Genomic DNA, 64625 nt, shown 5'->3' on the forward strand with positions numbered 1-64625 from the left:
AGCATCCCGTCAACCCTGGGGAGAACTACTGTCCCCATCTCACAGGGGAGGAAACCGGGGCACAGAGACGAAGGGATGAATTCGATGTCATACAGCTGGCACACAGCACACCTGAGCCTAAAAGCCATTAGAAAACAAGCGCCCGACGAACCCACCCCTTTCAGACACATCCCGGCAAGGCACCTCCTGCGCTTCCTGGGACGGGCTTCCTCGTCCGGACGGAACCACCCTGGGAGACTCCAGGAGCGTCCGACAGCCCCCTGCCCCAGCCCCCAACTCTGCGGCGTTAGTTTCCGAGTGCTGCCGGATGAACCCGGAGGGGCCGGGGCTCCAAAGCTGCAGGAGGTCCTGTGAGCTCATCGCAGGGCACAGCCCATCCTGCCTGGGCTCAAGACCCGTCCCGCCCTTGGCCGTGAACAAAGGCTGCTATGGGCCACCGTGCGCTCCCGGGGCCCTCAGCGCGCCCCAGGCGTCGGCTGCGTCCGCACCCTGCTTCCCAAGCTCCTGGTCTCTGAGGAGCAGGAGTCTGGGCTTCTAGCTGACTGTACTGAGGGGCAAGGCTGTGGCCTCCAAGCCCCCCGAACTGCAGGTTACCAAGTGATCAACGGATAAACGCAAGAGTCAAGTCCCCAGAAAGACTGCTTCGCTCTGCCCCACGTCCCTTTTCTGTGTTTAGAAATCCAAAAAGCTCGGAAAACCAAAAGCCTTTCTGTACGTCCGGGGCCGACACCTCTGGGCAGACGCAAGGTGCCTCCTGGTCCCTGTTGCCTTTTAGGGTAAATACTTCTGTGTCATTGCAGAGACTGGGTGAGCTTGATTGTGGGGGACTCCCATCCGACCCCTCGGGGGTGTTATAACAGAGAATCCAAGTCCTATGGTATTTTTCTAAAATAAAACAAAAATTAATCTGAATTCTGAAATATCAGCGGCGCAGGGCTAGTTTGGACCACAAGGTAGGGCGGCCACACCAACTTTTTACAACCCCCAAGGCCCAGGTCCGAGACGCCCAGACGTGGGGCCGCGGGGTGGCCCTCACTGGGGCCACGCGTGCTGAGCTGGCCACATCGTCTCAAGGGGAAGGTATCTCCCCCTCACCTCAGGGCCAGCCTTTGAAAGGTCACACGGCAGACCTGGACCGGCTGATTCCAAAGTCGGCCGCCTAGCCGTGACTTTTGTCTCCTTCTACCTCCATGGATTTTGGGGTCAACGCAATGCCATTGGATAGCACAGATTTCAAAAGGCCCAGAAAGGTCCAGGCCGGGCAAAGCCGTCTCTCCCACCCCGTCCATCCCAGACGCGGCGTCCCTGCCCAGACGCACAGCCGCCGTCCCTTCTACCTGGCGACAGTGGATTTGCCGGGAGGAGAGAAACAGGACAAAGTTTAACGACAGGAAAGAGCAAGTGTGCCACGTGAGGTTCTGTGGGCCACTCAGAATGACTGGCCAGACAGTCCCGAAACTCTGAAAACACAGCCCGCCAGGACTGCTCGCGGTTCACACACACTCTGCCCACGCTGGGGCTTTCTCGGTTCAAAGCATGTTCTGGCACCTGACTTAACCCGCACGTTCCGCAGTCAGGAGTAGACGCTTCCGGTTATTCTGCGACTTTCAAAACTCACATCGACCAGATGACGATCAGGCAGCGTTCTCGGAACGATGTTGACCTCCATCTTCCAATTGTCTATTTCGCTATTTTTATCAGCATTCATTATTTCCACATTAATCCAATTAGCGTCCTGTTTACCAATACCTCATTTTTAATTTGCAGCTTCATTCTAAAAGCTCGGAGAGGCTTTCACAACCTGAGTTCTCCTCCCTCGTTACTGCCAAGTAATTAGTCAAGGAGCGTCCCTGATCAAAGCGAAGAGCCAGAAGCAAGTTGGAGCTTGCCTCACACCGAAAGGGAAAAAAACCCACGGTGAGTCTCTCCTAATTGCGGGGGCTTTGTGGGTTATCACTGAGCGGGGCAGGGGGCCGAGGATGTGAGTCAAAGGGCCTTTAACTGCAGGGCTTTGCACATCACAGCGCGTTAAATACCTGGGGATTCCTCCTCTGATGTGCATGCTAATGCCCAGCGGCCCTTCCTCTGTCTTTGAGGGGAATTGTGCTAAGTTTGCATTGCGCATAGTGCGAACGGCCGGCCGAAGGGCCCGAGTGCTGGGCAGCCCGGTGACATTGGTGAGATCCTGTCCTGCCTGGGAAGGCACTGCTTCCAACACGGCTTTCCCCCTCATAGCCCCGACGGCTCTGCCGAAGAGGGACCCCTCCCCGTGGTCAGCACTCTTCAAGCCGTCCGCCCCCACATCACTTCACAGGAGGGCAGGAGCCACACTGGGCCCCGGGCTGGTCCCCACGCTGGCCTGTCCCCCACACAGCCCCAGCCGGAGCGTGCAGGACGCGGGGGCAGCCTCCGTCTGGCAGGGAGGCATCGCCCAGGCGAGCCCGGAGGCCAGGAGGCTGCGAAACCCTCCTGGAGATATTTCTCATTCAACTCGATGGAGAGACCAGCCTGGGAAGCCGCCTCTAACATCCCAGGAAATCGGGCAGGAGGGGTGCGAGGCATCTCTCCTGCCCGTTCGGAAGGACCTTGTGCAGCCCAGGCGTCCTTGCCCCCAGGAGAAGCCACCTGCCCAGTTAAGGAGAGGCTTCCCCAGATGCCCGCCCCCCAGGGCCTGGAGCCTCCAAGCAGCAGGTGGGCAATTAGAGCCCCTGCCCCCTCCCCACAGTCACCCAGGGCCTCAAGGAGCGGCTTGCGGGCTGGCACTGGGTGAGGACACACCAGGGACAGGTCCTTCCCATGTGCAGCCACCCTGAGCAGCTCCACAAAGGAGGGACACCCAGGCACCCGGCCCAGCCCTGCTGCCCAGGTCCCCGCGCCCTGGCTGGCGGGAGGTGGGGGGGGCACAGGCGCTCTGGACCTGCCTGATGGGGGAGGGAGGGCGCTGGGCCAGCTTCCCTGGGCTCCCTGTGTCTGCCCTCCGAGGTTCTCAGGTGCGTTCCTGCGGGCCACTCAAAAGGAGTCTGCAGGGGGCCCCGGCTTGGGTTCTCACCACAAGGGTGCAGGCAGGTGCCCCCTCCCTCCATGGATGAAGGCCTGGGGACTTGTCAAGGCCATGGAGGAGCCAGGCCTGCTCTGGACGACTGTCCGGACTGCCAGCCCAGGGCCCTGCCCGCTGTGCCCTCTGCCCGCTGTGTGCCAGGCATGGCGGCCAGATCAACACCTGCAATCTGATTTAGTCGCTTGGTTTGAGGTTTCTCGCTTCAGTGCCCAACTGTCAGTGGGGGTGAACACCCAGAAGCAGGTGCATCAGAGGGGCACATACGAAGGTCTACTGCCAAAGTTGTAACTCATCCTTAGACCCAAAACACGGATGGGAGAACAGAAAAGGGGGCAGGCCTGAAGCCTGGTTCTCGCTCCCAGGTTCTTCCCGGGGCTCACTCTTTGGGGCACCTGATTCCAACTCCAAGGTCCACAGAGTGTCCCAGCCACGGACCCTATAGTGCTGCCTGAAATGTCCACCCCACACCCTGAGACCTGCCTTCGGTGCCCCCATCTCCCCTCTCTGAACCCAGCAGAGCCCTCCCTGCTGCCTGGCCCCTCTCCCAGGTCTGCTCCCTCCGAGGCACCTCCCTGACCCCTCTCGCCCAGCTAGTCTATACAGCGCCGATGGCCATGCCGATGGCCGATGGCCGCAGCCACTCCATGTGTGTCCTCTCTCTCCCAACTCTGGGGGCGGTGCTGGCCCAAGCCGTCCTTGGCGAGAGAGGATGCTGGGGTGTGAAGGGGTGGCCTGTTTCCCAGGACACAGAGGCTGTGGACATGGGGGCAGGCGGAGGGGCTGGGGAGAGCCGGTAAGCTGGGCGAGGGACCCCCTCCATCCCTGGCCGTGCTTGGAATGGAGCGGGTGGTCTCCTGCTCCTATTTCGCCAAGGAGGGACGTGGCTTAGAACAAATTTCTTCACCTTTTGTGCCATGGCCCCTGGCAGCCCGAAGGCTGAGGACAGATTCTCAGAAGAGTATTTCAAATGCAGAAAGTAGGGGGGAGGGTATAGCTCAGTGGTAGATCGCATGCTTAGCCTGCACAAGGTCCTGGGTTCAATCCCCAGTCCCTCCACTAAACAAACAAATAAGTAAATCTAATGACCCCCCCAAAATGCATGAAGCAAAATATGCAAGATTACAAGGGAGACCAATGACACTGAATTCTGGTTATTCTGGTGGGCTCAACAGCAACCCCCCACCCCCCCCAAAAGACTCGTCTACCCAGAACCTTAGAACATGACCTTGTCTGGAATGAGGGACTTTGCAGACATAAAAGGGAAAGCTCTCCTGACGAGGTCACCCTGAGTTACAGGGGGCCCTCAGTCCAGTGACGAGTGTCCATACAAGAGACAGAAAAGGAGAGACACAGACACAGAGAGGGGGCCAAGTGAGCACGGAGGCAGGGTTCGGGGTGACGTGTCTACAAGCCCAGCGGGCTGGGACGGAGACACAGACCGATTCTCCCTCAGAGCCTTCAAAGGGGGCCGGCCCTGCCCACCTGGATCTGGGACTTCTCGCCTCCGGGCCACAAGAGAATGTTTCTGCTGTTTTAAGCCCTAGTTCGTGGTAATCTGTCACGGCAGCCCCAGGAAGCTAACACGGTCATGATGATATTAAAAAGCAAACTTGTGTTCTGGGGATGATGAGGCCTCAGGGAGCAGGTCTGAGGATCCACCGTTTCAACCCAGTGACGAGCACAAACGAAATTTTGAGACTGTCACGCACAGTGCACATATCAGGGAACCCACTGGGAAGGATTTATGCTCTCTTTGGGTCTCTGATCTGGAGGAGCATCTCCAGGAAAAGAAATCACTTTCGAGGGGTGAATGTCTGGTTTGCAAACCCGACCAGCTGGAGGCAGGTAGAAAGTTTATGTTCACTTGCGCAGACTCTCACAGCCAGCTTCGGCTTGAACCCCAATGAGCAGAGGGAGATCTTCTTGTAAAGAGCCAGGCTTCCTCTGCATAGCACACACAGAAAAGATTTTTCCAGGCATCCCATGTAACCTACTTAAGAAGGCAAACTATTAAAAAAAAAAAGACATTGCACATTTTGATTACAGAAATGGATGCGTTAGTTCCAGATGTGTTTTCTATGTTGTACAAATCTGCGCAGGCAGGACATGGGAGCACCTGGCGGGGGTGAATTGCCACACAGTGCCCTGGCGATGAAAATCCCCCAGAGTAAGAAGGCTTTCGCCCTCCAGACAGAAGAATCATCAGGGTGACAAGGGAGCAAGGAGCTACTGAACGACTCCTCTTAGTTTCTTTTTTCCTTTTCTCTGTATGAATGGAAATCAGTAACAGGTTTCAAAAACATTGACTCAGCCCTCCCACAGAAATCCCCAAATTAGAAAACAAAAATGAGCCCTTCCCTCTTACAGGGGCTGGGTAGGAGAAACATGCATTTGAAGAGTATTTCTGCATTTTTGCAAACGCAGTTCACCGTGTGTGCAAGGACTTCTACACAAGCACGGAGAGGATAAATTTCCCCTTGAATTTGGTGACCTGAAATCGTCTGCCAGACGAACGCGCACTTTCCTTTTGGGTGTCGGGATCTCAGGGTGAATGCCGTCCTTGGCTACAGGCAGGACCTCCGCCAGGTCCTCTCCCTAAGTCCTCAGTCTCTCCTTTTCAGGCCCATCTTAGCTGCGCTGTCTGCAACCCATTCGTGGAGGTGGGTGGGGCGTCCCCTATAAATAACTGCTAAAGCTCGCATCCTTGCTATGGTACCCCTGACAGAGGCCACCAGCCTCCGCCCAGGCCACGGGCAGATTCCTGCCTCACTGCCAGCCATTCCGTCCCCTGCCGGGGAAACCTGCAGGCTACCAGGGAACTGTGTCCCCTACCCAACCCCACCAAGGGCTTCCGGTTCTCGGGACCCTGGAGGAACAACAACAGCCAACACTTTGGGGCCCACTTGTGGGCGCCAGGCACCATTCTGAGCACTTTAGATACGGCGTCCTGGTTACTGTTCCCACAACCCTCTAGGGCAGGGGCTATCACCGCCCTTCTTTACAGATGGGTAAACTGAGGCTCAGAGTGGCTAGGAAATTTGCACAAGGTCCAGGACGAGTAAGTGTTGAAGAGGGGATTTGAACCCTAATATTCTGAATTCTCCACCTACCCGATGAACCGTGGCACCAGACTGGCCCTCCCATGGGGCTGCCCTGCAGAATTTGGAGACAGTGACCCTATTCCCCAGAGCCTGCACCAGGTCTGAGGGCCGGGGCCGACCTTCCTGGGGCTGCCCCTCCAGCATCCCCTTGCCGACACCCTGCCAGCTTCTGATGCTGGACTTCTGATCCTATTTTTAGAATCACATGCTTAAGGCATACCATTGTATGTTGCAAAATTCCAAGTACTCTGTATTTTTGTCCTTGATGCAATTCTTTTTTAACTTTTATTGAGTAAATCAAAACACGGGTGCTGGACTTTCGGCAAACATGAAAGGCGGGCAATGCATTTTCTCCACAGCCAGCTGTTCAGGTGAAACAAATAAACAGCAGCAGTGACAGCAAACGAAACAAAACAAAACCATTGAGCTAATGGCTCCCCAAAGTCCACCATTTAATAAACAGACCACAGTACACTTGGACCACATGACCTCTGGTCAGAAGTGAGCCGTGCACTGTCTCCCGGCCCCTTGCTGGTTGACAGTGGTCTACCTGACACCCCCTTTTATTTATGTAGACACGTGCATACTGTGTGCAAATCCACTTAGGAACCAGACAAAAATGCAAGCTGAGTAATAAGGTAATAATAGCTCCCCCTCCCAGACCAAGGTCTAAAAGACGGTGGCAGCACGGCACGGAGGGCCAGGAGAGAAGGGACGCAGGAAAGAGGAGGTGTCTCTGGCCGGGCGGCCCAGGGGCCAAATTCTGACCCCTCCTTCCCCCAGCTGTTACAGACTCAGGAGCTAGGGTACCCGGACCAACTCAGCGCCACTGAGAGATGCCCCTGTGGAACCCAGTTTAGTGGCCTACCCTCCGGGTCCAGCTTAGGGGTCATGCCCAGTTCTCCTGGTCCAGGGGAAGGCCTCATTCATCCTTGAGGGTGGGGCGGCTGGCGCCTCCGGATTGGTACAGCCCTCGTGGGTTCAGAGGGAGTCCGGCGCCCAGCGGGGAGGAGCCTGTCAGAGACAGGCAGTCTCCCAACCTCCACCCGCGTCTGCAGCCCCGACCGAGCCTCTTCCCGGGGTCACATTCTCAGCCTCCCCTCGAAGCTGGGGTGGAGCGAGGTTTGCCCGAGGAAGGCCCTCCGGGAATACCAGTAAGGCTGCTTCTGGCCCCAAAGGCCGCCGCACGGCCGGCAGGAGCCCGCAGCTCCTCGCGGGCTGGACTCTGGCCGGCTGGCTCCCTCCCGCCCCCCACCCCGCCCGTGCCCCATCCCAGGAGCTGGTCGGACTCGAGGGAGCCCCCACGTCACCCTCTCTCGAGTCCGTGCACCATCTCCCCCTCACCGACTCCCAGCTTCGGAGCTGCGAGCCTGTGTGCCGGCCGCCCCGGGCTCGGGCCCCGCAGGTGGAGCCCAGCTGCGCCCAGGCGCCCTGGCGCCGGGCTCCGGTGCTGCCTACCTGGTACCGTCGGAGCCCCAGGAATGGATGCCCGAGCCGGCCCGGCGCTGGCGCGGGCTGCGCGCGTAACCCCTTCGTGAGCGCAAGGCGGATGCGGGCCGCAAGGCGGGCGCGGCTGGGCGGCCGCGGGCGGGGAGGCAGGGCGGGCGCCGGCCGCCGAGGCGGGTTATATGGGCGCGGGGAGGGGAGGCGCCGCGGGGAGGGGGTGGCCGCGGGCGTTAGCGCCTTCCGCAGCCGGCGGGCGGGAAGGCAGCGCGCGGGCCGCTCAGCCGTGGCGGGAGGAGCGCGCGGCGGCGGGGCCAGGCTGGGGCCAAGGTTGCCGCCTGGCGCTCCGCCCCCGCAGCTGGCCGCGGCCGAGTCGGGGTCCCGGGGCGCGCTCCGCCCCGCCTCCTTCCCGCCGCCTTTTGGCGCGCGTCTCCCCTGCCGGCCCCGGCGGGGCCGCCTGCCTTGGCTGGACGCGCCCCGGGCCCTGGGGCCCTGCTGCTGTGGAGACGGGACGGCGACCCTCGGCCGGCTTGGGGGCGCGGGAAAGGGCGCGCGGGAGCCGGAGTGGCGGGGCAGAGATGCAGACCCCGCGTCCCGATGCCTTCCTTCCCCAGACGTTGCATCTTCCGGGTCTCGCCCCTCCGCCCCCATCGGCGCTGGACCCCTCCGCGCCAGGCGCTGGGAACCCAAGGGGCCAGGAGAAGCGCCGCGCCTCACAGGGGTGTCGCCACCCGGGTCCGCACTGCCAGTGGCCGAGAGGGACGGGGAAGGTCTCGGCCTCAGGACCGGGGCTTAAGTCGAGCTACCTGCTTCCGGGTGGCATTAGCCCGACTCCTCCGCCCAGGAGAGCCCGCCACCCACGCCGCTCACGCTGCGGAGGTCACGACCTCGCCGTGGCCCCGCCCCTCATTGCGGATCAGCTGCGACCCTCTGGACGCGTGACTCTCTCGGCCCCAGCCTGCTGTCTTCCTGGGTGGAAGACGTGTCCCACGGTCCCTAGGGAGTAGTAACAAGGAAAGCAAATACTCCCAGGTCCCGCGGCCCGCACCTTGCCCCCTCCCCCGGCCGCTGCCTCCTGGCCCCGGGGGTAGGATTCCGTTCCTCGTTGCGCAGGTAGGCGCGCGTGTCCACGACGACACGTGGGTCGTGCACGAGGCATTGCTTTCTGCGCGCAGAGACCCGCCTCAGGTCGAGGCTTCTCTCGGGCTCGCGACACCTGTGGCTCCAAGGTCCGGGCCTCCCCCCAGGGCAGACCTGGGCTTCCAGGGCTCCCACCTAGTACGTCGGGCCTCGGCTGCAGAACCCGACATGCAGGATGAGTTTTGAAAGGCTCTCGGCGGCGGCACCTGTTGTGCGCTGCCTACTTGTGCTCAAAGGACCGGTTATCTGCCTCCGAACCGGTGCCCCCAGGCCAAAGGGAGCCCCGCGTCGGTGTCGCCCGTGGAACTGTGCGCACCCCCGGCTGGTGCAGACCCGCTTCTCTGGCTGCACGGGGTCCGCACCTCACCTGGCGCGTCTGGCAGACTTCCACGCACTTTTATTGCTCACCTATTGTTTGCAAGGTGCGGGAGCAGGGGACGGGACCCAAAGATGAATCACAATCGGGGGTTGAACTGGCCGGGGACAGAAAATGCCGGCACTGCGAAGCAGGACGCCTGCTTGCATCCTCAACCTTTTCGTTCCGGGAAGTTGGGGGTGGGGCGGGGGGCTTCTGCAGGGCGCAGGCCCGGGCTGGGCGCGCGGAGGTGCGAGGAGGACCCAGGTCGGGGCTGGGTGTCAGAGTCCGCGCCCGCGGGTCCTGGACCAGGCGGCTAGAGGCTGCTGTTGGGAGAAAAGGACCGGGGTCCCCACTGGGCGAGAGGACAGGCACGCGCCGGGCAGCGAGCAAGGTCGGCAGAAGCAGCGCCGACGAGGGTGCTCGCTGCGGTCCGTACCGAGGGCGGGTGCGGCTGGCCCCGGGTCCGGGCCTGGGTGTCCTTCTCTGCGCAGGTCCGCGCGCAGGTGCGTGCGTGCGACGGACAGGCGGGTGCACAGGACCCGGGTGCTCTCCCTGCGGAGCAAGCGTCAAATTCGTTCTCTCCCTGATCCGATGCCCTCCTGAGCGCGAAGTGACGGCTTCGCTGCAGGCGTGGTTGCCAGATTTAGCCAAAAGACAAACGAGGAAAAACGAGTATTTATTTATATTCTATGTATAAAATACAATACATGTGTTATGTATGTATTATGCACTATAGCATCTATTATATCTATACAAACGCCTATTTGTGTGTGGATATATTTGCATGTAAATATGTATTTACATTAAACACAAATACATAGAAATACACACAGGACGCCAGGTAAATTTGGATTTCAGATAAGGGGATAATTTTGTTATAAATATGTGCTATGTAGATATTTGGGGACGTATTTACCCTAGAAAATGACTCGTTGCTTATCTGAAATTCAGTTTAAGTGTACGTCCTGCGTTTTATCTGGCAACCCTAGCCGAAGGGGACCTCGAGGCCTCTCCCGCTCGGTGACTGGCGGAAATCCCGGGTGGGACGAAAAGCGGCGCCGGCTTCGCGGCGCTGTGGCGTGCGGGGCGGGGAGAACTACGAGCCCCACAATGCCGCGCGCGCGCCCTCGGCCCTGATTGGCTGCGGCGTGCTTCCCGCCTTCCCGTCACTTCCGGCCGCGGAAGGGCGGTTGCGGCGGGCTGTGCCGGCCCGGCTTCGCGGGCGAGGAGTTCGGCGGCCGCCATGAACTTCTCCGAGCTGTTCAAGCTGTCCAGCCTGCTGTGCAAGTTCTCCCCGGACGGGAAGTACCTGGTGAGCGGCCGCGGGGCCTGGCCGGCGGCGGGCCCTCCGCGGGAGGCGCGTGTCCACAGCGGGTGGCGCGGACCCAGGATCCGGGAGCGGGGCGGCCGCGGGGCCCGGATGGAGGGAGCTCGGGGCCCGCAGCGGTGGACCCTGCCTGGGCAGCGGCCCCCGGCAGGCGCCCCGGGCAGGGGGCCTGGGCTGCTGTTGCAGACAGGAGACCCGGGCAGGTGCTGCAGACCAGTTTTCAAAGCGACAGTGTGAAAAACAATAAGCACAGGACACATATGTGTTCTGATCTGCAGTCTCTCTCCCACGCTCCTTTTTCCGTGCAAAATTCATGTGGCTCTTTTTTTGATAGAAGTTCATGAAACAAAAACCCAGGAATCTAGTTTGACCTTGATAAGTACAAAATGAAGCAGTTAACATTTAAGAGTCCATTCTTGTTTTTTTTTTTTACTGAAGTATAGTCAGTTTGCAACGTTGTGTTACTTTCTGGTCCACAGCATCGTGTTTCAGTCCTACGTATACACACATGTATTCGTTTTCATGTTCTTTTTCATTATAGATGACTACAAGATGCTGAATATAGTTTCCTGTGCTCTACAGAAGAAACTTGTTGTTTATCTGTTGTATACACAGTAGTATCTGCAAATCTTGAACTCCCAGTTTATCCATCCCCACCACCTCTTGATTTTTAAACTGTGATTACTCTGCTGTTAGCAGGAAAGCACACTCAGGCACGTCAGCTATTTACTTGAACGTGGGTATTAACAAATATGGACATGAAGTAGCTGTACCTTTAGGAAAGCTGTACTAACAGTTGAACATTTTCAGAGTCAGGGTTAGGACGAAGGTGATGCAGGCGTCCTCCCTCCTGAGTCTCCTTCACTCCCACCCTGCTGCCTGCCACGCGCAACACTTCTGCCACATCTGATCAGCAGTGTGTGGGCCTCCCCCCAACACCAAGCAGTTCTCCACACCAGCTCTGTGTCCTGCAGTTTGACTCAGTTCTGGCACTGTCTACCTAGAGAGAGCGTCACATTCCCCAGGTTACGGGCTCAGTCCAACAAGGCTGCCCCCCTCTTCAGACGCCACTTGGAAGTCCAGATTGTCACCTGTGCTTCTGACCAACTGGCTGTGGATTGGAGGTTTCCATGATCTGCTCTTTGGGTTCCACTAATTTGCTAGAGCAGCTCACAGGACTCAGAGAACACGGAGGGTTAGCAGTTTATTGAAGGATGTGATACAGCCAGATGAGGAGGCGCACAGGGAGGGGCCTGGCGGGTCTTGATGCAGGAGGTTCTGTCCCCTGGAGTTCAGTGTGTCCCCCTCATATATAGATGTGTTCATCCATCTGCAAGCTCTCTGAGTCCCATATTGGGATTTTATTCAGGTTTCATCACATATGCATGGGTGGTCATTAACTTCATCTTCAGGCTTTTTCCCTGAAGAGAAAGGGGCTGGGCTGGAAATTCCAGGTTTCTAGTCCTGCTGGGTCTTTCTGGGGAGTAGCCCCCACCCAGGTGCCACCCAGGGTTGCTCCCCAAGAACAGAGCATGCTCCTCTGACCCAGGAGGTTCCAAGGGTTTCAGGAGCCCTGTGTCAGGACCTGGCGGCAGAGACTAACGTGTGTTTTCCGTTCTCTCACAGTAGGTAAATGAGCATTTATGAAATGCCCTTACTCTTGCAGAAGTTCAAACCTGAGCATTCGCTTTCTGTTGGTTCGCCCCAAGGTGGGCCTTGAACAGAGGGGAGAGCCCCTTCTCCTCTGAGCGTCAGCCTCCATCCTTACTCCACGCAGAGTCTGCAGGCAGCCAGGCCAGAGGGCTCGGCTGTTCACAGGGGCCTTTTTCCCAGCGGCTTCCCGCTTTAGTTTTTGTCGTGCAATGAAGAAGGGAGCAGAAAAAGACCCGAATCGAGAGTTTTAAAATGCTGCTTCTTCCTGGAGTGGAACGGGTTTAACTCCTAGTTTGTGTGTTTCAGTTTTCATCTTTTTATTGACTCATCTTTTGTTTAGAATGTGCTCTCCAGGCGATAAACCCGAGGCTATCTAGACAGAAAGCATGTCTGAGAGGAGAGGAGGAGAGCCTTCCTGAGCAGAGGGCGGCGCTGATGCCCGAGAGCCCCCCACCCCCTCTGGTGGAGTGCACGCCAGCAAGGCCTCTCCTCTCCCCTCCCAGGCTTCCTGTGTCCAGTACCGGCTAGTGGTCCGGGATGCGAACACTCTTCAGGTCGTCCAGCTGTACACATGCCTGGACCAGATCCAGCACATCGAGTGGTCGGCCGACTCGCTCTTCATCCTGTGTGCCCTGTACAAGCGGGGGCTGGTGCAGGTACGCTGCCCGCGGCTCGGCCCGCCGCCTCCCCGGGATCCCCTTCCCCACGCAGGGTCCTGCCCTGGGCCCTCCTGGGCAGGAAGGGAGGCAGCGCAGCTCAAAGCCCGCTTCCTTCTAAGGTCATCATAGTTCTCTCGTAGTTGAAGTACTTTTAAAACAAGAAGACACTTAAATATTCATGATCTGTGACCACATTAACTCAGGAACGGGAAGTGTTCGGACGGCAGCCCAGCAGCCTACACACCGTGTGTTCAGGGAGCGTTGGGTGGGGTGTTTTGTTTGAGACCCCAGACTTAATTAACTGAATAGGGTCTTGAGGACGGCAAAGTGGAGAAACCCTCCAAACTACAGCAAAGTGACGTCACGGAGAAGCGTGGCCTCCTCTGGTGTCGTCCAGAACCAGCCCTTCAGACTGGAAGCCTAATTACTGCCCTGGTCTCTCTCACGAACCCAGGTGTGGTCTCTGGAGCAGCCAGAGTGGCACTGCAAGATAGACGAGGGCTCGGCCGGGCTGGTGGCTTCCTGCTGGAGCCCGGACGGGCGCCACATCCTCAACACGACGGAGTTTCACGTGAGTAGGCGCCCGGATGCCTGCCCCACCCTTCCTCCGGAGATGGCTTGGGAGCATTCCGGTGGGCGATTGGGAGGAAGAAACACGACTTTGGTCATCAGAGCGTTACAAGCCCATGAGTGTTGTTATATACTCTTTTTGCCCAGTTATAATGAAAACGAAAGATTTTTTAAAAACATTTTAAATTATACGTATATTTTTGGTTTGGTTGATTTTTTGGAGGGGAGGTAATTAGGTTTATTTATTTATATATATATTTGTTTGTTTGTTTATTAATGGAGGTATTGAGGATTGAACCCAGGACCTTGTGAATGCTAAGCACGTGCTCCACCACTGAGCTACACCCTCCCCCAAATTATATTTGTAAGGGTTGAAACAGTTCCTTTGATTCAACAATAGAAAGTGAACTTCAGTATGAACAAATTTACATCCTTCCTCTGAGGCGTCTGATCTGTGGCACTAACCCCTTCATTCATTTGCTCCTCAAGCCTGGGGCTTCCTCTGGGCGCAGGGCGATGGGCAGGAGCTCCGAGTGGAAGAAGAACATTTGAAATCTGGTAGTAAATTGGAGATAGCTCGGGCACTGTGACTGCGTCTCATAAACGCATCACATTAGGGCATTTGGCGTCTCAAAGGTGTTTGCTGAAAGGTCTTTGGTGTTAGCGGTGTGTTTTTTGGACATAGAAAAATGTATGGGTCCCTTTAACGAGGTGGCTTTTGGCCTTTGGGTGTGAGTCCGCTGAGGTCGTTGGGTCTGGGTGCTGGCCCATCGCACCGGCCCAGCCCCCGGCTCTGCAGGCGCAGACTCTGCGCGGTGACAGCGTGTTTGGCGGGACGAGTGTTTATCCCCAGCCACGGGAGTGCGGAGTGACCCGCAGGAGTTCATTCTGCTTCTCTGAGTCGCATCGCTGGAAACAAACTCCAGTCGCGAGGGGACGGCCGAATAGCTGCGTCAGAGCGCCGTGGCTGCGCGTGACCTCCCTCTCGGTTTTCAGACATACTTTACAGGTGACGTCTGCCGGTAAGGCCGCCGGGAGTGCGGCCGGACGCGAAGGGGCCGGGAGCCTCCGCGTTGTGCACCTGAACGTTTTCCAGGGTCTCGGGGATGCCTCGAGCTTTTCACACTTCCTTGTCTAACATTCTTCATGCTTGTAATTCTTTGGGCCAAAATTCAGCCTCCGATGGTCACCTGGCAGGGGGTCCTCATCTCCCAAACTTCAATGTGAAAGACAAATCGTGAGCCCCTTGGACAAGGGGTCGTGAGTGAGAACCGAGGTGGCCGGTTCTTGGGGTAGACACCTCGGGGTGAGACCGCCGGGAGGCGTGTGCCATTTTAAGAGCCTGCAGCCACTACCCCACGTGGCTATGCCCCTGGCAGTCCCACCAGCAGCTCGGAAGAGGTTCAGGCCCACGGCCTCAGTGACGCTGGTCATCACAGCCTCTTCTGCGATCAGTCTCACGTGTGGTGGCATCTCATCATGGCGTAATTTGCGTTTGTCTTACAACGGACACATTCCCTGTGTGCTGGTCACCGCGTGACTTTGTCTGTATTTCTCTGCACTTCTGTATTAGGCCATTTGTCGTGTTACTGAGTAAAGGTGTATTCTGGCTACAAGTCCTTTGTCAGACGTCTGTGTAGCAGATATCCTCTCCTGGGCTGTGGCTTGCTTTTTCACTTTCCTTTGAAAGGGCAGTTTTTCATTTTGATGGAGTCTCTAATCAATTTTCCTTTTTTGATTTGTGCATCTTGTGCCTAAAGAAATCCCTGCCCAACCCAAGATCATGGAGTGTCTTCTGTTTTCTCCTAGGAGTTTCAGGGCGTGAGTGCCTCAGTTGGGGTGTCTCATCTGTCTTGAATCTCTGTCCTTCCCCACATTGCCCCGTTGACAGAAACCAGTTGTCTGTCTGTGTGTGGCCCTGTTCCTGGACCCGTCTTGTTCTGTTGATCTGCTGGTCTATCTGTGTGTCAGCACCAGACTGTCCTGATCGCTAAAGCTTAATCGTAAATCTGGAAACCAAAATCAGTGTGTTTTCCAGTCTTGTCCTTTTTTGAAGTTGTTTTGGCCATTCTAGGTCTTTTGCATTTCCATGTCAATTTTAAAATAGTCAATTGCTTAAAAAAAAAAAAACTGTGCTAGGATTGTAACATTGAGATTGCGTCCAATCTATAGACCAGTTTGGGGATAATTGCTTCTTAACAATATTAATGCTTTGGATCCGCAGACCTGGGGTGCTTGTTTTCTTAAGTCTTTAAAATTTTTTTCTAAGCTGTGTTTTCATTGTACAGATCTTGCACATACTTTATAAAACTTGCTCCTATGTGTTAAATTCTGTTTGTGAGCTCTGGACCTTTAGCTTCAGTGCAGGGGTATTTACCCCGCGGGTAGTCAGGCAGGTGTGCGTACGTAAATGCGGAGCACTTGACCTCTAAATGCATGCGCTTCTAACAAGAGAGGGAAACCACACACATTTCCACACCAATAAAGAACTCGATAATCTGTTGTTGTCAATTTGCTATATAGTTCACAAGTTAATTTTCCAGACAATCTCTAAGTTGGAAAAGGTTATTTTAAGTATTTTTGCTTCAGTACTGGAATTTCCTGGTCACCAGCAGCACTGGGAATGTAATACAAGCGCACTTATGTTTTTATGTCAAGGAAAGTTGAAAGTATTGTGGAAAAGGAGGTGAGAAAAGTAACTTTCTCAAAAGCAAGTTTCTCTTGCAATCAGCATTTGAGTTCACACTGGAAGTACTTGAAAGTGTACTGTGGCCTGAGGGGGCTGTGGGGTCCTGCCGAGGACAGACGCCTTTAATGGGTGGGTAGGCCGTGACGGTGGTGCTGTGGGGACAGACCTGAGGTCCCAGGTCAGGGCCATGATGGCCCCTTCATCCTCCCAGGGGCCCAGGGCGGCCCGTCCCCCACCCCTCCCCGAGGTGCTGCCATGTTGTGGGGTTGATGGGTTTCACTGCCTCTTCTTTTCTTACTGGATTTATTAAAGGTATAGACAGTTTGGTTTTTAAAACCTTTTCTTGACGGGACAGTGGGTGAAAATCAGGCCTCAGTGCTCTGTGTCTTCCGTGGCCGGGGCGGGGCGTGCAGCGGGCAGGGCGCCGGCGGTCCCCAGGCCTGGACACCCCACCTTTCCCTCCTCTCCTCACTTCTCAGATCCTTTTTTAACCCCAGCAGTCACTTTAGTCTTAAGTTTGCACTTTACAGAACCACAAGGGAGAAGGCCTTGAGGGCGAGGGGTTGGGGGCCGGGGGTGGTGACAAGGGGGAGGAGGAAGGCCCAGAAGTGAAGCCCCCCATCTGGGGACAAGCACATGCTGTCCCCAGGCCCCCCGCAGGGCCTCCCGTGTCCGGATGCCAGGCCAGGAGACCTCCAGACACTGCCATTTGACGTGACACTGGCGGGCAGGTGTTCAGAACAGACACTGCCAGGCCAGGGGCTCTGAGCATCCCGCCCCGCTGGGCTGGGAAGTGTGCACCTTCCTTGGCTGGCTCACACCGCACGCCCGCCTCGGCCTCTAGGAGCCGGGGGGTTAGAGGAAACCCGCCTGCCTCGGGGTGCGCCTCGCTCCCGGGGCGCTGGCGCCGGCGGTCTGCAGGTGCCTGTGGCGCTGCCTTTCCCAAGAAGGGCAGGCACTTCCCATAGCATCTGAGTCTCCGGCCCCGCAGCACACGTGCTCCCGCGTCTCCCCGGTGCGGGTGAGCTTTGCAGAGGGGTGGTTTCAGGCATCAGGTTTGGTTTTTTCCTCTTTTCTAAGAGGCGAAGTGGAGAACACAGAGTTAAACTTCTAAGCTAAAAACAACAGCGTAGTTTGCAGGGGTCACATGGGTCCAGAAATGCACTGCCCACCCCGCGGGTTGCTTCCCGGGAAGGCCTGCAGTCTTTGTAAAGCTACAGTGTGACCGAGAGCAGTTTTTCAGCCCGTGTTCCTGATCTCAGCGCCATGCCCAGCGAGCACAGCTTTGGTGGTGTCCACTGGCCTTGGGGCTGCCAGTGGCCAGAGGTAGCAGGTGCCCTTTTTTCTGTGCACCTGTCCCTCAGTTAACCTCCCGACAGCCGATGAGAAGGGTATGGGGATGGTTTTGGAAACAAAAGTTTAGAAACTCTGCTCAGGGGTGACTCTTCACTTTTAGGGAGTCTCGGGGAGGTGACAGGCAGGCCCTCCCCCATAGCTGCAGGCGGCGGGCCTCCTGTGCTCACAGAGTTGGGGTTACAATGCAAGGCTCTGTGTCCCCTCACTGGTCCCTCGTTAACATGTCTTCTCTTCTGCACCAGCCTGGTCAGCTCTGGGCTACCTGTGTGCAGAGTGACTGCAGTGGTTCCTGCAGAAATCCTCTGGGAGACAGGGCACAGTGGGGCGTCCACTCAGGGAGTCGGGCCGATTTCTGTCCCTGCCAGCCTGGGGGCCAGGCCGCCCTCCCACCTGTCCGGAGAGGCAGAGCCATTTCCCCATTACCTGCTTCAGGAGACCGAGGGTCCCAGATGGGTTTCCCACCTAAACGTGTTTCTGTGACTAAGTGACAATTTTAGGTTTGCTGTTATGTGAGAACTGATCACAGCACACCGTCCCCTGGCCCTCATCTACAGAGGGTGCCTGAAGTCCCTGAGCGTACCGAATCCTACAGACAGGCCTGTGGTCAAGCTGAATTTATAAGTTAGGCCCAGTAAGAGATGAACAGTAACTCACAATGAAATAGAAGACATAACAGTACACCACAATAAAAGTTAAGTGACTGAGTCCTCTCCCAGAAATCTCACTGGCCTGCACTCAGCTTCTTGTGATGATGTGGGATGACAGGGCAGGACGGGGGCACAGGGCAGGACGGGGGCACTGGCCTGGCCTTTGGCTTCGGACTGCACGTCAGGAGGACAGGTCCTCTGCCTCTGGTGGTCCTGGTCCCTCGGCCTCGGCAATGTCGATAGTGGGGATCCGGGCGGGACGGCGCTGGGCAGCACGCCTTCATCCCACTGCTCAGAACGGCACATGGTTTTGTACTCAGGAATTATTTCTGGGATTTTCCATTTAATATTTTCAGACCACAGTTGACTATGAGTGACTAAAACTGGGGATAAAGGGGGACCATGGCACTTTGGAACTAAAAGCGCTTGTGTTTAACTTTGTGTCACTCAGATATATTGTTACAAAATGCAAACAAAACCGAGTGGGGTGGGGAGCCTTAAATTTAGCAATAGTAAAGTGTGAGTCTGACGTATTTCTTCAGATGGAAAACACCCAGGACCAGCGATACTGTTGCTTCCGAAGTAGACCCCTCCTTGGGTGCTGGCAGTCTGGTTTACGAGCTGCAACAGTCTTCCAAAAATGCTGAACATATACTGTTTCTTTTCTCCTCCCCCTTTCCGGACAGCTGCGGATAACCGTCTGGTCCTTGTGCACGAAGTCTGTGTCCTACATCAAGTACCCCAAAGCTTGTCAGCAGGGTGAGTTGGCCAAAGCTGCTCAGAAGTTTCTCAAAAGTAAGCAAGTAGAGACGGTGCGTCAAGACAACACGCTGTTTGAACTTAAAGCTGTTTAAATGCAGTTGCCGGCGGGGGGGTGGACCTTTTTATCGTGGGAAATTCCAAACAGGCAAAAGGTAGCTTCAGCTGTGTATCAGCTCATAGCCAGTCTTTTTTCTCTACACCCACCCCGCCCACGATTATTTTAAAGTATGTCCCCGACCTCCTAGTCCTCACTCTGTAAACGCTTCCACCTGGGTCTGTACAAGACAAGGACTCCCTTTTATGTGACCTCAGCAGCTAACGAGGAGATTGTTTTAAGGAAGTCAAGGAAGAAGGGTTTACACGAAATCCCGAACCTCTGTTACCGAACCGGGTGTTCAGCCCCCTTCCAGTTGGTGTCCCGTCACGGGACCCCAGCCCACACATGGAATTCTGAACTAAATCCTCCACTGACTTAACTCTGTGTGCTCTGTGAGGGATGGGGTCCTGTCCCATCGGGAAGTCCCGGGGCAGGAGGACTGGCCAGTGTCCTCTGTGCCAGCTGGGAGCACCCCCCACCACGACATTTAACTGGGCTGAGAGCTAGCTGGGTGCCCCACTGTGGAGTCATGAAATTACACGATCGTCTTTCAGTCAATGAACAGAAGGAAGCAGTACGTAATTTGAACGATCTTTCCATTTTTTCTCTTGCCATCGACAGTTTGAAACTCACATTTGAATGAAATGCAGTTGAAACAGCAGGTCCTGCTGCAGAACCCAGGGAGCTGTACCCAGCTCCTTGCAGCATAGCCTGTCACGGGAAAGACAGGGTGAGGCGCGCGCGCGCGCGCACACACGCGCGCGCATGTAGCCGAGTGCTGTGCCATCCACCGGAAACAACGCAGCACTGCAAACCGATGTACGCCCGCTAAACAAGGTGCATGAGATGCAGCTGTACGTTTATTTCTCACGTTTATAGCTTGATGTGAGTGCCCCTCCGAGGACACACACAGCTCTCAGTGGAACGGCGGCCGTGTCATTTAGGTGTTTTTTTGACTCATGAGGTGCGAGCTGCGGCCGGGCTCGGTGCGCTAATGGACCTGGAAAGTACAGCCTGACATTTCAACCAGAAATTCTCATCTTAAATTTACTTCTTGGAAATAATTCAATTCAAAACTAAAAGGAGGGGGAGTGGCGGCGAGCCGGCTTTGAACCCCCGAGTTTCCTGCAGTTACTTTCCCGGGAGCGCGCGCTCCGTGGGGCACGCGCTCTCAGCACCCTCTGGGTCACCGGCCTGGGGGTGACCCCCTGCCCGTCTGAAGTCTGGGGGGCAGGTGCTGGCGCTGCAGAGCCCGCTGCAGGCGCCGCGTCCCCACTTCAGACCGCCGCTCGCGCTTCCTCATCCTCCCTTGAAAACTGACCGCTGCGGCCTCCTCCGTGGGCCTTTCCGTCTCCCGGCAGGCCTGGCCTTCACCAGGGACGGCCGCTACCTGGCGCTGGCGGAGAGGCGGGACTGCCGGGACTACGTGAGCATCTTCGTCTGCAGCGACTGGCAGCTTCTGCGGGTGAGCGGCGCTCTCCCCGCCCTGAGCAGGCTCCCCGGGGAGGGCAGGGAGGGAGGGGAGCAGTGTGCTCCCTGAGGTTCTGGGGGGTCCCCCGTGCAGCGTGGGGAAGCGTGATCCCACGTCTCCAAAGGCAGGTGTGCTGCACAGAACACGCATCAGTGAGTATTTCTAGGACTTGGCGAGCTGGTGCGTGTTTGGGCTGTGACCAGTTCGTGTGCCACCAAATCTGAGCCACCTCCCTTCTTTTTAGTTAAACGGTATTTGCATATGTGTGGCCCTCCCAGGAGGAGTGACCTGGAGTTTACACTGACCCAGTGCCCGCCCCCTGGAGGCCGTGGACCCAGACACACCAGCTGAGTGGCCGTCTCAGCGCGGGGCAGGGCTGTCCTGGGAGGTGAGGCTCAGCCGGGCAGGAAGAGGGGCAGCATGTGCAGCCTGGGGGCCAGAGGCAGAGCCCCGTGGCAGCCAGACGCCCTGCCTGGGGACCTCCCTGGCACTCGGGCAGGATTTCACAGCTGCAGGGCAGAGCTGTAGAGATGTTTGTCCTGCTTGAGAAGGAAATTAAGTATGAAATGTGTTAACATCAGCTATAAAGTAAACGTATGTGTATCTGTTTATGAAAATTTTTTCAATTTCTTGGATCTCTCCCTGCGCCACTGTGGGCAGCACTTTGACACGGACACGCAGGACCTGGCGGGCATCGAGTGGGCCCCCAACGGCTGCGTGCTGGCGGCCTGGGACAGCTGCCTGGAGGTAGGGAAGCCGCCGTGTTATTTGCATGCTCTCCCCGTGCTCACGTTGCCGTAACTGTGAGTCTTCAGACGTCGAGCTGGAGAGCTCCCATGCCACCTCAGAGGAGGGCAGTGTTCTCAGGCACGTTCCTGCCCCGGGTCCCTGTCTCTCCGAGCCTCACGTGACATCCCTGTCCCCGCAGTACAAGGTCCTGCTCTACTCCTTGGATGGCCGGCTCCTGTCCACCTACTGCGCTTACGAGTGGTCCCTGGGCATCAAGTCCGTGGCCTGGAGCCCCAGCAGTCAGTTCCTGGCGGTCGGGAGCTACGACGGGAAGGTGGGAGACGGCCCACGAGGCGAAGCCCGTCGCCGGCCGCTGGGCGGCTCTGACCCTCGCGGTTTTCCTCCCCAGGTGCGCGTCCTCAACCACGTGACTTGGAAAATGATCACAGAGTTTGGGCATCCTGCAACCATTAATAATCCCAAAATAGTAAGTCTGGAAGGCATGTTTCTATTCGTACAGTACTTGGGGAAGGAAGTAGAAAACTGCTTTTCCGCTTTACATTATTTATGGTGATCCGGGTACTGACATCCCCGTAAACCTGATCCTGTCACGTTCCACTGTGGGTCTGCACCAGTGGCCTTCGTTTCTCCTGCCACATTCCCAGCGGGTCCGAAGTGGCATCTGCCCTCCCTCTCGCGCTCCCACCCCCAGGGCTTATTCTGGACCAGCTTCTGCCCCCTACGCTGTGACCACTGAGCATCTGCTGGGCCGCGGGCTATGCTCTGGGCCAGTTGGAAAAGAGCAGGCAGACCTCCGGCCCCTGGAGTGTGGGCTGGGAGAGCCAGATATCTTTCTGGGGTGGGTAGGGTGGCTGCCTGCCGAGGGGTCCTGGGGCCAACACCAGGAGGAGGTGAGGTGGGATCTGGGGAGGAGTTATTCAGGCAGCAGGAACAGGGGTGCAGAGGTCCTGAGGTGGGTAGGTGTGTCTGTTCACTCAGCAGGCGCTGACCTGGGTGCTGGGAGACAGGGACACAGACAGAAACCCTGGCCTCGGGGGATGGGGGGACGAGGACAGACACCCCAGCATCAGGGCCACAGTGAGGGCAAGGACAGAAATCGCAGCCTTATGGGGACAGTAGGGATGAGGGCAGGCACCCCGGCACTGGGGACAGCGGGGACATGGACAGACCCCCTGGTGAGTTGCCCACAGGTGAGGGACCTGAGTGAGAGGCGGGGGTTGTCGTGAGGAGGAAGGCGGCGGGCGAGGGCTGCAGTATGGTCCCGGGTCAGCTGGGCATTGTGGGTGCGGGGAGTCTGAGTCGGTGGAGGTCCAGATTCGGGCGGTGATTGGACGGCCAGCTGAAGGTGCAGGGGAGGGACTCACAGGCGGCCGTCGGGGTGGGGCCGACCCCAGGCTTCTCAGGGCTCCCCGCGGTCCCCCACACCCTGCCCGCCTGTCCTTCCTGTCCGCCCTGGTCACTCCGTGTCCCACCTGTCAGCCATCTTCACACTTGTGCTGGACCACGGGCTGGCCTGGGGGAGGGGACCAGAGGACGCTCGGGGCGTGGTGAGTGGGGCAGCATCCCGTCCCCCCCAGGAGCGGCCACACGTCCTGCCCGCGTCTGTGTTGCAGGTGGTGTACAAGGAGGCAGAGAAGAGCCCCCCTCTGGGGCTGGGCCGCCTCGCCTTCCTGCCACCCAGAGCCGTGGCCGGTCCCCTGTCGTCCCCAGAGAGCAAATGTAAGAAGTGCAGCCCAGCGGGTGCCACCTCTGCCCCCTTCCCACCCGGTTCCCGCAGGAGTCCTCTCCGTCCAGGTGGACTTGAGACAGTCTTTGTTTTTTTTAAACGCTTTTCCTTCCCCGTGATGCCTGGTCAGCGTCCCCTCAGCCCCGAGCCAGCAGGCCACCCGAGCGCTGTCTTGTTGACTGAACACAAGCTCTGGAAACCGGAACTGGACAGCTGGGACGCTGAGGGCGACTTTGTTTTAACGACGATGACGTTTTGTCGGGCGAGCTGGGGCTCGGTGCAGCCGCACAGCTGTGCCGGGACCCCGCAGGTTGCTCATGGTTCAGTTTCCTCGCCCGTAAGATGGGCGTAATTAGGGTGTCAGAGGGGCTGCTGGAACAGCCGCCGGGTGTCTCCTGCCCGCCCGACGCAGCTCCGTCTCCCGGGCCTCGTCCGCCCCGGCCAGGCTCCCACAGAGCCCTGCTCTCCCTGAAGCCCTGCCCCGAGCTCTTCCTGCCACACGTCTTGCTCACGCCCACGGGCGGTCAGGGCCCGCGGCTCCTCTCCAGCGCCGCCGGGCGGACCGCAGACCAGGGGGGCTCAGGGCGCACTCTCCTTTGACGCCTAGATGAGATCGCCGAGGTGCCCGTCTCCCTGCAGACGCTGAAGCCAGCTGCCGACAGAGCCAACCCCCGCATTGGCATCGGGGCGCTGGCCTTCAGTCCCGACAACTACTTCCTGGCGACGAGGAACGGTCAGTGGTGCGCCCCACATAAGTGCTCTGTCCCCCACCCACTGCTCGGGGGCCAGGGGTACAGCCAGCTTGAGAGGACAATCAGGCCTTGGGCCTCCCGCACACGTCCTGCTGCTGAAGCGGTGGATGTCCCAGCGGCGGAAGCTTCCTGGGTCGGCTGGTCCTGTCAGAGCAGCAGCTCGGCCACGCCGCCTCCCGGCCCTTGTCTCTCCCTTCTGGGTCAAGAGCAGGGCTCTGGGTGCGCCGAGAGGCCGAGGGGCACGACCCCTGCCCGCTGAGACACCGGGTGGGGGCGCAGATGTCACTTGTCTGCTCAGTGTCCGTCCTCAGGAGGGGATGGTAAGGGGCCGTGACAGGGCTGAACCGCAGCCCGTGCGGTCTCCCTCCTCAGACAACATCCCGAACGCCGTCTGGGTCTGGGATGTGCAGAAGCTGCGGCTGTTCGCGGTGCTGGAGCAGCTGTCCGCCGTGCGCGCCTTCCAGTGGGACCCACGGCAGCCCCGGCTGGCCGTCTGCACAGGGGGCAGCAAGGTGTACCTGTGGTCGCCGGCGGGCTGCGTGTCAGTGCAGGTGCCCGGGGAAGGTGAGCGCAGGTGGACCCCTGGCAGATGGCGTGTCCCCGCAGACCCAGCCTCCAGCTGGAGGTGGAGGCAGGGGGACACCTTCCGTAAACCTCAGGGTGGCCCGTGTGCACTAGAATCGGGCCGGCTGCGCTGAGCTCTGCAGGCTGGGAGGAGCCCACCTGTGGAACTTGGGGCTCCCACTGGCCTGAAGCCCTGGCCCCTCTTGCTCTAACCTCTGGCTACCTGTCTTTCTTCAGGTGACTTCCAGGTGCTCTCCCTGTGCTGGCACTTAAGCGGGGACTCTCTGGCCCTCCTCGGTAAGGACCACTTCTGCCTGTGCTTCCTGGAGACAGAGGAGGGGGTCGGCACCGCCTCCGGGCAGCGGGGCGACCACACGTAGGGCCCTGCGTGGACAGGCCCGTGTGGGTGGCAGTGGGAACCGTGGGAAAGGACTGTGGTTTCTCGGGGCTCCTCAGGTCCAGAGGAAGTGATTTGCTTTTATTGTTTATAGCAAAGCATTTTTGTACATATGTATGGTATTATTTAAATAAATATTTGCTACTTCATAAAATGGCTAATGCTTTTCCTGAAAGCTTTACATCACAGAAAAGTTTTCTAGGTCAGTTTTGAGTTTGCTGTCAGGAGAGGTGAGCAAGCCCCACGCAGCTGCCCCCCCCCCCCCCCAGGATGCTGTTCAGCTTGGAGCCTCCATCCTGTCACTGCACGCTTTGGGAGGACGGCCTGGGCGTCCTGTGGGGCCTGTTCTGGGGTCGGGGGTCGGGGGCGGGCAGGGAGGTGTGCCACCAAGGGTAGGGGGTGCAGGTGCCGGGGCATCCCGGTCAGGGACAGTCCCCGACCTGCTCAGTCAGCTCTGCAGGGAGTGTCCACCCAGAAAGATTGCGGGTGCTCCCCGCGAGCAGCCAGGGCCGAGGGCCGAGCCTCGCTTGTAGGCAAATGAGGATTTGTTCCTCCCCCTCAGGCAGGACTGCTTGTGTACCGCCCTCTGGTGTCTGTGAAGGGAGCTGCACCAGGCAAGTGCAGAACCCTCATTTGCAGGCACACGCACGCACGCAGGCACACGCACCCCTGCCAGTTGACAGGGTTCAAAACTAGAGCAGGACAGCTCCCACTCTGAGATGCTGCACCTGCCGTAATAACTTTAAGAAAGGAACGACACCCACTCAATTCTAAGTATCTTTACCACAAGACCAAAAGCAAGGCTCAGGACCCAGGCTGGGTGTGGAGGCTGCTTTTTGACAGACAGGCCCCTGCGTCCAGGTCACGTCATGCTGACTACAGCTACGCCAGGGTCATAAATCAGGAGCAGGGACCCGTGAGCCAGCACTAAAATCAGCAAAAGCTCCCAGGCACAGGGCTGGGCAGCGGACGGGGTGGGGGCGGCGAGCTGCGACCGCCCACAAGCTCATGTCTGCGGGGAGTGGCGGGAACCAGGACGGGGTCAGCTGCTGCATGAGGCCCTAATACGGTTCCTTTTTAAAAGTGTATCCTTTAAAAGCAAACTAAGCAATTCTCTTTTTAAATACGAGTATGACGATACAAACTTAAAAGTTGTCAAAATTGAGTGCAAAAGAACTTATCCATCTGGCTTTCTCAAACTAATGACTGGTTTTAAAATGATTTTCCGCAAACCTTTTTGGGCCTGGGGAAGATACCGTGAGTGTTATTAACACAATGCAGATGATCACTTTTAGAGAAAGTGTGACTTTAGGGCAAACACACATTTACACAAAAGCACCTGCCTGTTCAGGAGCCGACAGGCAGACTCGCCGAGCTCGCGTCTGCTGGCTTCTTTTGTATTCGCTTGAAGAAGATGGATTAAATCTCAAGATACAAAATTTGACACCAACTGTAAACATTTGCAACTACAGGCACTGGGGTACACGGTACCTCCCTGGGTGTGATCGTCTACGCAGCTGAGGTGCCGACGGGGGTGTTCTAGTGGGATCACCAATGTTTACCACTAACAAGCTCAGGGGCTGGGGTGGGAGGACGGCAGGAAGCTGGATGGAGACACCAGGAGAAACAGGAAAAGTGAGGTGCTAGGAAACTGACGCTGGCCAGGACGGGGACAGCCCGATTCACCTTGCTTTCCCTGTAGCTCCCGTTTCCAGACATCCAATATCCGGCTGAAGTATACAGTTCATTTGACTCCGCCAATCACACCCAGACCCTTAGGTCAGGGCCCCGAGCCTGCCAGCAGCAGGGGAGCTGCCCCGAGGCCCTGGGTCCCGCCTGCCCGGCTCCCCAGGACGGGCCCGGGCAGGGCACCTAGAAGCCGACCTTGCCGCGGGCCATGGAGTAGCCCAGCTTGGCCTCGTTGTTGACAAAGGACATCAACCCCACGTAGGTCTCGATGAGCAGGGGGCGTTCCAGGACCAGCACGCCGCCCGCCTGTCCTGGCAGAGGACTCTCCTTCTGGGCCTTTTTGACAGCTTGGATTAACAGCGCTTTGAAGCTCTCCAACTGAGAGAGAAAAGGTGGGGTCTGGTCAGGGGATCCGCAGGAGCGGACCCCACGCCTCTATGTCAGCCCTGCTGTCCCCACCCAGCTGAGCACCTGCCCAGCCCTGCAGCCCCGCCCTCAGGCAGCTCTCGAGAAACCTTGGCTCTTCCCATGGTCCCGTGACGGCCGGGCGACGGCAGCACTCACGGACCTTGCTCTGCCGGTCTCCGTGGTTTCGCCACCGTAAACTACCTGATCCTCCCACCACTCAGCAGGCAGCAAGGAGGCCAGGGCGCACAGCTGGCACGTGGGGGGGCCTACTCTCGCCTCCCCCCCCCCCCAGGGCTCCTCTCCTGCTCAGCACATAGACTGCCCAGCTGGAGCAGGGCCGGGACACCTGCCATGCCCTGAAGCCCTTCTGGGACCTTCCCCAAGACAGCCACAGCCACAAAGGGCCACATCATAGAGCCACACTGGCCAGTAGCCACTAACTACACAGGGCTGCTTACATGTAAGGTAACTAACATTTTTAAAAATTGAAAGTTTCTTTTCTCAGTGTAGCCACAGGGTGAGTGTTCCACAGCCACATGTGGCTACCACCCCGGGCAGTGCAGGCTGAGGACGTTCCAGTCACCGCTGGGCGGCCCTGCTCCTGCCATCTGTCCTCTTACTTGGCACAGAGAGGCTGTCTTCTCATCCACGCCGGCCATCGGGTGCTCTATGAATGTGGTGTAGGGCACATTGGTGGACCAGGGGTTCCACCTGTTTATGAAGGACGGGCGGCTCTGCTTGTCCCACTGAATGCGGATCCCAAAACCTTCTCGCCTGCCAAGTTAGAAGGAAGGGACCAGACTTCACAGACGGCCACTGTGCACCCACATCCACTTGGCTCCACTGCTAAACACGAGACTGATGACATTTCAGGACAGAGAAGGATCCACGGGCTTGGACGGGAATGGTGTGGCCAGCATTGACAGCTTTCAGCACTTGCAAACAGGACAGCTGAGCACGCTGTCCTAGCTACGCTACAGCCAGTCTGCACAATCAGCAAAGCTTAACAGGTAGCAGGATGACTAGATGAGTGATATTTTTGTAACTTTAAGTCTTTTTTTCTGAGTGTCTTATTGTTAGTTAAAAATTTTAGCTCATCTTAGTTTCCTGAATTCCCTATCCAAATCTCTACATCACAAGTCTAAAATTTACTGTTTAACTCAATGGAGTATACTAATGTCTAGGTTTCCATTTCAGAAAACTCCCCTAACATATGAAGGTCAGCTCTTGAACGTTGTCCCTTAAATGTTTAATTTAACCTTCAGGAACGTCTGCAAGTTAAAATGATGTGCTACCACTTCCATTTAAAAAAGAATGTAATCCTTTCCTGGCCAGAGATAAAATGCTGAGTTTGGTTCTCATCTGAAGAATATCCGCATCAGGTCTACTTTAAGATACCTCGAATTCATTTCACTGCAAGCCTAATAGCTGTCTTTTGTGCCAGAATTCCTTTTAATGCACCTGCTAGGCAGAAGCCACCTGCTTCTATTCTAAGGAGCTCCACCGATTTTATAGCTGAGGCTTTTATGTTTCCAAGTAATGACAAACACAGACATCTGCTGGGGGCTGGTTTCAGAAGGGCTGACTGACTAGGAGGCGTCCGTGGGGGGTTCTCTGCTGAACAGACTTACTTGTTGAGCGATTTCGGGGGGAACTGGAATTCCCCGTAGGAGATGGTGTCCACCGCGCTCAAGGCCACCCTGACCACCTGCTGGCACTGCAGGCTGATGAAGTCGTACTTGCAGACAAGCAGCGCCTGGTCGGTGATAAGCACCAGCCGCTCCTTCTCGTTGTTCCAGTGATCGACCCTGCGGGAGGCAGCAGTCACCGCGGCGCCGCGTCCGCGCGCCGGTGCCCCCCGCCCCAGCCCGCGCCCCTTACTCGGTCAGCAGCCACACCCCCTGGATGTCGCCGTCCTCCACCGGCCGGACCACCACGCGGATCTCCTCCACTGCCTGCTCGATGGTCCCGGGCTGCGGGGGCGGGCAGGCGGAGGTCACAGGTCACGCCGCGCGCGCCCGCCGCGCCCCTCCCCCCCCGCCCCGGCCCAGCCGGCCCCGCCTCACCCGGAACACGAAGTACTCCTTGACGCGGGCGCGGCGCGTGGGGTCGTGGACGCTGAGCGGCCACAGCGTCTGTCGCAGCGGCGTGCCCGCACCCGGCCGCCCCCCGCCGCCGCCGCCGCCGCCGCCGCCGCCCGGAGCGATCTCCTCGCCGGCCGCCAGCACCGCCGTGGGGCTTGTGCCCGCTGAGTCCACCGAGTCCCGCAGCTGCAGCATCACCTCGCCCGCCGCCGAGAGACCCCGGACTGGACCCGACGCAGCCGCCGTCGCAGCCGCTGCCGCTGCAGCCGCCTCAGTCCAGCCCTCAGCCCCGCCCTTGGCCCCGCCCCGCGCCGCGGCCCGCCGCGATTTGCTCCGCCTCGCCAGCCCCGCCTCTGACACCGCCCCTTCCCGCACCCTCAGGCCCTCACGATTGGCTCTTCCCCAGTTGTCTTCTGCGATTGGTCTATCCCGTCATCGTTCACAATCGCTTCCGCCCCTCGCAGCACCGGAAGAGCACGCCGCGCGCTGGCCCACTTCCTGTTTACGGGACTGGGCGGGGCGGGGCCGAGGCCGGTTGCCAAGGTGACGCGGAGGGCCCGCGGGGAGGGCGGAGCCCGGAGCCGAGCGCCCCTCCCCCAGTAAACCCGGGGCTCGCCCCTCCAGGGCACGGCGGGCGGTTGGGGGCGTCCTGGAACCCCGACCTGCGGCACGGCGTCCACCCCCTTCTGTTCAGCTTCGGCTGAAGTGCAGCGGGCATCCGGGAAGGGACCCCGGCCCCTGCCCAGAGTGACCGCCCCCTGGACCCGCCCTGGGTGACCACCCCCTGGATGCGGACCCCTGCGCGGGAGACCACTTCCCTGGATGCACCTCCTGCCCAGAGTCCCGCCCGCTGGACGCGCCCCCTCAGCCGGGATGACCACCCCCCGGACCAGCTCTCTGTCCCCGGGTGTCCGCATTGCACCGCAGGGGCGACGCGGGCTTCCGGGACTGGAGGAGCGGCGGCGCGCGGGGCCGAGCACTTCCCTGTGCGCCTCCGCCTTTCCTGACCGGGGGGTTATGGATGGAGCAACAGGGACGTGGGCCCAGCGCTGTGCTGAGTGCAGACGTACTCGCCGCGCCTAGAAACCGGCGCGCCCGACCCCCTGCTCCACGGAAGGGGAGGGGCACTGAGGCACAGGGCCTGGTCACTTGCCCAAGTCACTCCATCAAGGGCGGAGCCAGGAGTCATTGTCGCAGCCCCTGCTCTTCTCCCGGCACTAAGAACCGCATTTGTTCTTGCGCTGAGGGATCGCCCGTGCAGCTGGCGCCCCCCGGGGCATCTGCCTCCCCTGCCAGGGATCTCAGCTCCCTGGTCTTGGCACCCACAGGCCCCAGGGCCACCTCATCACCATCCTCCTCGCCCATCCTCAGGGAAACCCAGAGGCTGTGCATCCATGACGGTTCACAGCCCCTCCCAAATATGAGCGCCATGATCCTCGCCCCGCAGCCTCTTTGCCCCCCCCCCTTACTCCTCCAACCCCCAAAGGCTTCTTTCCTCACCTCTACTGTGTCCATCCTCCAACACTCGGTTGGGACCCCGCGGCCCAGGAGACACTGCCATTAACTACCTACCACTCAGTGCTAGTTCTCTGCTGTTTCCTGTAATCGTCTGCTCTGCGTGTGCTGGTCAACCTGCTGTGTGTGTGTCCTGCATGTGGTTACTTGTGTGCGCTAGGTCATCCTGCTGTGTGTGTGTGTGTGTGTGTCCCTGCACCCCATTAGTCAGGGAAGTCCCAGGAATGAGCATATAACTGTGCTTTGGGGTGTATAACCCCTTCCATTGTTCTTTGAATTTTACAAGAACCCAGGAATGTAAACACACTCTTGTGCAGGTGCTGCAGATGGAGAAACAGGTCTGGAGAGCTCTGGTGGGGTGCCTGGGGCCACACAGCCTCGTGGCCCTGACGATTAACCAAGACCTCCGGGCTTATGCAGACCTAGGTGCTCTCCCTGGCAGTGAGTGAGTCCAGGGTGGCCAGCGTTCTGTCCTGGGGCATCCCTCTCAGGAGGGCTCTGAGCTCTGCACACAGCAGGTCCTCAACAGCCCCGCGCACTCTCCCTGTGCGTCAGCATCCACAGAAACAGGAGGCACGAACGCACCACAGACATTCACGTAGCTTCGGTGCTTTGCTTCCTGGAAAACACTAAGCTCTTACAGAGGGCTGAGTGTGCAAACAGAAGCAGCAAGCTGCTTCTAGACCCGCTGGCCTGCTGGGGTGGGGTGGGGTGGGCACAGCTGCTGCCGCCCCTGGACTAGAGGCCGTATCACACTGCCTTGGGCCCTGCCCTTTGGGGGACGGACCCCCCTACACCCCTGCTCCGGCAACCAGAGTCCGTGGTTGAGTCTGCTCAGCCCAGTCCCCGTAGGGTGGGCCTGGATCAGGCCCCAGAGGGGCAGACTGAGCCGCTTGGGCCTGAGGTGTCCTCTGCCCCCTCTCCTGAGCTCCTTCATGATGGGCGGGGTGGTCAGAGCAGAGCTGCAGGCATGTTGATGCCTCCAGGCACGTGGACTCGGGATGGGGGCTTGAATCCGGCTCCCCTACTTCTGTCCACTGGACCTGGACACTCACACTCTGTCTGCCTCAGTTTCCCTTTTTTACGAGTAGGGGTAACAGTTCCTACTTCCCATGGTGGTTGAGAGGAGTCAGTGAGTTAACACCTGTGCTGGCTAGCACCTGCCCTGCACACGAGAAGAGCCGCCTCAGCGTTAGCATCAGCCCTGTTCCTGCTGCTCCTTGAGCCTCTGCTAAGGGCCAGGGATGTTGCAAACAGCCTTTGCTCCAGACACACATGCCTGCGGGGCCTTATTACCCCCTTCGACCGAGAAGAAAGTCCCAGAGAGGTTTTACATATCACACGATGTGAGGGTCACACATCAACAGAGAGAGAGGACCTGGAGACCAGATCCTGGGCTCTATCCCCCACCCCGCCCCTGTGCCAGTGCTTGAAGGGCCGACGGAGGAGGCTGCCCTCTGCCGGCCATGGACTTCCACGCTCTCAGACTTGGTAATTAGGGAGATGTGGTCATGTGCTTCGATGGCAGGACATCACAGCGACCTTGATCAGGGTCATCTCAGCAGACGGACTGGGATGGGAAGGGGGCCACGGCTTGGGGGATGAGGCTGAAGGAGGAGAGGGTGAAAAGCGAACAGCAATGACCCAAGCAGGTAGCAGCTGAAGGTGGCAGCTATGTGGGGATAGAGGAGGCCTGGTCATTTTCACAAGCTGGCCGGGCCCGGCCAGCTAAGGCTCAGAGCTCCAGCTTGTCCGATAGAGCTGTGCTGACCCTGATCCTGGTACTTACCCCTCCTGCTTCCCTTTCCTTGTCTGGAAAGCAGGAGTGCTGGAACCTGGCTCCTGGGTTGTCACAAGGCTCAAAGGAGCTCACAGGTGGAGAGAGGGCCACCTGAACTGGCTCTCAGGCCACCTTGGGCCCCGCACAGCTGGAGTGAGGATGCAGAAACAGGACAGGGGTCCAGTGAATGCATGCAGCTCCTGGCGGAGGCTGAGGGGCCAGACACTGGAGCCAGCAGGTAGCTTAGGGCATGAGGACACCATCCGCTCGGGGACAGAGGGAGAGGGCCGAGGCCGGGTGTGGATGGGCTGGGTCGGGGGATGCAGTGGGAGGGGGCGTTGAGGAACCCTGGGACACCTGCTGTCTTCAGTAGGGGTGAGCGGGAGATGTAGCTGGGAGTTTTGGTGAAGACGCAGCAAGGGAGCTGATCAGGGCGACCGTGGAGACCACGGAGCACCCAAGACAAGCCTTGGCAGTAAGTCCCCTGATCACTAACCTGCCACCTGACAACCTTGAGCCTCCACCTCTTCCTTTGGCCTCTCCCTGCCCTCCGTGTCCAGGACTGGCTTTTGGACCAATAGTATGGATGGATGGAGGGCAGAGGCCAGGATGGAGTGAATGGATGCAGAGAGAGGATGGCCTGGAGGTCTGGACGCCGGGGCCCTGGGTGATGCTGGAGCCTTTCTGCTTTCGGAAGTGAGGGCCGAGCCTCAGTCTTGGGACTGGGTGCCCAGGGATGGGATGAGGACGTCGGGTGAGCAGGGAGGGGCCAGGACCAGGTAGATGGATGGGCCCTGAGGATCCCAGATGCTGGCAGGAGTAGGCATGACAATGTGGCTGCTGACCTGGCACCTGAGCCATCAGTGGATGGCAGGGGGTGGGGTGTAACCTGAAGGTCCACAAATTCCAGAGGTAGCACGGGGGAGGCTGGGCTTGTGCTCAGTGACAAACAGCACTGGGCGTTGTACCGGATTCCTGGGGCTGCCGTCCCAAAGTGTCACAGCCTGGGAGGCTCAACAACAGAGATTTGTTGTCTCACACTCTGGAGGCCACAAGTCCAAGGTCAAGGGGTCCGCAGGGCCTCAGTCTCTCTGAAGCCTGCAGGGGAGACCCTTTCCGGCATCCGGTGGCGGCCAGCAGTCCTGGGTGTTCCTGGGCTGGCGGCTGCGTCACCCCCACCCCTGCCCCCATCTCCACGTGGCTGTCTTCTCCCTGGGGCTCTCCCCGCTTCTCATAGGGCACAAGTCATGTGGGGTCAGGGCCTCCCTGACGCCCTCATCTTAGCCCTGGCACCTGCCAAGACCCCATCTCCAAACAAGGCCATGTTCACAGCTACTGAGCCACGGTGGTTAGGACTGGGGCGTGACTGCCTGGGGGCAGGGGACACAGTTCTCCCTGTAAGAGTGCATTCGTGTAAACAGCGAGGGGGTTCAGATGGTCCCCAGTGACCCCCCGCCCCCCCCCGCCCCCCCCCCCCCCGCCAAGCCTGCCGTGCAGGGCAGGCTAGGGGGAAGGGAGGCTGGCTCCTGCCAGTCGGACTGGCGTTCCCCTGAGGTTGTGATGCTTCTCTCCCTCTCCCTCCTCCCTCCCTCTCCCCCTCCTCCCTCCCTCTCCCCACCTCTCTCTCTCTCTCCCTCTCTCCGCTTTTGAAAGGCTGTTCCCGCTCTCACCGGCAGGTGGCAGGGTCATCCACAAGTGCCTTCAAACCAGAGCACAGAGCACCATGCGTCTCAGCTGGAACTGCAGATTCTTACCTTGACTTCCAGATGTTGTGGTTTAGCGTTTTACCAAATCCACGGATTCCACCTTTGACATCTGTCTGTGATGGAAGTGGGAGTCGGGGGAGCCACGGGGCCAGCATGTGCCCACAGGAGCCTCAAGGGTGGGACCTCAGAGCTGCTGAGGGCTCGAGGTGCACCAGGTTGCAGCTAAAGGCAGAGCCAGAAACCTACTCTCCCCAGGCTGGAGGCCAGAAGTCTGACGCTGAGGTGTGGGCGGGGCTGGTTCCCTCTGGAGGCTCCGAGGGATAGTCTGTTCCAGGCCCGCCCAGCATCCAGTGGGTGCCGGCAACCCTTGGCGTCCCTTGGCTTGTGGGCGCATCCCTCCCACCCCTGCCTCCGTGTGGCCACGTGGCCTCTCCTGTTTCTCCATGTGTCTCAAACGTCTTCCTCTCATAAGGACACCTGTCATTGTGTGGAGGGCCCCCCTAAGTCTGGGGCGAGTCTATCCTGACATTCTTAATTACATCTGCAAAGACCCTTCTTCTTCCAAATCTGGTCGCCTTTGCAGGTCCTGCGGGTTAGGACTTAGATGTCTTTTGCGAGGGGCGGGTGGGATACAGCTCAACCCCGCCCCGCACATTGCTGCACCCCTCACCTGGCACCTGTGCGTGAGTGGGTGCGTCTCTGCTCTCAGGGTTGGTGGGTGGTCTGTGGCACCCTTCCTGATGCTGCCCCTGCCCCCATAAAGGGAGGTGGAGGGGGTGGGAGGGAGCCAGGCCTGGCTGTTCACAGAACAGCAGTCGCACCTGCTGCCCCAGCCCAGCTGGCCTGTCAGATCAGCGGCTGAGAGGCAACCGGCTCCAGGGTGCTGCCCAGCTGCTCCCGCTGCACCACAAGGGCAGAGGCGCCAAGAGGCCCCTCAGGTCCGGAATCCCCGTCCACCCTCCGCACTGCGGCCCATCCACAGCCTGCTTAGATGGCTTCTTGGATTTCAGTTTCTCTTTCTGGGCAAATGAAGAGGTTTAGACACAGGCTTTGAACCGGAGCCCGAAAGCTTCCCATCCAGCTGGGAAAGTGTTTGGTGCAGGGTTTCAAATGCCAGGCTTTGCTTACAGGGACCCCTGTGGACACTCTGTGAGCACGAGGCCCTCTCCCCTGGGACCTGGAAGTACCTTTGGTGGCAATTAATTTGCTTGTCTTCCCGTCAGGACAAGTGTCTGAAAATTCAGACAGCAGCCTGGATTCTCCTCTTGGCGTAGCTCAGGGAGCGCTAGGGGGCTGTGCTGGGCCATCTGTGCGCGCCCTTCTCTTCCCCTCCCCTGGGACTCAGGCAGGACCTCGGGGCGGAGGGGCTGCAGCAGCTCCAGGAAAGCAGGCTGGACAGAGCCCTCTGCTGTGGGAGTGACCAGCCAAGCTGGTGAGACGAGCTTCCCCCTCCCCACATTAGGGCGTTTTATTATTTCCAGCAAAGAAGGAGACAAAAACATTGACAGGCAGTGTCTTTTACAAACGCTTTATGTAAAAAGCTCACTGTCAAGGCTCTCTTCCTGGCCGAAGTGTCCCCACGAATGCTCAGGATCGTGGTGACCACACTGCGTCTGGACCTTGTCGGGGGTGCCAGGGTGGGGCCAGGAGGTCTTGTGCAGTTTGGCTGAAGGCCTTGAGGATGGGGGTTTGGGCTGAGAAACACCCCTGCAGAGCTCAGCTCGAAGGGAGTCTGAAGCCTTCGCACACGGAGGCCCTGTGGGCGCACCAAGGGGACCCGAGTGCTGCAGTCCACGCCCTACGCTCGGACAGCGCCCCGTGGTGCGGGATGCACGCCCTTCCTCCACCGTCAGAGTAAATCCCCCTCCACACTTCTTGGTCTTCTCAAACTTGCATCGCGGTGAAGATGCTGGCTCTTCTGGAATTAATGCGCACATCTAATGCAAATCCAATAAAAAGTCCAACATAACACGGAAGGAAGTGGATAAAGGGACGCCAAAGTCCATCTGGAAGAAGCGTGGGGGAGAATCACCAGCATGGCTTGTGGGGAAATAAAAGTGATGGCGAGGTCACCAGCCTGTCACCAGCAAACCTCGCGGGAATACCCTTGGTGCACGGGTCTCACTCCGGTGTGCAGGGCCGACAGCGGGACCCTGGGAGCTGGAGCGAGAATCAGTGGAAACACCCACGGACGCATTCTCCTTGCAGCTCGTCCGGGCTGACAGTGCTCTGTTGCATCGGAAGAAGGAAGCTGGCCCGCTAACGGCACGGGGACAATCGGACAACCAAACGAAGCAGAGCCGCCCTTTCCAGCGCTCAGCCGGGTAATTTCACGTGAAATGACATTTGCACGCCAAGATGTCACAAAGAAAGAAGCCCACGTCTGTGATCTTTCCCAGCTGAGGGCCTGTTTCTAAGCAGCAGGGGAAACAACAGAGCGACAGCCTGTAAGTTTGAGGACACAAAACCAGAAACTTATATCGTCTGCAGGCGCCATCAAGCAGCCACCTTAGGACTGAAACTATAGACCAGGAAAATGTTTGCTGTGTCCCACAAACGGTCACTTTATGATGAAAATGGACAAAGGTAGATAATTCTTAGGGAATATCCACTGCCTTCTGCTTAGCTGGATTGCAATAAAAGTTGTCTGAGTTAAATCTACTTAGAGAAGTGTATTGAGCACAGAAATACAGTTTGATTACTTGTTTCAAATATAAAATTGAAGCCCTCCCCCTCTGGTGGCATGTTGGTTGCTTGTGCAGGAACATACACTATCAGTTCAAGTCCGATGCTTGACTGTTCCCACGCCCTCAGGGTCCCAGATGAGGATGAGATGGGTGGGGGTCTGGGGGGAGCACCAGGTGCTGGGCAGTCTGTGTGGGTGGGACTTTGCTTGGAGAGATGATCTCTGTGTTGTGGAGGGCCACACCGAAGCCCGAGGGCTCCCGAGTGTGCGGGGCTGTGGCAGGTGTCCTAGGCGCAGGGACTTCCAGCCCACCATCTCCATCTTCCCACTTGGCACCTGCCTTGGGACTGTTCACCTGGTGGCTGGACTTGGTTCCAGGGACAGTGGGGTGGGGAGAGGTGGACTACCGTGATGCCATGACGTTGATGCTTCAGGGGACCTTCCAAGTGGGTGGGGGTGGGAGGGGGGCTGGAATGTGTACACAGTTCATGTCTTTTTGTCAAATTAGCAAAATAACATTTTTATATCACTTTTCTTAAAGAGGGCCCCACTTTTATATGTTTTAGGCCCCACCAAACCTGGACGCCCCTGCCCAGTGTCCTCCGTTTTATCCAGCGGGAACCAGCCAGACTGTCTCCTTCTTCCTCTGAGAGGAAGAGGGCAAGGTGCATGGAAGTCCTGGGAGAAGCTGGGGGACATTTGAAGGTGATCACTCATTGCTCCAGCACACACTTATCCAGCACCGTTTTGCGCCCGGCTCAGCTCTGGTGGAGAAGGGGTCATGTGTAAAGATGGTTGAGGGGGCGGGTGCCAGGAAGCTCTTGGGTGGGAGCGCCCAGGGAAGGGCCACGCACTCACAAGACCCCTTAGGGCAGGTTCTGGGAAGCTGAGGCGTCGGGGAGCCCAGGAGGAGTGTGGGTTGGAACCCGGGTGTGGGCCAGCTCTGCCGCAGGACTCCAGCCAGGACCTCAGTCGCAAGACTGAGTGGGTGGGCACACAGGGTTGTGCCCGGGGCATCATGGGGCAGGGTGCTCCGTGTGTTGGGGGTTTCAGAAGACATGAAATCACCCTGCTGTGGACTGAACTGTGTTAGCACCAAATTCGTATGTTGAAGCCCTAACACCCAATGTGCCTGTGTTTGGAGGTAGGCCTTTGAGGAGGAGATTAAGGGTAAATGAAGTCACAAGGGTGGGGCCCTGATCCCAGTGGTCTGGTGCCTTAGGGGAAGAAGAGACACCAGAACTCACAGTCTCTCTCCACTTGCCACACCCCATGCCCCCCACACCCCCCCAGGCGAGCACACAGGGAGAAGGCAGCCTCTGCAGGCCAGGAAGAGGGCCTCCCCGGGAACCCAGTCAGGCAGCATCTTGACCTTGGACGTCCAGCCTCCTGAACATGAGAAACCACCTGGGACACCCCCAGAGGCTGTCAGACTTGGGGGGACCTCCGTCTGTTCTCCGTGATCCAGTGGTGCTCTTAGAGTTACAGGCAGCATGCAGGGGGTTTAGTAAGGGTGAAGGTCCCTAGAGCCAGACCGCAGTGTTCCATTCCCAGATCTGCTGTTTACAAGAGGCGACTCAGAGTGCAGCTCCCTCTCCGACCTCTGCTTCCCCATCTGTACAGTGGGTTGGGAGTCGGGCTGGCCTGACAGGAACCCCCCCTTAGATGATGGGCCTCTGGGTCTGGCATCCGCAAAGGGACTGCCTTTGCAGGGAGTGAGGGGCGGGATCTCTGATACCCGCCCCTTGGTTACTTGGGTTGCACAGGATCTGGGACTTGCAGCCTGAGAGAAGTGGGCAGCGGGGTGCTGGGGGTGAGGACCCGAGTGGGGGTTGTGGGCGGGGCTGGGAGCCGGGGCGGGGCGGGGCTGAGGGTAGGTGGGCGGGGCTGGGGTTGAGCGTCTGGGCGGGGACGCGCCGTGGGCTGGGGTCCGGGCGCAGGAGGGGAGAGGGCCGCGGGCAGGGCGAGGTCCAGGTGGGCGGGGTCGGGGCGGGACCCGGTTCTGGGCTGTGGGCGGAGTCGGGGCTGGGGTCCGGGCAGGGGGCGTGGCGAGGGCTGGCCCGCCTCTCCCGCGCGGGGCTCGGCTCACACTGGGCTCACCGCTCTGGGGCGGGAGTCTGGCGGAGCGAACCCAGGCGCGCAAGACTTCGCGCTGCCCCTCGGACGCGGGTGGGAAACCGGACCTTCCGCACCTGCGGCGACCTCGTGCTCGGCGGGACCCGGCGCGGCACCTGTGGCTGCGCCCTGTGCGCTCCCCGGGTCATGGCGCACGTGGAGGCGGCGGCTCCGAGGGCCGGCCTCGGCCGCCTGTGAGCTGGGGGCCGGAGGAGGGACCCGTCGCGGCGCCGAGGGCACGATGCCTTTCCTTCCGGAGGCGGCGGCGGCGGCGGGGCGCGCGGTGGCTCTGACCCTGGTGCTGCTGCTCTCCTCCGTGCCAGCGGGCGCCGGCGCCCTGCTCCGCCTGCAACCCAGCATGTGAGTAGCGGGAGCGGGCGGGCTGGCGGGACGTCCGGAGGCCTGGATCCTTGGGCGGCTTTGTTCCCGGGGCCCTGAGGAGCAGTGAGCTCCTTGCCTTAACCGGGGAGTGGGAGGTTAAGAGACGAGGGTCAGGGGTTGGGGGCGCTTCTGTGGCAGGGCCACCGCGCCTCTCCCTTTCCCCTTCCTCCTCTGCGTTAGCTCTGCATCGTGGGTTTGCACGTGGAGGCAGAATCTGCACTCCCGCGGAGGTGAGGAGATCTGGGCAAGGTCTGGCCAGGGAGCTTGGCGAAGGCAGAAAGGAGGCAGCCTGTGCCCACTTCCTTCCAAAGCCCGTCTCCTGGGGCCTGGGGGCCTGGGCCGCCTGCGCAGGGGCGGGCTGTGCCCAGACTAGGGGCGGCTTGGGGTTGGTTTCTGTGTTCAGTACGATGGCTCTGGGGGAAGAAATTCAGTGCCAGAATCGGCAGGAAGAGAGGGTCAGGGAGCCAGCCGAGATGAATTTAATTTTGAAAGCTGATTCCCCAACGGACCGTTTAGCAGTCTCTCTTAAACAGCAAATCGATTCTTGTGGTGGCCTCAGAGGAAAACTGGTGAGAAGTGAGCTGGTCTGGAGGAGGAGGGGTTGGGGGAAGAGGCTGCTGGCGGCCCCCACCCCCGCACTCCCCCAGCGTGCTGGGCCCGGAACCTGCAGCGCTTGGAGAGGCAGCAGAGGGGCAGTGAGGGGCCCAGGCCGCGGCTGGGGCTTCCTGTGCAGGGCTCCTGAGCGGGCCTGGTGCACCTGGCTGTACAGCGGGAAAGGACAGACTTCCAGGCAGAGCTGGGGAGGGGGCGAGCCCATGCCCCCAGGCCCCTCAGCCTGGGTCTTGCATTCCTCCAAGAAGGAAGATTTCCCGTGGCCTTTTCAAAGGAGCATGGTATGGGGGCCCATGTCCCGACCTGGCGTGACTTCTGCCCGACGCTGCTCTATGCTGGGATCCCAGTCAGTTTAGTTTGTTCAGGGTAAGCTGGGGCCTCAGGAGGGGCGATTACAGTGGCACTCAGCACTCAACCGGCCTGCCCTTCACATGGTTGGCTGGGGACGTCCAGAGGCCCAGGCTCCTGGGAACCCCAGGGTGCTGGTCAGGGTGGACAGCTGCTCTGACGATGAGGGTGGAGGGCTCTTATCTTAGGAGGGGCTTCTGCCCCGGTGCCCTTGTGGAGAGGAGAGCACGGGTCGCCCCTCCCTGGTGCGGGGAGTGAGCCTGTGCTGTGAGGTCAGCCTGCTCACCGAGGGCTCTGGCCGTCCTCGGGCCAGTCTGGGAAGGGCTTTCCAACCAGCTGCTGGTGGGTTGCCCAGGAGGCCAGTCTTCCTGCTGCACAAAGCCTCCTTTCCACTCCCACACCTTCAAATCCTCCGCCCACCACCCCTCCTTTGGGGGGAGCCTCCCGCTCGCAGGGGCATAGCCCCTCCACTCTCAGCTTGCCCACTTGTGTTGAGTTCTGTGCTGCTGGTGCACACACCCGCCAGTCCTGTCTGTAAGCACCGGGCGCCTGCCCGCCTGGGCCTGCAGGGGGGCACGGTGGGTGCTGCTGGCTGGCTGACCTAGTAGGGGCGCTCTTCTGCTCCACCACGGGGAGGTCTGTTGGGCTATGGAGCATCCTGTAGCTTGTTCTGATCAGGAAGGAGGCAGGAGCTGGTGGGCTCCTGGAGGTGCCGCAACTGTCTCCTTGCTCCCTGAACCCCAGAGGGGCAGCGGACGGGGCCCAGAGAGCAGTGAGCGTCCCAGAAAGTGCTTTGTCCTCGAAGGTCCTGTCCCCGTGCCGCTCTTCCCTTCCCAGGCATCCCCCGACTCCTTGGCCGGTTGGAGACGTCCATGGGGCCCCTGGGAGGCAAAGAGAGAGGGTGCTCTAAGGGAGGGCCCCGCTGCCTGGCAGCCCCAGGTGCTCCGGGGGCCTTTGTGGACCTGAGTGATCTGGCTGGTCCTTTGGCTCCCACTGGCTAACATGTCCAGGTTCAAAACCAACACTTCTTTATTTAATTAGTCTCTGAAGTGAATTTCTGTGGCCCTGGAAAAATGGCCAGTCCTTCTCCCTGGGGCCTGGACTGACTGCTGACCACAGGCAGTGCTGGCCCAAGGCTTCCGGCTGGGCTGTGGGGACAGCGTCTAGGAACAGGGAGGACTGACCAGCCTCTGTCCGAGGCTGCCTGGCTTGGAGGAGACATCTGCTCACGGGCTCTGCTTTTCCCGGGGCCGGAGTCCCTGCTGGGCAGCTGTGCTCTGGGGTCAGCTCATTATATCGACCCCTCTCATCCAGGCCCTCCAAGCTCAAGTCGCCTCTTGCAAGTAACTGTTGGACCCACTGACCCTGAGGGCTAGACTGGGCTCCATTTGCTGAGGCTAAGTCTTCCTCTGGCTGTCTGGGGGAGCTGTCCTCACCAGTCAAGGAGTCTGAAGGCCGATCTGTACCTTCAGTGGCCTGTGGGCAGCTATCAGGAGGCTCTCTGGGGCCGAGGCTGTGGTGGGTGGAGGGCAGGGCAGGGGCGGGGGCACGCCTGTGGCCAACCGCCTCGTGCCAGGCCCTGTGTTTGGGGCTGCTCCATGTCGCGATCCACTGTCCATTTGTCAGGCGGGGGAACCCGGGGGTCTGGGAGTGACCTGCCCAGTGCACGGCATCCTCAGGGCCCCAAGGCTGGACCTGGGCTCCCCAGGCGCAGAGCCCTGAACTTCCCCCCACACCTGCTGCGCCCAGGCCAGGGGCTCTGCGTTCAGAGGCTGACCACGGGTGTAAACACAGAGCCTGTAAAAGCAGATGTGACGGAGATGCTTCTCAGTAACCCAGCCCCTCTTCCGGACGAGGGGGCGTGCAGCCAGGCCTCCCCCGCTGTGCCAGGCCGGCTGCCCCTGCCTCCCTGCCTGGTTTTCCTACCCTCACCTCCTCGTCCTCGTGCCTTGTTCTTGGGGCCCAGGGCCCACCCTGGAGAGACACAGCTCATGCCCACCCTCACCTCCAGCTCCAGGTGAAGGCCCCCAGCCTCCAGGAGCCCCGCTCTGCCTGGGGAGCAGGTGGCCTGACAGCTGGGATCAGCTCCCCTCTGACCAAGCTGCGTTCCCTTTGTGGTTGGGCAACTGCCTGCTGCTGACGGGAGGAGGATCCAACTTCAGGAACAGAGGGGCCTGAGGACTCACTCCTGCCATGGTCAGAGTCTTCACTGTGCTCTCCTTACACCTGCGTGGGGTGCCGGTCAGCCTCTGGGTCCCCTCTGTGGCCCTCCCTCCCCCCATCCCACTTCCTCCATCCTTCCAGATGGAAAAGCCAGCTATGCTTGTGCTTCTGAGGGGCCGGAAACTTCCCAGAGGAGAAAATCATTCCAGCGCTCGCCCCTCCTCCCTTTAATCGCCCAGATCTGGGGCTCACAGCGTTTTCAGGGACGTGGAGAGAGGGGTCCAGTCAGAGGGAAAACCTGCCGTCCGGGGAGCCAGGCAGCCCTGCAGGCCCTGGGGAGGAGTCCTCGGGGACCAGAGTCACGCAGGTGTCTTGCGGGGTGGGGACATGCAGGCGGCGGACGGGGGAGTGACCAGGGCAGATGTTCCGGAAGGGCAGCTGTGTGGCCTCGCCGTTGTCATCTCGTGGGTCAGCGGCAGCCCACATGGCCGAGGTTTGAGGAGGGCCAGGAAGGAAGAGGGGGCCCTTCACAAGAGCGTCCTCAGGCCGCCTGGGGTCTTCTGCCACGCGCCATGTGGGGTGTTGCTCCTCTGCAGCCCCCTGAGATGAAGGACCTCTGGGATCTGTGGCGTCCCCTCCCCGAGGCCCTGAGGCTGGCATCCGGCGCACTGAGCTGGGTCAGCTTACGGGAGTGGTGGGGACATCCCAGGGGCTGTGGGGCCCCAGGACCCAGAAACACAGGGACTTTCTTTGAGCCAGAGGGGAGCCAGGGTCCTGACACAGGTGGTCTCATGTCAGGATCCCTAGAGGTGCCTGCTGCCCCATTTACGGGTGCTGAAGCCAGGGCTCAGAGAGGGTCAGTGACTTTGTTCAGGCTGCACAGCGGGCCGCAGGCCTGGGCGGCTGGTTCTAGAGCCCGGGTTTGTCATCTCCACCTTCAGACAGGGATAGAGGGCTCACAGGCCTTCCACGGCTCAGGGGGAGTTTCAGGGTCAGGCTGGGCCTGCAGCCAAGATGCTCCATCCGGCCTGGACCCTCCCCGCCCCTCCCCCACCGCCTGCGGGCAGAGAGCCTGGATGCTGGCATGACTGGGCACAGGTGGGGGCCAGAGAAATGGAGCAGAAATGGTGTGGCACCTGCAGCCGCTCACTTGGGCCCGATTTCAGTTCGCAAGTGATGGCGGTTTCCCACTGTGGCCGCTGCTGGGGGCCCTCGGAGCTCACCCACCACGGCTGATGGGAGCCTCTTCCGTTCAGGCTCGTTGAACCCTCAGGACGACCTGCGAGGCCCGCGCTGAGTTCTCGCCCTCTGGGCGGGCACACGAGACTCAGAGAGGTTCGCTGGCTGGTGGCTCATGCTTGCGCCCCAGCTCGCGGCACCTCTGGAGCAGAGCAGGCTGTGGCGAGAGGACGCGGGGAGCAGAGTCAGATGGATTCAGGCCAAGTCGTCACTGTCCCCGCAGACCCCAGTCCCCTGTCTGAGGGGCAGCGGGCTCTGTGTTGTGGGGAGTTGGGAGGGTTGTAGGGTCGCCCCGGCCGCGCGGCCCTCGCCATGGGGAGGCTGGGACGCGGGCCTATGAGTCCTTTTCCCCTGGGCGCCCGCACCCTCCAGCCCAGGCCTGCTGCCGGCCTGCGCTGCGCACCGGGCTGGGTGCCCCGCTGTGGGGCCCGCCTTGGGTCTGGACCCCACCCAGATGACTGGACGCCCCAGGGCATGCGTGCAGAAGGAGCTGGTGTTGGTGACAGGGGCCTGACCGTCTGTCCTCTGTCCCAGGCCCCACGTGTGTGCCGAGCAGGAGCTGACCCTGGTGGGCCACCGCCAGCCCTGCGTGCGGGCCTTCAGCAGGACAGTGCCTGTGTGGAAGCCAGGCTGTGGGCCGCAGGCCTGGTGCGTCGGCCTGGAACGGAGGTATGTGCTGGAGTCCCTAGGTCCCGTGTGGGAGGGGGCTTTGCTCACAGCCAGAGCAGCACTGATGACCGGCCAGTGTGGGGGGTGATGGTGTGGCTGGGCAAGGGCTGTCCTGGTCTCAGGGTCACCGGCAACCGCCCCCTACTGGAGCTCCCCATCTGAGGTCAAGGCCTCTGACACCGCTCTAGGGGCGTGGCCACCAGGAGGCTATGCCCAGGCCGAACACTCCTGCTCAGCGGGCACCTGGGTCTCTGTGGGTAGAGGAGGACCCCGTAGGAAGGGGGGCTCTGAGGAGAGGAGGGGATCCTGTGGCAGGGACGGACCCTGCAGGGAGGGAGAAAATGGGATGAGGTCCCGCTGGAGACTGCTGCTGCCTGACTCCAAGCCTGTGTGAAACCTCTGTTGCTCAAGTTTTATTTCAAAATCAGACGTAGGGAGTGCCTCTGCATACCTCTCTGTTTTTATAGACACAGGTTCTGGAATCTGCCTGATTGCAAAGGGGTAGGGGGCCTCCCCGATGAGGAGGGGCTTCCGTAGCTGAGGGAGGGGGTGGGGCAGAGTCCCCGAGGGGGCTGTAGTGTCCACGCTCTTAGCCAGGTCTTGGGGCGTGACCCGCTGGGCCTGCCCCCCGGGGGCTGGGGGGCGGCCTTCATTTTCAGCGTTTGTTCTCTGTAGGATCCCTACGTGTTCAGGACAGAAAGAGGAGGGGCAGTGAGGTCTCACAGTGGTTCTCAACTGGGACTGACTTGTCACCGTCCCTAGGGACCTCGCAGTGTCCGAAGAGTCTGGGCTGTGAAACATGAGCTGGGAGGTGGGGGCTCTCGCCAGCTAGCAGGTTGCAGCAAGGACGGCCCCTGACCACAAAGGTCCCACCCCCAGCGTCAGAGGGAGGCTGGGCCGTGCTGGCAGCGAGAGGTCTCCCCCATCCTTTCCCCAGAGATGGGCATCTTGCGGTCTGCCCTTCCTGGCTCCGCACCTGCGTGGTTGTCTGTGTACCTACAAAACGGGAAGCGGGTCGTGTGGGCTGCACCCCCAACAACTTGTGGTGAAAGGGCGCTATTTTGGAAGCAGCCAGAGAGCCCTTGGTCCCTGGGCTGGAGAGCAGGGTGGGTGGCCGTGCTGGGGGAGGGGTCCCTCGGACTGGATGTCAGACTGGTTCTCTGGTGCTGGTCTCCAGGCTGTCCTGGCCAGGGCGGGGGCTGGTTTCCAAGGTGGCTGGTGCCTCAGCTTCCTGGCAAGGTGGCCGGGCTCTGGCGGGGTTGGTCTGACTGCTGGTCTGCCCGGCTCTGGGCTGGAGCCGGGGTCTCCCGGCCTCCTTTGCTGGCCTGCTCCTGTTCATCCTTCAAGACCCCACGGAGGCTCCCGCTTCCCCACGAAGCCCACCTTGAGCCCCCGCCCGCCCTCCCTCTTGGCCAGACCAGCATCCAGCCCTCCTCGGTCCACATCCCTTCTCTCAGCCTCTCAGAAGCCTGTAGACCCTCCCAGCCCAAAGCCCTCGGGGCCCGGTCTGTTTGCCTGAGTGCTCAGTGCTTGTGAGCAGGTGGAGGTGGCGAGGCCCCAGCATCCCACATGCTCCAGAAACACAGGAGCCACGCCACCCTCCTGCCCCCACGGGCGCCTGCCCTCGGCCCTCGGGCACTGGCCCTCGGCCCAGCTGCTGGGCACAGGGAGGGCCAGGCTGCATCTCTGGGAGGGGGAGGCTGGCCCACCCACTTGCCCACGGCAGCTGAGGCCCTGCGGGCTGAGGAGCTGCAGGCGAGAGGTAGCAAGCTTGCCCCCACAGTCCCACCACAGCCCAGCCTCGCCAGTTCGGGGTCCCACTCCCTCCGCTGCACAGACGGGAGACCCCTTCTCTCACGAGCTCCCACGGGCGGCCAGCAGGCTTGGGCTGAGCCTCACTCTGGGGTCAGAACTTGTCCAAACCTCAGTCTCCCCCCGTGCGGAGCAGGGTGCCAGGCCTGAACTGCGGCTCGGGGAGGATTCTTGACCAGTCGTGGCTGGGCCACATGCGTGGCTGCCACGTGGCAGCTGCCGTGTCTCCTGAAGCCATGGTGACTCCTGTGTCTGCTTTCGGGCTGGTGGGCCTGTGGCGTGGCCTTAGTGGGGGCATGTGGGGTGACACGGGGCTCGACCCTGCCCCAGAACAGGCGAGGCTGTGATGCCACCTGAGAGGCCGGATGAGGAGGGTGTCCAGGGGCATTTCCCCGAGGAGCCCACCAGCACAGGCTGCCCTCAAAGACCATTGGCCCTGGGGGGCTGGGGAGGAAGGAAGGAGGGAGCAGGGGGGAGGGAGAGGATGCTCGGAGCCCAGAGCCCATGCCTCCCACCAGGCCCCTCCCCCGGCTCCCGCTGCCCTGGGGCCTGGGTTCCGGGGGTTGCACAAGGTGGAGGAGTGAGCACCAGCCTGGTACCCGTGCCCCCCTGTCCATCCCGGCCCTGTGGCCAGGACTTGTGTGAGCTGTCCTACGTGATCTGTCCCATGTGAACTGTGTCCTGTGTGAACCTTGTCCCATGTGAGCTGTGTGGGGTGACTGTCCCATGTGAACCATGTCCCATGTGACTGTCTCACATGAGGTGTCCTGGGACTACCCCTGTGGGCTGTGTCCTGTGTGACTGTCCCCTGTGAGCTGTGTCCTATGTGAGCCATGTCCCGTGTGATGTCCCACGAGAGGGGTCCCATATGAATTGCAAGGGGCGAGGGCTGGCTTGTGGTGGCAGTGGGGACAAGGGCTGACTGGCTGTCTCCCAGGGTCACTCACTTTAGGGGACACTGGGGAGGCTGGCGGACTGGCCCGGTTGGCCCCGGCCTCCCGTGACCGGGAGGAGCAGCACGTAGCCCAGGGAGAGGATAAATATTTACGGTGGAAGCGCCCGAACACCGTCTGCGCTGCCGGACACTGTCTGCCGCTGGGGTCGGTTTCTCTCCGGGCAGGTGGTTTCATGTCCTGCCAAAGCGGCGTTGTGCAGACGCCCCCAGCTGCTCCCACGCGGTGCACGGTCAGGCACTGGTGCTTCCGGGAAGTGGCCCAGGTTTGTGTGTGTGTCCAGGTCCCTGGGTGGCCCCAGACTTCCTGCCGGGAAGAGCAGGTGAGGGGGTGTTCCGCTCCCTGGAGACCGCAGCCCAGGCCCTCGCCACTCCCGGGGTCTCAGGGGCCCTTGATCCAACGGGCTGGGCCCCGCCACTGACCCTTCAGATGGCAGTGGGGTGGGGATGCCTTGCCCTTGTGGCCGCAGGGTGGCCCCGGTCGTCCCCTCCCTCTCTTCCTGGGACTCCACTCTCTCTGTCCCTCTCCCTCCCTCCTGCCCCCCACCTCCCCATGACCAGCCTGTCGCTGTAAACACCAGGGCCTCCCAGCCGTGGACCTGATGGCCTGAGCTGAGCCTGGTCCTGTATTAATCTCCTGTTGCTGCTGTGACAAAGTATGACAGCCGGGCCGCTTAGAACAGCAGGGATTCACTCTCTCACGGTCTGGAGGCCAGACATCTGAGACCAGGGTGCGGGCAGGGGTGGTTCCCTCTGTGTGCTCCCGGCCTCTCCCCTGCTCCTGGTGGCGACCGGCCATCCTGGGTGGCCCTGGGCTTGTGGCTGCATCACCCAGTCTCTGCCTCTGGTGTCTCATGGCCTCGCCCTCTGTCTGTGTTTGCAGTTCCCTCTTCTTATGGGGACACCAGTCACTGGAGTAGGCCCCCCCAAGCCAGTATGGTGGTCTCATCTTAACTTGATGACATCTGCCGACACCCTATTTCTAAACAAGGCCACGTTTACTGGTTTTGGGTAGGCACAGATTTGGGGGACACTGCTCGGCCAGCACAAGCAGTGAGAGACACGGGGCTGGGGCAGGCAGGGGGCGGTGAGCCGTCCGTCTTCCTGAGCATCACCAGCTGCGGGGGGGGCGGCTGTCTGCACAGGGGTGGGAAGGAGAGGGGTCGGCGGGGCGGCTCCCCAGGGAGTGTTGGCCTTGGGTTGTTGTAGCCTGCTCTCTGAAGAAGCTGAACCAGAGCTTTCAGGAGGAACAGAGACCCATCCAAAATCTGAGGCCCAGCTGAAGAGAAGCAGGGACACAGGAGCCGTGGGGTTGAGGTGCAGCTAGAACAGGAGGGGGTTGGGGGCAGGGGGCCGTCTGAGGGCTGAGTAGGACTGGGGCACCCTCTACCCCCACCCTGGCTTCTGCTCCAGGTTCATGGTTGCAGGATGAGTCCGGGGCTGGGGGAGCCAGCTCCTCACCAGCTGGTCCGCCAAGACTGCCCACCCTGGGGGCTGGAGATGCCAGGAGAAGCAGGAGGTGGGGCTGGACTGGCAGAGGGTGGCCCTGAGTGGCTGGGCTTTTAGGGGCCTCAGGCACAGGTGGTCGGGGGCAGTCTGTGGATTTGTGGGGGGGGACAGACAGGAGGCCCTTTCCCCTCTGCATGAGGCTGTCTCTGTCTGGCGTGGGCACCACCTCCCTATGGCCACTCCCTGTGCCAGGCCCCAGGCTGCTCAGATTTGTCTGCCCACCCCCAGCTCCTGGATGAGGCTCTGCCTCCCTCTGCTCAGCCCTTGTGAGCTTGCACCTGTCCCGTCCGAGCAGGAACCAGCCTTGGACCAAGGCCACCCTGGCCTCCAAGTTGCCCTCCTCCAGGAAGCCCTCCTTCCTGCTCCCTTCTGACCTCAGTGCCATGTGCTGAGCGCACTCGGGTCCTCCTGCTGCTGCCCAAAAACGCTTCAGCCCCATCGGCCTATCTCCCCAGCTCAGCCCTGTGCTCCTCGGTGGGGGAAGCGGCCCCTCCTCGCGGATGCTCCCGGACTGGCCCACTGCCTGCCTCCTGGTGCCCTGGTGGGCTGAGAGCCTGGGGCATGGCTGCCCAGCACTCGGCCCAGTTGGCTCATTCCAGGAGCCACTCTGAGTCTGACCCCCAGACCCTTGTAGACTGGCCTGGTGATCAGGGCCAAATTTGGGGCACAATGCCCCTCCTGAAGCTGGCTCAGAGCTGGGGCCACCATGGGGGTAGTGACGGAACGGGTGGCAGGTTCCCCTGTTGCTGGTGCCAGGTTGGCCGGCCACCCTCGTGGCCCCGCGTTCTCGCAGTGCAGACCTTCCGCCCACCTCCGTGCTCAGCTGGGAAGTGGGAGCCGTCCGAGGATCAGCCTGGGGGACGCCGAATGCAGCGGGCAGAAACGCCTCGAGCCTGGTCCCTCGACAGTAATGCTGGCTTCTCTGTTCTCTCCTAGAACTGTCTACTACACCGGCTACCGGCATGTGTACAGCATGGAGGCCCAGACCGTGTTCAGGTGCTGCCCCGGGTGGAGCCAGCAGCCTGGAGACCGGGGCTGCCTCTCCCGTGAGTGCCCGCCGGCCCCGCCCCTCCCTGGCCCCGCTGGCCCCGCTGGCACTGCATCCTCCCCCTCCCGGCTGCCTGCCCCTCTTAGTGGAACTTCTCACAGCTCAGGAAAGACTTCAGGGCCACTCACTCAGCCCCTCTGCTCGCCAGAGGCTGTTTAAAGGAAATGAGGACAGAAAGAAGAAACAGTGAATCCTTCGGTGCTGATGCCTGAGAGAGAGCTGGGGCTGGTGGGGGCTCCGAGCCAGAGGGGGGCTGTGTGCTAGTGCCTGGGTGCCTGGCACCCGGAAGGGGTCCCAGGGTGGCCCCAGGGCTGTGTGTTGGTGGCAGTGGGCTCAGATGCCTTTGAGTTTGGTTTGGGGTCACAGTCCTGGAGCGTGAAGCCCTCGGTCACCTGCCCCGCATGCCCACGCCCACGCGCCTGCTCTCCCGGTCCTTCTGCCGCTTTGCCCTCCTGCCTGGGCTTGTGCGGAGAGAGAACCGCTCCCTCTCTGTGCTGCCTTGGGCCTCAGTCTCCTCGTCTGCTGAATGGAGCATCAGTCGCTGCCTCCCTCAGAGGGAGGGGGTCCTGGCGGACGTGGGAGGGAGGGGCAGCCTCTGTTCCAGACACGGAGGCCGAGGCTCTGAGATGGGGGCCAGAACCCGGCTCTGATCCTCGTGGGCGGCTGTGAAGCCTCTGCTTTGCAGAAGAAGGGGCCACTGCGTGGAGTCCGGCTGCAGGCGGTGTTTGGGAAGGGCTCCTGGCCCCCGGGTGTGGGCACAGGCGGGCCAGCAGCTGAAGCCGGCTGGGCAGCAGGAGTCAGCGTCCTTCCCTGGGGAGGCTGGCCCGGAGGTCGGCGTCCCCTGAGTCAGTGACGCGGCACCCCGTGACGTGAGGTCAGGGCCAGGCTGCGGTGTGGGGGGTGGCTGGGGTCACCGCTCCCCACATTGGGGATTCACCGCAGGCTGACCGTTCGGGGACTGGAACAGGAACCGGACTTCAGGGCCATGTCCCAGCCTGTCTCACCCGCCCCGGGGGCTGACCACAGGCCGCCCTTCGTGAACTCCAGCAGGAAAAGGGGAGAAGTTGAGGATGTGGCGGTGTTTGTCCAGGAGGGGAAATGAGTAATTCTCTCCAGGAAGGGAGGTGGAGGGGAGAGGACAAGGACGTGCCGCGGAGGGACGGCGGGGGTGGGGGGACGAGGGGATGCCGGCCGCCGGCCCCTGGGGTGGTGGAGTCCAGCTCTGACAGCCACCCTTCTGTCTGCATCTCTGAGCACAGGGCTGACCTGTGCTCTGGCGTCTGGGAAGATGAGGGGTCCGAGGAGGGTTGCAGGGCAGACCAGACTGAAGCCCCGGGTCTGTGCTGTGAGCGGCTCTCCAGGCCCAGGGTGGCTCCAGTAGTCCGTGAAGCCACTGGGGCGGGAGAAGGGGTGGGGCTGAGGCTCCCACTGGGTTTGTGGGGAAGGGCATGGCCTCTCACGCCCCAGAAGGGACACGGCGCCCCAGCGTGTGGCTGCCGGGGGGGTGGCCCTCTGGGCTGGGCTTCCCGGGCAGCGGGGGAGGGGAGTGGGCATCTTTCGTGTGGGGCGGGGGGCCAGGTGCAGACCGAGGTTTGCTCAGCAGCGTTCCCATGATTGTCGTCCACTCTGCACCCCTGAGCTGGGGTCTGGTGGTCCTTGGTGTCACCAGTGTCTCGGAGTGACCATCCCAGGGTTGCTTGGGGGCAGCAGGATGGCCACCAGCCAGCCAGACTCTGGGAAGCCCACTGTGGAGACAGGTCCAAGGGCTGGCTTCTCAGGATCAGGACGCCAATGCTGGGACGGGTCCGCAGCGCCAGGGGCTGTGACAGTGTCCCCCCGAGTCTAGTGGGCCTGTCCTGTAGCTCTGCCTGTGCCGGCGGTCGGGAAGGTCAGGGTGGCTCTGCCTTGGCCTGGCTGGCTGGCGGACGGGGGTCGGTGATGCGTGATGCAGCCACACTGACGGGTGGGCGGGTGGGGCCTGAACCAGCCCTGGTGCCCTTTGTCAGCTCAGGGGAGGGGAGCGGGGGCGGTCTCGGCCAGGACCCTCCCGGGGCAGCCTGGGTCGTGCAGCTGGCTGGGGCAGGGCTGGGGCAGCGGGGAAACGGGGAAGGGTCTTGGCTGCTGGGCCAGGCCCCGGGGCCCCCGTCGTCACCTCAGCCAGGGGACGTGGACGAGGTCCTCACGCGCAGCCCGACCACTAGGCTTTGGCTTTCTCGGTTGTTTGGTTTTAAATACGCATCTTTAGGCAGGATCTACTTATTTATGTATCTAGCTTTTGTCTGGTTGTTTGAGTGGTCAGGAAAAGCCCTGTGATCTGGCCTCCCGGGACAGTCACTTGCCCCCCCCACCCCCAGCGTCTGGCTCACCAGCATGTGAAGGAGGAGGGGAGGGGGCTCACACGGGGCAGGGTGTGATCCTGCCCCCCGGGGACGTGGGGGCGCCAGTGCCGGCTCATTTCTTCTTTCAGTGTTCATGGTTTCACTCATTCATTCGTTCAGTTTTGCTCAGCTGCCCCCGGGCACTGGGGATTCGGGGGCGCTGGGCAGGGCAGCACCTGCTCGTGGGGCGCTCAGGTCTGGTGGGGAGGCTGGCTGCTGGCAGACGCTGCAGTGACACTGATATGACGAGGGCGTGACGGAGCACAGAGCCACCGGAGCGTCGGCCTGAGGATGGACAGGCCAGGCTAGCCCCGGGGGCGGGGTGGGCACTGGGGGTGTGTGGGGAGCTGCCCGGAGCCGGAGCAGGAGGAAGTGGGGGGGGGCAGGGAGGAAGGAAGGGAGGTGGGAGCTGAGGGGAGCCCTGTCCGGGGAACGTGGGCGGCCAGGGAGGGGAGGCTCAGCTGCCCCTCGGCTGGGGAGCGTTCCCCACGTCATAGCTGAGCCCTTGGGCTCATTCAGCCTTGCAGCCGCTCAGGGCTGGCTTCCCAGCTCGTGTGGAGCCAGAGCCTTCTGGAAGCCCCGCTGCGCATGTCCTCCCTCTGGGGCACTGGGGGCAGGTGCAGGGCTGCATTAAGCAGCTGTCTTGGGGTGGGGACCTTGGGGTCCCACGTTTCTCCGCTGTCCCCCCAGCCCTCTCCAGCACCTTCCCTCATCCCCGTCCAGGCTCTCTGCAGTCAAGGGCCCCTGAGAAGTGGCCAGGCTGGGGCAGGGCAGGGGACAGCCTGTGAGCACTGACACCTGTGGGCCCAGCCCCTCTCCGCTGGCCATGGGAAAATGTCCCCACTTGGATGTGGCCTTGAAATGCGGCCGTGAGAGAAGGGTGGGGGCTCCTAACGGTGCTGGGACCCCTCTGAGTCCCTCAGGCAGCATGGGTGACCCAGAGGTGACCGAAAAGAAGAAGTGCTGGCTGGACGGGGTGCCTGATGACTGGGCCTGCCCCGGGCACACGTATGTCCTTGGGGCAGCTGGGCTCAGCCCCTTCTGCCATTGGTGGGGGGGTCGGTCCTCCTGCTCTGCGTATCTCTGAGTTCCACAACCATCCCAGTCAGGTGGCAGATTTGCCTGGACTCTCCTGATACTTCAGCCGCAGTCACCCCGGGGCCTGGCTTCCCCTTATCAAAGTGGGGGTCCTGAGTGCACGGATGAGATGCCTGGCCTGGAGCAGCTCAAGTCCCCAGACTCCCCGCATGTGGACCCTGGGACGGGATGGGTGCCCGGGAGACCGTCTGTGGCTCCGTCTCTAACTCTCCCTGCGTGGGCTGGGTTCAGTGCATCTGAGGGTCCCTTGGAGGAGGCACAGGGTGGAGTGGCAGGGCCCGAGTGGTGTCGGGCTGTACCGGGGGTCTCCCGGGGATGTTGCAGGACTTCTCAGAGCCTTTAATGTGCCACTGTGCACTGCAGATTTCCTGACACAGATTGTGTAGTGTTTGCAAACTAATTCTTTCTTCAAAAAGAAAGAAAGAAAAAGAAACAGCAAAGTCACAGTAATGAAACAATGTCCCTCCAGCATGCACTGTGAAGGGTGTAGGTGAACCATGGCCGCCGGGGCACCCGGCGCCGTTCGGGGGCCTGGGAGGGGCCGTGCGCAGGGGCTGGTTCTGCCCTGTTCTGTGGAACTCATGTCTGGCGGTGGAAAGGGAGGAAGGAAGGCAAGAAGAAACGCCGTGCCGGTGAGTGGGAACTACTCCGAGCAGAATGAGGCGGGAAGGGCTAAGGGGCAGGGGGTGAGGGGTGCTGGCCTACGTGGGGTCTGAGGAGGCCTCTCCGTCCAGGGCGCAGGTGGCCCGTGTGACATGAGCAGTGGGCCTTGCTTGCGCCCAGGGAAGAGAGCCCCACGGCGGGGAGAATGGAAGGTGGGGAACCCGGTGGGCTGTGCTGTTTCCCCGCCCCACGGGCGCAGTCCTGTGGGGGCAGCCCCGGGTCCGGGGGCCCCCTGCCTGCAGCCTCCGCACCTGCAGCCTCCGCACCTGCAGTCGGGACCCCGGGGGAGCCCCAGGTGTGGGGCCTCTGCATCCGGCTGTCGGACCAGCAGGCGGGCTCCCTTTCCTACCACCTCGTCTGTGGTCCCCTGGCACTGAGCCCCGTGGGTCAGGGCCTGGGGGGACAGAGCTGCAGGAAGGCTGCTTTAAGGCCCGGGGAGGGCGCCCTCGGCTTCCCTGCCTCTGAGCTTCACTCTCCTTGTCCGCTCTGGGTGCCCCACAGCCCTGCACCCAGCGTGGGAATTTGCAGGCTGGCATCCGGGCTCTCCTGTCCTCGGTGGGGACACCAATGCCCTCCGCAGCTGCTGGGGGTGGGGAGTGTCGTCCTGCTGTGTCCCTAACACCCCAGGTCTTCAAACCGAGAGTCACACCCAGACCCGCCTGCGCCTGTGCCCTGCACACATTTACACACCCACGTGCACACTCGTGCAGCCGGGCCCGCTGCCCACCCAGACGCGCTCGCCACCCACAGCCGCACATGCACGTGTGTGCGCCTGGGTTTACTCACGTGCACGCGCACCTGCTGACACTCGCACGTGCGCTCACACACACGAGCACACGTGTATGCTCGCCTGTGTACACGAGCTCATACTCACGGGAGTGCACCGGCACCCCTGCGTGTGCTCTCACTGGGACCACGACGTGGCGGGCAGCACAGGGGACGGGACATGGAGGTGCCACCGTCACCCGGAGCCCAGAGTGATCCAAGTGCCAGGCGGAGCTGGGTCGAGTCCAGCCCTTCTTGAAGGTTCTAGGCGCACAGCCCCTGCCCTGCCCACTGCCTTTAGGAAGGTCGGCCTGGGGGCGGGCAGAGGAGGAGGCTGTCCTGCCCAGGTCCGCCCTGCAGGGATTCTGCAGCCCAGGATGGATGCTGGGGCCTGGAGGGGGCAGTGGGCTGCCACTGTCCTCATCCGGGTCCGTGCCCTCTCGACCTCCCGCTTCTCCCGCTGACAGAGCTCGGTCTCCCAAGTCGGGGTGGCTAGCTTGTGTCTGGACTTGCAGCGCGAAGGGGCTGTGGGAGCCGGGCCTGACTCTGGGCAGGGGAGTCTGCCCGCCTGTCTCCTGGGCCCACCTGTGTTGGGGGCACTGGTCTAGGCGCAGGGCCTCAGGGGGCTGGCCTGGAGCGCTGGGCCCTTCCTGGGGCGCTTGCAGCCTGGGTGCCCGGCATGGAGCTGACACAGTGACCCTCTCCCTGCAGCGAGGGGCCTGGTGGGGGGATGGGATGGAGCATGTGATTCCGGCCCGGGTCCTCAGCCAGGTTGAGTGGAAGGCCAGCAGGTTTTGGTGGCAGGAAGAGGTCAGGGGCTCAGGCCTGCTCTGTCCCCTGTGCTCCCAGGGAAGTGGCCTCCCTTCCTTAGCCACTGCTGGCCATGAGGTGGGCACCACGGTTCCCACGCCCGCCTGTGCACAGGCAGCTCTTATCGGCGGCTGGGGCGAGGCTTTTAGGAAACGCTGCCCGGCAGCATGGCCGATAAGGCAAGGGCCACCCCGGGCGCCCTCCTGCGGAGCCCACCCTGCGGCGTCTCCAGGCGGCTTGCAGGGAGGTGCCTGGGCACGTGGGCGGATGCTAACTCACAGGCTGGCCTCCAGAAGCACGTTTGGTGACCTTGGGGTGTGGGTGGGCGGTGTGCCATACCGGACAAAGGTGTCAGCAGGGTCACAAAGCTTCCCACCACGTGGTCCCGGGGGTGGGGAGGGGCAGAAGGAGCCGCCGGCACAGCCAAGCCCAGGCCCTGGGAGGTGAACTTGCAGGGGCTGGACTCACAGTGCCCCAGCCCTTGGAGGGCACTCGAGTCTCCTTTCCACGGCCAGCCTGTCCTGGGACCGCGAGGCCGCAGCTGCCTCGGCTGGCGGGCTTGGGGTCTAGCCAGGCACAGGTGTGACAGGAGGGGCCTGGCATCGGGGTGCCACAGACGGTGCCTGGACGCGCGGCCCAGACCTGGGGTCTGTGCTTTCCAAATCTGCTGTCCTGAACCCAGGCCCGGTGGGGAGCACCCTTGGGACAGGACACCCCTAAGGGCCCTCCCAGCCTTTGGTTACAGGAATAGAGGCAGACCCGCCCCGCGTCGCCCCAGGGAGGAGGTGCTCCTCCCCTTCCTTCAGGTCGCGGTGCTGCTGGACGTGGGCTGCTGTGGGGCCGCGCGCGCCTCCCGCTCCAGGCGGAAGCGTGGAGGGTGGAGGACAACTACCTTTGACACGTGTGCGTCACCTGTGGGGAGCTGAGCCCGCATTTCTAACAACTGAGAAGCATCAGGGGACCTTGAACGTATGTCTGCAGAACCTGGGCTGCCTTGCCCCGCGACGGCATCTGGGTAGTGGGGAGGCAGCGGGGGTCTGGGCAGGAAGGGGAGTGGATAGCGGGTACTGGTGGGGGTGGTCCTACGCCTGTGGATTCAGACAGTTCCTTCCAGGGCCCTGGGGTCCTGTGGCTGCAGTCCCGGCCAAGCTGACAACGGCAATGCGGGTCCCCTGGCTGCCCTCCGGCCTCCTCTGGCCTCCTCCCTCGCACACAATAGGTGCTCATAAAATGTGTTAAAAAATTATCTAATGTTAAGTATAAAGTACATTTGTTACTTAACCTGTTGATTGCTTTCAAGTCATTCATCCGTTCTTCATTTAACACCCGTGTGCGGGTTTTTATATTTTCTATTTCCAAGCGTCCCACGGGGTCTGTTTTCCTCGGCCACCCTCTTTGTGCACATGACGCCCTCCCTTTTCTCATGGAAGGAAGCACCTCCCTCATGTGAAGCCACAGTCTGACGCTCCTGAGCCCCGTCTCCAGGTTTTGACTGTGCTGTCACTGTCACTTGTGGCCTTTTCTGAGCTGCGGGCAGTTCTTTTGGGGGTGCTTGTCCCTGCGGTGGTTTGAGCGACAGCAAGAGGGGTGGGGAGGCATCCCTGGCTCCACCTGGCCCGGGGGTGGGATCCCGCAGGGCTGGCCCACAGGTGCCCTGCAGGGGGGCCCTGTCGCTTTGAACTGGGTGCCTGTCCTGCCATGAGGGGTGTGTACCCAGTGCCACCCTGTGCCCCCCAAGCAGACCTGGGTCCCAAGCTTCCCTTGGTGGTGACCGCGTCTCCCCAGCACCCCTCCAGCCCTGGGGCCACGGGGAACCCCCTTCTCGGTTTGGGGCATAGCTTGGTGCGTTTTTGCCGTGGACCTTTTCCTTTTTCCATCTGTGGCGGTGCTTGCTGTGAGGATCCCTCCATGCGTCCTCAGCGCCTACCCTTCCCGCAGATAACTCTCTCGCGTCCCGCTTGGCGGACACTTGTCTGTTCACTCGTTCATTCATTCATTCAACAACATTTATGAAGCAACTTCTAAGTGCGGGCGTGTTGGGGGTGCCAGGGAACGTGCTGGTGGCGGAGACGAAGCTGGCGCCTGCTCTCGGGGGCCCAGGCCCGGGGTGGAGAAGGCTAGCTGTCGCCCCTCTCAAGGGCGCCAGGGCGGGAGACCGCAGGGTGCTGCGGGGGAACACACCCAAGGAAGTGCCAACGTGTGCAGCCGACAGTAGCCAGGGCCTGGCAGGTGGGCAGGGGGTCTCTGTGCCAGGCTGATGGAAAGCCACGGGAGGGTTCTCAACCGGGGGCCCGTGATCTGACTCCCACTGGGAAGAGTCACTGTGGCTGCAGCGTAGAGAAAGAATGGAGTGAGTGGGACCAGCTAAGAGGTGTCTGCGGGGACGCCGCCGGTGGCTTCGTCTGGCACAGAGATGGAGAGGACGGTGGCTCCAGGTCATTCGAGGTAGGGCCATTGGCCCGCTTCGGACTGGGGGCCGGCCGAGTGGTCCCATGCATGTGAGGACGGCTCCCGGGTTTCTGGCCTCAGCTGCCAGGTGGGTGGTGACACCTTTTATGCAGCCTGTGCCCCGAAATACACGGCAGTGAGGCTTAGATGGTGCCTGACAGGCTTGTCCATGGTCGTGTCCCACCTGGGGTGGTGCTGAAGACTAATGTCTGTCCTGGGCTCCACGGCGGGTGGCGGTCCCCTGGCCTGCGAGCCTGCTTGTCACTGCCTGCCCGGGGAGGGCATCCGCTCCACGTGCCTCGGGGGGGTCTTTATCCAGACACCCGGGGACGCTGCTGTGGGCCCGGACCACGGGGTGGGGGTGGGTCTTGTTAGGATTTTTCAGAAGCTCATTTGCTTTCCTCTTTGTTCCAGAGTTAGGCGGGGTGGGCGGAGGGTGGAGGAGGGTACGGGATGAGGAAGAGGGCTCGTGAGGACTGGGCGCGGCTCCAGAGGAGGGACCTGATCCTGGGGAGGGCTGGGGTCCAGGCTGTGGGGGACACAGGGAGGAGCCCTGGGCCTTGGGCAGAGCACCACCCCCAGGGGAACGGGAAGAGGCAGAGGTTGCTACCCGCCCCCCAGCTCTGAAGCTGATGGTAGAGGTGGACGCAGGCAGGGTGCTGTCCAACGGACCCTCCGGTGGGCACGAAAGTGGCAGGACCTGCAGAGGCTCCTGGGGGGCAGAGTCTCAGGGTGGGCTCTGGCCTGGGCACCCACTCCCCACTGCAGGGGTGGCCCGTCTCGGTGGTTTGGGGCTGAAGGTCTTCAGGACAGTGAAACCCTCCTTAAGAGGTGAAAATAACCACAGCTGGCCCCTTCTCCACACAACTGCACAAGTCCACCAGTTTCGGGCCTTCAGCAGCTGGCATGCTGGTGCTGCACGGCCCCCTGGTTGGCCCCTCGCCCGGACGTCCGTGTGCGGGTCCTTGAGCCACCATGCGGGTCTTCCTCACTCGCCTGCGGCCCCTGCTTTGTCCCCCAGCCCCCCATTCCCACCGCATGTCACAAACGTCCTCAGACTGCAGGGTTTGTGGGCGTGCAGCTGGGACCCCTGCAGGGTGGCCTGAGGGAAGGGGCCCCTCCAAGACAGGGCCAGCATCCTGGTTGTGGGACAGAGAAAGGAAGAAGTTCCTGCAAAGAACCCGTGTCTCCCGGTCGGGTCCTCCTGACTCCAGGCGATAAGTCAGGAAGTCCTGAGCCTGGTCCCTCCTCCACTGCTGTGTGACCTGGAGCCGTGTGCTGCATGTCTCTGAGCCCTGGCTTCCTCATCAGGGCTGGTCCAGGGGCTGCTTGGACCCGTGTGCCTGGCCAGCATCCCTCCCTCAGTCTCCCACCATCCGAGATTCATTCCCTGCTCCTGGCGGGAACGCTGACAGCTATACATAAACTTGCTGGACCCGTGGATCACGCTGGGCTCTGGGGTGCTTGGCTGGGGGTTAAGGCCATTGTTCAGAGGGTCCATTCACCCAGCAAGCACCCCCGAAGCCTTTAGACCCAGGACCTGGCTGCTGGGGTCACGAGGACAGAGGTACAGCCCACCTGCCCTGGCCTTCCCCTCCCCTGTGTAGAACACGAGGGTGGTGGCTGCAGGGCCAAGAAAATTGATGCTGAAGCCCTCAGGAGGCCCCCGGCCCAGCCCAGTGGGGGTCCTCGCCAGCACAGGGCTGGGACTGGACCTGCCCTTCCCACCTGGAGCCCCTGCCTCCAGGGCCAGCAGCCACCTCCTCCACAGTGCCTGGTGCTGGGAGGGTGGGGCTCAGAGCCCTAGGGCACCCCAAGGCAGTGCGTTCAGGTATCAACACACCTGTCCTCAGCATGGCCAGGGGCACCCCCCGGGGCCCACCTGAGGGTGGGGTGTGGGGAGAGGGTCTGGGAGCAGGGAGTCTCCTCTGGAGAAGGTGGAGCAGGCCAGCCCGCTCGCAGCCCTGAGCCCCTGCCCGGACCCTCCCTCCTTCCCCTCCCCGAGCCCGGGGGCCTGGGCTGGTCTTGGCCCTTCTGAAGGTGAGACGGCCCGGTCCACCGTTAGGGTCTTTAGCTGTGGGCTGCCCCCTCCTCCTCTCCCTATTTCCCCCAGAAAATGCCCTGGAACACTCCTTCATAGCCCCTTGAAGTGATTTGGGGGTTCTGTCCCACCCGAACTGTGGGACAAAGCTGGGTGGGAAAGGCTGAACTGTGTGGGGAGGGCTCAGGCCCCGGTGGGGGTGGGGCGGGTGTGACCCAGGACAGAGCAGAGCTGGGCCAGAGGCCTGCCTGCCTGGGGGGCCCTCCCCAGGGGCCCCCAAGCGCTTACAGGGCTACGGTTTGGGGCGAGCTTTCCTGACTGCGTTGAGGGTTTTTCCGAGTCCTGTCCAGGCCTGAGGCCTCACCTTAGGGGGAGACTCTATGGAGGGGGTCCCCAGGGATTTTGTGTCCTGGTGGTGGGCTGGGAGTGCCCCCAGGCTCCTGCCCCCCCTCAAGTGTCTTCTCCCTCTCTCCACAGCCACATGCAGCGCCAGCCTCTGCTTTAACGGTGGCCGCTGTGTGCCCGACTCAGCCCAGCCGTGCCACTGTCCTCGAGGCTTCCAGGGTCCCCGCTGTCAGCACGGTGAGTGGAGCCCCTTCCAGGCACGAGGCCCCGGCTGGCCGTGGGCACAGGCTCCGCCCTGCAGGGAAGTCTCCCTCAGGCGGTGCGCCCAGGGCCCTCTCTCTGCTCCCTGCAGCCCACCTGCGGTTGTTGGAAGGAGGGGCACCCTGCCACCCCCTTTCTCAGCGGATGCCTCTGCACCTGCAATCCTAGTCCTTAGTGCCCTCTGCAAGTGGGGGCCGCAGGCGTGGAGGTGGGCGCGTCCCGGGGGTCCCCGAGCTGCACCCTCACCTTGTCAGAGCCTCTCGTGTCCTTCATGTTGAAGGATGGGGGACATCCGGGGTCCTGCCCAAGGTGACTGCTGGGGTCAACCTCACACATGCAAACTGAAGCCTGACCCACTGACAGTCACGCTTCAGACACTGTCGTGTGGGGATGCTGCCAGTGGGGACAGCCTTAAAGCAGGTGCTGGGGTTGGGGGAGGGGGTGATAGAAACTTTATAAAGGGAAGTGCAGACGAAAGCATGAGGGGTCGTCAGAGAACCCCTGCAAACGTTCCTCCTGGCTGCTTGGGCGGGGGGGAGGCGCGAGCGCCCCCTGCGGCTTTCTGCTTTGTCCGCAGTTTCCTCCCTGAACGCGTGGCTCCCGGGGTCCTGTCGGAACCGGGCGCAGAGCCAGGGCTGCTGTTCAAATGAAACTCTCTGGACGGCTTCCAGGGCTTTGAACTTGCTTCTGGCGGGCAGCTGGGGGCCTCTTCCAGGTGGACACCGGGCTGTACATCCTGCCATGCGCTTTAAGGCTCTGGATACCCAGCAGGCAACCGGAGGGAGGCCGGGAAACTGCGGAGAATGGAGGCCCTGCTTGTAGAGGAGACCCCTGCCCTCTTACCTTTTTCTGTGCCCACCGAGAGCCTGGCTGAGGGGGGAGCTGGTCCCGGAGTTCTGAGCCGGGTGCCGAGACTCAGGGGCGCTGACGACTGTCTCGGATGGTCGGGCAGCTCCCACGGCTCTTTGGATGCCCGCTGTGGGCCGGAAGGCCCTGCGCTTCCCAGGCTCTGGGCGGCTGCCCGGGCCGTGGAGCGAGGGCCGTGCCTCGCCCCCAGGTGCGCGGGGCGCCTGCCCTGTGTCCTGCGCCGTCCAGGCTCCAAGTCTCAGCCAGGCCTCCCCGAGCCCCTCTGTGGGCTGGACAGAGGTGAGCCCCCGCCCCGGGCCTGCTCAGGCTGGGGTCCAGGCTGGGGTCCAGGCTGGGCCGCAGGGGTCGGGCTGCCACACTCTCTTCTCAGGGGTCCCTGGTGAGGCCCCGGGGGCTGTGGGTAAACGCCCTGCGGACCTTCAGGCGTGTGTGTCTAACCTTTTGGAAACGCGCTCTGCTGGGCTTCGGTTTGATTCAGAAGTTCTGGGCTGTGCAGGTCGTGGTGGGAGGGATGTGCTGGCCTCGGCCGCCTCGGGGAGGTGGCTGGGACGGGGCTGTGGCTTGACCGTCAGTAGCGCAGAGGCCGAGGGCCCTGCTGTCTGGGGAGGGCGTCCAGGAGGTGACTGCACGTGGCCCGTCCTGGGTCTCGTCCTCGGGGAAGCAGCCTCTCTGTGGACCCCCTCCTCCCCTTCCTGTGAACCCCCGACACCCGGCCCCCCGCGAACCAGGGGGCGCCAGGGCTTAGCGGCACAGCGGGGAGGGCTCTGCCCCGGGTGGGGGGGCTCCTGGTCAGGGGGGTGTGGGCTCAGGGACCCGCACTCGGGTGCTCCTGGTGGGGTGGGGGCTGCGACCACAGGCTCACCGTTTCCCTGGCCTCCTGGCTTTGCCGCCAGAGCAGCCCCCGCTCTCCACGGTCACTGCTGGGGTGGCCTCTCGGGGCGGGAGCACCTGCCTGTCCCTTCCACGCTCTGCCTGTGTGACCTCCCTGAGTCCTCACTTCATCCGCTTCAGGGAAGAGGAAACCAGGGTCAGGGAGTGTCTGGCAGCTGCCCGCGGCTCGGCAGAGCTAGGGCTGGGAGCGTGGTCTGGGACCTTCTGGCCTGCCGTCTTGGGGTGGAGCCCTGCTGATATCTGCTTCAGAGGAGAGAGGGGCGTGGCCCTGTGGCCTTCCTGGGAGAGCGGCCAGTCGGGCAGCAGATGTGGCCTTTAGGGAGCGGTGAACACAGCCTGAGGGCAGCCGCTGGGCCTCCTGCTAGGACGCCGTCTCCTGGGAGAAAGGCTGGTGTGCAGGGCTCGTGTCCAGGGCTTGTGTCCAGGCCCGTGTGCAGGGCTCGTGTCCAGGCCCGTGTGCAGGGCTCGTGTCCAGGCCCGTGTGCAGGGCTCGTGTCCAGGGCTGGTGTGCAGGGCTGGTGTGAGACCTGGGTGTGCAGGGCTGGGTGTGCAAGGCTGAGAGTGAGAGCTGGGTGTGCGAGGATGAGTATGAGAGCCGGGTGTGCAGGGCTGGAGTGAGGGCAGGATGTGAGGCTGTGCCGCCTGCGGGGGCAGCCCCTGCCCTCTTCCTGTCCCCCGTGCGGGATTTGGACCCGGCCAACCTGAGGCCCAGCACAGCTGGGCACATGTAACCGACCCCCTGATTATAATTGATTCCAGTTTTGAAAATAAAAGACATATTTTTTCTGGTTCCCCCAGTCTTTCATTTGAACAAAAGAGTGGGGGAGGGAGAAAGGGACCGTGCCGGTTGAGGGTGGAGAGCAGAGAGGGGAGGGAAGAGCCCCTCCCGCATCTGGTCCCCCCACAGCACTGAGACTTGGGACTTGGGACCGCCTGCCCACCTCGGCCTGCTGCCCACCTCCCCTCCCCACAAGACTTTCTGCAGAGGCCACAGGAGCACAAAGGGGGCCTGTGCTGGCGGGGCCTGGGGTGAGGGTGGGGTGGGGGCCCGGCCCTGGGCGCTCCCAGCAGAGCCCCCGCCTGCCCGGCACAGGCTGTCTGTCCAGGGTGAGCTTCGTGCCGTCCAGATGCCCTGGGGAACTTAGGGTAACGTGCGGGACCCCAGCTGCCCCGTTTGGTGGGGGTTTTGTGTGGGTTGCCGGTGTCCGTGCAGGTGAGGCGCAGAGCGCCCTGGTGGGCGGAAGAGCCTTGGGGTGGTGACAGCCTTCTCTCCCCAAAGGCCTGGCCTGCTGGGTGTGAGGGCAGCGGGGGTTGTCCCTTGTTCCTGGGGTAACTGCAGCTCCCACGTGGCCTGTCTCTCAGGGTGGCCTGGGGTCGGGACACCCCCCAGGACTGCGGGCTGGCACTCTGGATCAGTGGAGGAGGGAGACGGACCCTGGGAGATGTACCGTCAGAACATCAGTTCCGTCGGACTGCCCAGGAACGGTTTTCACCAGTGGGAGATGTGGCTTGGTCTCAGCCCTGCACCCAGAGCACGGCTGGACGCTGCCCGAGTGAGGGATGGCAGAGGCCCCCAGGCTCCCAGATCTGCAGGGGACCAGGTGATCGCTTTCTGTGGCCGCTGGCCTTGAACCTTTAAGGGAAAGAACAGATGAGAAAACGTATCCTTAAGAACATGCTACTGCTGCCGATAGATGAGACCAGTGTTCCAGGTTCTTGTCCCGTCAAGAGCGGGCAGCTCAGGGGAGTGGCTGCCCTGAGCTTCCCTGGCAAGTTAGCTACATAGGGTGTGAAAATGAATGGGCGGAATATTCACTGGGGAGGGAAGGGTGTGGGGTCGTATTCCCTGATTTTCAACACAGCTCCACCTTCCCGAAGGGAGGAGGGATTTTTGTCCTTGTTTAGTCTGGATCGGAAGTGTCATGGCGTCGGTGCAGGATGGGTACTTCTGATCTGCAAGGCCAATTTTATTGAAATGAGGGCATAATGAGCAAAAGGTTACATTCGGACACTAGAAATTCCTGCCTTTTCTCACCTTTCTTTGTTCTTCTCCAGGCCACTTGTCACCCCAAAAGGCATGATCCCTTATCAGCCCCAAGGTTCCTGCTTTTCTTTCTCTGCCCAGGGACCCCTGCTGCTCACATGATGTGTGGTTTCCTGCATGGCCCGGGCCCCTCCTTTCTGCCCAGTTCCTGCCGTTTGGTCTGTGTCCCCCTTTCTCTGCTCACATCTCTGCCGGCTCTGACATAACCTCTTAATATATCTTACTTTTGTGGCATAAATGGTGACAGAATGCCCACTGGTCATCTCATGACCTGGTCTCAGCTGACCTCGTGGGATGAGAACAGACTCTGAGGTTCAAGGCCTGGGTCACCTCTAGGTACTTCTTGGTCCAAGAGTCTTTGGCCCTGGGTCCCTCTTGGCCTCAGTTTCCTCACCTGTAAAATGGGCCGGTTGGGCCCATCTCTCAGGCAGTTCTGGGACTCTCACTCCCAGGATCAGTAGGCTCTCAGCTCCAGGACTGATGCCTAGAGAGGGCTGGGTGGTCCAGAGGGCTTCCTGGAGGAGGTGAGCCTGTGAGCTGAGGAAGGTTTGGAGAGGTGTAGGTGAATCGGTGGGTTTTCCTGGTGAGAGAAAGGCGGGGCAGAGGAGCAGAGTGGAGGGAGCCAGTCAATCTGGACTGGAGGGCCGGTGGGGACAGATGGCAGAGGAGGTTCAGCCTGGAATGCAGGGAGCCTTAGCATCTCTCTGTGAGCCAGCCGGATGACTGGAGCCAGGGGGCTGCCCTGGGGACCCAGTGTGGCCCGCCCTTCCACCCCACC

General features: G+C 61.1%; 2 protein-coding genes across 3 annotated transcripts; one reads left to right on the forward strand and one right to left on the reverse strand.

Moving 5' to 3' along the window:
- Window positions 1-10255: 10255 nt before the first annotated feature.
- On the forward strand, window positions 10256-24674 carry WRAP73 (WD repeat containing, antisense to TP73). 2 transcript variants are annotated; one of them, XM_031463880.2, is made up of 12 exons: window positions 10256-10412; window positions 12584-12736; window positions 13194-13310; window positions 18688-18760; window positions 20222-20325; window positions 20992-21078; window positions 21260-21394; window positions 21470-21547; window positions 22695-22800; window positions 23415-23540; window positions 23932-24123; window positions 24361-24674. In XM_031463880.2, exons 1-12 carry the CDS (start codon window positions 10344-10346, stop codon window positions 24501-24503), a joined length of 1383 nt encoding a protein of 460 aa, XP_031319740.2. In that variant the 5' UTR covers window positions 10256-10343; the 3' UTR covers window positions 24504-24674. The 2 variants fall into 2 exon arrangements, with proteins under 2 accessions (XP_031319740.2, XP_064350220.1); XM_064494150.1 differs by having other exon boundaries at window positions 21260-21547.
- Window positions 24675-25284: 610 nt separating this feature from the next.
- TPRG1L (tumor protein p63 regulated 1 like) lies at window positions 25285-28988 on the reverse strand. The gene is made up of 5 exons (XM_031463881.2): window positions 28684-28988; window positions 28499-28590; window positions 28249-28425; window positions 27238-27391; window positions 25285-26587 (listed from the first exon to the last, which is right to left on the reverse strand). The coding sequence occupies exons 1-5, from the start codon at window positions 28894-28896 to the stop codon at window positions 26393-26395; spliced, it is 831 nt and encodes a 276-aa protein (XP_031319741.2). The 5' UTR covers window positions 28897-28988; the 3' UTR covers window positions 25285-26392.
- Window positions 28989-64625: the final 35637 nt, after the last annotated feature.

This window comes from Camelus dromedarius, chromosome 14, assembly GCF_036321535.1.
Source record: "Camelus dromedarius isolate mCamDro1 chromosome 14, mCamDro1.pat, whole genome shotgun sequence".
NCBI lineage: Eukaryota > Metazoa > Chordata > Mammalia > Artiodactyla > Camelidae > Camelus > Camelus dromedarius.

Excerpts from the sequence above, each read along its gene's own strand:
- WRAP73 (XM_064494150.1), top strand. The coding sequence starts at position 10,344 with ATGAACTTCTCCGAGCTGTTCAAGCTGTCCAGCCTGCTGTGCAAGTTC. Across the intron at positions 22,801-23,414 it reads GTCGTCCCCAGAGAGCAAAT|ATGAGATCGCCGAGGTGCCC; the intron begins GTAAGAAGTGCA and ends TTTGACGCCTAG. Across the intron at positions 23,541-23,931 it reads CTTCCTGGCGACGAGGAACG|ACAACATCCCGAACGCCGTC; the intron begins GTCAGTGGTGCG and ends CTCCCTCCTCAG.
- TPRG1L (XM_031463881.2), bottom strand. The coding sequence starts at position 28,896 with ATGCTGCAGCTGCGGGACTCGGTGGACTCAGCGGGCACAAGCCCCACG. Across the intron at positions 28,591-28,683 it reads AGGAGTACTTCGTGTTCCGG|CCCGGGACCATCGAGCAGGC; the intron begins GTGAGGCGGGGC and ends CCGCCCCCGCAG. Across the intron at positions 26,588-27,237 it reads AGACAGCCTCTCTGTGCCAA|TTGGAGAGCTTCAAAGCGCT; the intron begins GTAAGAGGACAG and ends TTTCTCTCTCAG.